At 36.7% G+C, this 72,089-nt stretch overlaps 1 non-coding gene and 1 pseudogene across 1 annotated transcript; one reads left to right on the top strand and one right to left on the bottom strand.

Annotated features, from left to right (window-relative positions):
* The first annotated feature begins 21,809 nt into the window (after positions 1 to 21,809).
* On the top strand, positions 21,810 to 21,914 carry LOC116875118. The gene has a single exon (XR_004384139.1). It is a non-coding gene; the product is annotated as a U6 spliceosomal RNA (small nuclear RNA).
* A 2,076-nt stretch (positions 21,915 to 23,990) lies between these two features.
* On the bottom strand, positions 23,991 to 66,406 carry LOC116875090 (annotated as a pseudogene).
* Positions 66,407 to 72,089: the final 5,683 nt, after the last annotated feature.

Here is a 72,089-nt window from a genome sequence, read left to right as displayed (position 1 = left end):
AACAGACCCATCCTTAGAACTATATAAAAGTCACCTTATTGGGGCGCCTGGGTGGCTCAGTGGGTTAAAGCCTCTGCCTTCGGCTCAGGTCATGATCCCAGCCTCCTGGGATGGAGCCCCACATCGGGCTCTCTGCTCTGCAGAGAGCCTGCTTCCTCCTCTCTCTGCCTGCCTCCCTGCCTGCTTGTGATCTCTCTCTCTGTCAAATAAATAAATTAAATCTTTAAAAAGAAAAAAGTCACCTTATTAACACAATAAAAGACACTTTTATTGTTCTCTTCGCTAGGAAAATTCCAAGGGTCTTAGGAGCTCTATGCCAGAAATGGGACAGATACCAAATATATATTTCTTATTATAAATTGCAGTATCACACCCTTAATCCTTTTTTTACACCGTAGACAGAGTGAGCTTTACAAAATGCCTATGTTACTCTCTTACATAAAACATGCTGGTGGCTTCCCATTATCTTAGGACAAAACAGAGTATTAAACTATGTCTACAGGGCCCTCATTATCTACCTTTGCTGTTCTCCAGTTTCATCGGGTGCCCCTCTTTGAACGCCAGACCCACTTCTTTCAGCTCCACCAGTATGCATTATTCCTTCCAACCTTGACTTCTGCTCATGCTGCCTCCATCTGGAATATTTCCTCAGGCCCACCCCATCCCTCCACATGCTTTGCTTACAAACTTTACTCCATGACCTTTCTGCCTAGTTGACATTCCCATATTTTAGTCCTTCAATACAATGCTTCTTTTCAAAGTACTCATTCAACTTATTACTAAATTGTTAATTCTCTACATACATATTTGAATATATGCTGAAATATATGCTTCAGAAATATATGTTCAACAAAATAAAGGGCAGGCATTAGATCTCTTTTATTCATCTCTATGCCTCAACACCTACCGTATCTCATACAATATGCCATAGCTAAGCTCCTGAGACTTGAATATGATTTTTCATGACATCTTTTCTCTCCTCATGACAAATTCTATGGCAGGTATTTCTATGGGCCCTACTTCCCATATAAAACTGTGAAATCCTTAAGCACATAAATCATAACTGAAATAATTTATTCTATTCCTTAAATATCTGGCTTTCCTCTTTCTGAGTATTTGGTTAATTTGTGCTTCCCATGTCCTCAAAGGCAGTCGTGATCATGTCACTTGCTTCTGGCAATGAAATATAAGCGAAACTGGAGTCATGGGGGTGGGGCACTGAGGACCTTGCTGGCATGACTCCCATTTGGCAGAGTCTGAGGGGGGAGACCTGTGCTAGGAAGAAGGAGAAGGAAGAAACAAAACAAGAAAAGAAAAAGAAAACGTATCCATATCAGCCTAGACCTATCATCTCCCTGCATTCATTCTCTTGACTAATTCAAAATTAGACATTTAAGAGTCACCATTTAAAGTTCACTCCTGTGACACACCTGGCTAGCTCAGTCAGAAGAGCATGGGACTCTTGATCTTGGGGTTGTGAGTTTGATCCCCACATTGGGTATGGAGATTACTTAAATATGGAGATTACTTAAATATTTATTTAACTTCATTTAACTTCAATTAACTTATTAACTTATTTAACTTCATTTAACTTTATTTAACTTCAAAATTTTAAAGTTCACTCCAGCATCACTTGTAAGATTGCCCTTTGTTACATATGATCTTTGCAAAGATATTTGCATGGCATACAGCTATACAGACAGTGTCTCTCTTCAGAGCAAAGGATAGGTTTGGAAGATAGAGATAGTACCTCTCTCTGAAGCAAAGGACAGGTATGCTTACTGCCTTTTATGAAATATTCAGATTCTCAAAGCTAAAGATTCTTCTCCTAAAACATAATACACTATGCATACAGCTGTCATCTGTCACTCTTGGCATGTGCTCCAGGAATAGCACAAAGTTGTTAATTGATGCTCTGGTTACTGCCATTTCTGTGAGTAATAAATTGACCTTGGTCTCTGACTCAGGAGTCTCCTGTCTTCCACCATTGATCACAAGACTGTGACAGGCTAACTTGGTTGTAAGTAGGGGAAAACCTCAGACTCTTCGCAATTCTTAAAAATTAGATAGATTTTCAAGAATAAATATTTCCTCAAGTATTGCTAATAACACAAGTGTGACTCTGTATGTTTTGATATATTACCTCTATTACCCTGTGATTCTTCCTTGCTAAGACAAAAGAAGTATAATGATACTGTCTCAGGAAGCATGATGAATCAGCAGAAAGGCAGAGACAGGGCGTTTGAAATCAAAACCCAAAATATTTAATTTTCAAAACCCCAAACATTTAATTTTCAAGGATTTGAGCTTCTGAGGTCCCAAAATCGGAACCTTTAAAAATGTAAAATGGAGGCACCTGGGCAGCGAAGTCGGTTAAGCCTCCAACTCTTGGTTTTAGCTCAAACAGTGATCTCAAGGTGGTGAGACAGAGCCCTGCCTCCAGCTCTGCCCTAAGCGCAGAGTCTGCTTGAGATTCTCTCTCCTCCCTCTGTCCCTCTGGCTTGTGCACGTGCTCTCTCTCTCTCTCTTTCTAAAATAAATAAATAAATTTTTAAAATAAAAAAATAAAATGTACAATGGTGGTATGTTTGTACAATGGAATATTATTCAGCCATAAAGAACAATGAAATCTTGCCATTTGCCACAACCTGGATGCAGCTAGGGGGTTTAATACAAAGTTCAGTAAGTCAGAGAAAGACAAATACTATAGGATTTCATGCATATGTGGAATTTAAGAAACAGAACAGATGAACAAATAAAAAAAGAGGCAAACAAACAAAAAACAGACTCTTAAATGCAGATGTTTTCCAGAGAGGTGGTGGCTTGGGGAGATGAATGAAATTGATAAAGGGGATTAAAAGTACACTTATCTTGATGAGCACTGAGTAGTGTATAGAATTGTTAAATCATTGTGTCATCCACCTGAAACTAATATAACACTGTACGTTAATCGTACTTCAGTAAAAAAATGTTAATTAAAAAATCTTTTAATAAACTAAATGTGTGCTTTAAATGATAAATTAAAAAGAATAAAGGGAAAGACTGCATAAAGACTCCCTTTTAAAAAAAAAGATTTATTCTTTTGAGAGCTTGAGAAAGCATGAGTTGGAGGGGCAGAGGGAGAGGGAGAGACTCTTAAGCAGACTCTGTGCTACGGTGGTTGGGGGGGGTGCTCAATTTCCTCACCCTGAGATCATGAACTGAGCTGAAACCAAGAAGCTTGACAGACTCTACCACCAAGGTGCCCTAAGACTCCCTTTAACAGTGAGGCATGTGGAGAAGGGGGAGGAAGAAGAGAAGACAGTGAAAGCAACAAGGCTATATGCTGTTGGTCCCCTAAGAAAGAGTCCTTAAAGCCCAGGGAGTGGGAGGCAAAGAAACTCTGGAATCTGAGAGAACAGGCAGTCTGTGTTCTCTGTTTTCACATAAAACAGAGAAGACTTGACAGCTGTGTCCTTCTGCAGCATAGTAGGAGAGTAGTAGACAGAATACCTGTGAGATTTGTCTAGTTAGAGACATTTCCCCCTCAACACTGGGGTCCAGAAGCAGAGCTAAAGCTTCTTTACATACCAAGTGGGGCTCAGAGACCATGAGATTCAGACACACATGTCTCAGTGAACACACATGTGTTCTAGTGGCACACATGGACTGATTACTGAAAGTGAGAAATAATTCTGTACATCCCAGCTAATGTCCTGTGCATAAATGACAATAACCAAGGATGAAAAATTCCTCTTGACCCCCTGTAAGCTCCCTAAAGCTTAGATACGATATAGGAAAAATGCATGGGAGAGTGGGTACCCCTGAAATGATTAAACTACGATTTAATCTTAACCAACAGACAGCATAGGGATTCAAAATAAAAATATAAAAAACGAGAAGTGCTTTTTTATTTGTTCTTGTACATCATGGCCTGAAATCTGCACTTGAAAGGCCTGTATTCCTAAAACAATCAATTTTAAGGATGCATTTTCTGTGAATCATCTCTAGGGAGGAAAAAAAGGGGAAACCATGTTTTCTTTTATGTTCCTTGCCAGAGTCTCCTGAATTTTCCAGCTCTCATTATTGATGGATTCCCAGAACTGCAGTGAGGTTGAAATCATGATGCCGTCCACCTGCCATTATTTCTACAGCAAGGGTATTTTTAGAGACTACCTCTAGCTAAACAACTGGGAGTCATATAAATAATGGAAACTATTCCACCTTACTCTGCCCTCCTCTGACTATAACTGCTTTGCAGACACAGGGAATTGGCAATTTCAACTTAATAAATATTTCCTCTGTATGAGTAGATAAAAGAAATTTTATTTACAAAATCCTCAATTCCACACGTAAAATTAATATCTACACTGTATTTATTCAGAGCCAAGAGAACTTTAAGATCCTGTATTTTCTGAATCTCTCTTCATTCTTTCAAAAAATACCTTAAGGGGTCCACCTTCATCCCAATATATTTTGCAAACAGAAATGTTAAATGAAAGTGGGAAACTAGATAAATTAGCAGGGTTCCATAAAGCTTTTTCTTCTAGAAAAAATTAATCAGTTTTATAATAATCAAGCAGCAATTCCAAAGGTTAAATTATTTGGGGGGGTGGGTTGTTTGTTTTTTATAGTAAATGTTTGTTTAGGTAAACCAAAGGTAAAATTATTTTTAAAGTTTCTACTAAACCAAGACATGCTAAAGAGGTTATATATTTATCTATGCCCAAAAGGGAACTCAAGGTAACCAAAACAAGAGAGAAAAATTATATGATTTAGAAGAGAATTTGTTATAAAGCAGTCACCAATTCCCAGGTAAAGGTTATATTTGAGAGACATAAATAGAGACAGAATAAAATTTTACTTCCCCAACACAAATCTTCCACAAACCTGCCTTGTATGTAAACCTCTTCCCCAATATCTATGGCATTCTTCTATCATACTGATGTTGTGATGGCCTACGGAATGCTCTCTACACTTGTTGCCCCCCAACTCTGGCCTTATTTTCATTCGTATATAAATTTTTAAATTATCTGCTAGCCCCCTACACACACACCTCTTGTAGCCCTAACTGATGTCTCCCACTGATACACCCCAAAAATGTCTATAGCTCTCATTGCCAGACCAATAACACCTTTTGCATCCTCCAATCTGTCACTTATGTCTGAGCGATCCAATGGATCATGATGCTATTTGAGGGTTGGGAATGGGACTAATATAATTTTCTTATTCCCAAAAGAGCCCAGCCCCTTGTTAGGACTCAATAACTGAAGTAACTCTGAAAAATCTTCCAGAGTTTAATAAAAATTAAATTCCTTGATTCTGCTGAGAAAATATTGCACTCTTCCAAAACAAAGAATTTACTAGAAGAATGGCCTCAGTTTATACTAATTTTGTGTAGTAGCTAACTTGAAGAGATACCTGTAGACCCCAATTACAACCTTGTGTTTAGGGCTTTTGGACTCTGATTTGCAATGTTTTTCATTACGAGAGGTAAAGCAAAACTGAATTTAGCTGTTCCTGAAGCCCCATATTTCAGAGATTATGTTGCAGATAAAAATAGTTAAGTTGATGAGCAAAGTGGAAATAAACCAGAAACAGTTGGATGATATTTCCCTCAAATCAGACATGACTTTAAAGTTTAAGACAAAGGTGATTGGCAAAAAGAAAAGAAAAAAAAACACAACATAATTCTGAGTTTAATACCTTCCAAAAACTTGTACAAGATATCTTGATAGTGCAAAATAATTTGACTTCATCCGTCCCTGACAAAGTGTACATAAATACAGCCTGCAATATCTTTCTTCTTTATTAGCCTTCAAGATATGTTTCTCCTTGAGTAAATGCACATCCCTCCCTTCTAATCTAATCTCTCCAATTCTTTCCCAGTTGTACATTTCTTGTGCTTAACATCATATCTTGGTAACCAGTTTTACAGAGCAAAGAAATAATAAAAGTTTTTAAAAAGCCAGAGATTTCTTTTTTCTTGGGGGGCGGTAGAAATACCTCACACACAAAAAAATGATGAATGAAGGTAAAATCAATACACCTAACCTTATTCTGACTTCAGCTTTCAGGTAAAAGGCCTTATTTGTTCTCTAACACATTTTAAAAATATAAAATATAAAAATATAATATATAATATATATAAATTTATAAATATATAGATATATAAATATGTAAATATATAAATATAAAATATAAATTATAAATATGAACAAGTATTTGTCAGTGAAAATTATGTAATTATGTAAATTATATAAAGAATTATTCTCATCTTGGTAAAACATTCCTAGTACAAACATGTTAATGATACAAACAAATGATGTTAACACTATAATGATGGAGATGGAAGGATGATGATATGATGGGACATTAAAGATCAGGTTTCATATCTAAGCATGTCTATATACCAGCTGTGTAGCCTAGTGTAACCTGTGTAACCCAAATCTAGTTACCTATACCCTGCGTCTCAATTTCTTTATCTCTGAAATGCTGTTATAAGGATTAAATAAAATAAATGATGCTCCTTAAAGAGAATCATCTATGAATGTTAGTTTCCTTCAGGATTATTTGCAGTCGTACGTTACAATTATCATGGTTTGCCCAAGTAGGCATTTATTTTCATCACCTACCAGAAGAGGCACAAAGTCCGGGGCTGGTACAGTGCTTAAGGAAGCCATATGAGACCCATAGTCCTTGCTGAACGCTGGTCTACCCACTTTAGCAAATGGCTTCACCTCTATGTCCACAAGATTGCTGCTCTCCTCCCAGACAACACTTTTTTCCTCCCAGACAACAATTTTGATTCATATTAGCATAGCATGTTTTTACCTTTAATCTTTACTTTTAATATTTTTAGTTTGCTTTTGACCCTTTTGCCTTTAGTCTTTAATCTTTCTGCGTCTTAATATTTAAAGTGAGTTTTCTATATAGACAACATAGGTGGATCAATTCTTCTGAACACCCAGAAGATGGATGGTTGAATTATATGGTCATTTTATTTTTAGAGGAACAACCACCCAGTTTTCCATGGTGGCTGCACCTGTTTGCACTCATACCAACCGTGTACAAGTGTTCCAATTTCTTCACATCCTTGTTAATACTTATCTTTTCTTTAATATCATAGCCCTTGTAACTGGTGTGAAGAGATATTTCATTGGGGCTTTGTTTTGTATTTCCGTAATGATTAGTGATGCTGGGCATCTTTTCATGTACCATGTTGGCCATCTGGATGGATGTCTTCTTTGGAAAAATGTTTATTCAATTCCTTTGCCCACTTTTAAATCAGGTTATTTGTGGGATTTTTGTTTGTTTGTTTGTTTTGTTTTTCAGCTATCAAGTTGCAGGAGTTCCTTGTATGTATTTGATAATAACCCCTTATGATAAGATATATGGTTTGCAAACATTTTCTCCCAATCCATAGGTCTTGTTGTCATTTTGTTGATTCTTTTGCTGTGCAGAAGTATTGTAATTTGATGCAGTTCCACTTTTTGTTTTTGTTACTTGTGCTTTTGATGTCATGTCCAAGAAATTCTTGCCAAGACAATGTCAAGAAGTTTGTCTCATAAGTGTTCTTCTGAGTGCTTAATAGGTTCTGGTCTTACATTTCAATCTTTATTTCATTCTGAGTTGACTTTTATGTATGATGTAACATAAGAATCCAATGTCATTATTTTATATGTGGATACCCAATTTTCTCAACACCATTTGTTGAAGATACTATTCTTTTCCCATTGTATATCCCTGACTCCCTTATCAAAGGTTGGTTGACCATATATGCACGGATTTTTTTCTGAGCTCTCTAAAATGTTCCAGTGGTCTAAATGTCTATCTTTTGCCAGTACCATACTGTTTTAGGAACTGTAGCTTGGTAATATATTTTGAAATGAGGAAGAGTCATGTTTCCAGCTCTGATCTTCTTAAAATTACTTAGGCTCTTTGAGGTCATTTGTGATTCCATATGAATTTTAGGATTTCTTTTTCTATTTCTGTTAAAAACGCCATTGGTATTTTGATAGGGATCACATTGAATCTGTGGATCACTGTGGGTAGTATGGACATTTCAAAAATATTAATCTTGCAGTTTGTGAACACAAGGTGCCTTTCCATTTATTTATGTCTTTAATTTCACTTAGCAATGTTTTATAGTTTTCAGTGTACAAGTCTTCCACTTCTATGGTTAAGTTTATTTCTAAGTATTTTGTTCTTTTTGAAGTTATATGAAGGATTTTTTTCTTAATTTCCTTTTTTGATAGTTTATTGCTGATGTATAGAAATGAAAAATTTTATACATTGATTTTGTAGCCTACAACTGTACTGAATTTATTAACAACTTTTATTGTGTAGTCTTTAGTGTTTTCTACATATAAGATTATGTTATCTGCAAACAAAGAAAATTTTACCTTTTCCTTTCTGATTAGGATGACTTTTGTATCTTTTTCTTGTGTAGTTACTCTGGTTAGGACTTCCAGTACTATATTGAATAGAACTGGTGAAAGAGGGCATTCTTGTCTTCTTTCTGATTTTAGACAAAAAGCATTCAGTTCTTTCCAGTTGAGCATGATGTTAGCTGTGGGCTTTCCACACTTGATTTTTATAACATTGAGGTAAATTCCTTCTATAACTAGACAGTGGAGAGTTTTTATCATAAAAGGTATTGAATTTTGTCAAATGATTTTTCTGCATGTATGGAGATGACCATGAGATTTTTATCTTTCATTCTGTTAATAAGGTATATGAAATTAATTTATTTTCCTATTTTGAAATATCCTTTCATCACAGGGACAAATACCACTTGATCATCATATCTGATCATCTTAATGTGCTATTGAATTTGTTTCTCTAGTGTTTTGTTGAGAATTTTTGCATCTATATTCACTGGGGATATTGAACTAAAATTTTCTTCTCCTGTGGTGTCTTTATCTAGATTTGGTATTAGGGTAATACTGGGCTCATGAAACCAGTTTGAAACTGTACTTTCTTCTTCAACATTTTAGAAGAGCTTAAGAAGAATTGGTGCTATTTCTTTAAGTATTTGGTGTAAATCTGGTTCTGGGGTTTTCTTTTTAGAATGTTTTTGATTACTGATTCAATCTCCTTATTTGTTATTAGTCTGCTCAGGGTTTCTATTTCCTCACAATTCAATCTTGATAGGTTGTATCTTTCTAGAAATTTATTCATTTCTTCTAGGTTATCCAATTTGTTGGTATGTAATTGTGCATAATTGACTCTTATGATCCTTTTTAAAATTAATTGTAATGTCTCTTCTTTCATTTCTGACTCCAAGTCTTCTCTCATTTTTTCTTAATTAGTATAGCTAAGGGTTTATCAAATTACCTTTTCCAAAAACCCACTCCTTAATTTCATCAATTTTGTTCTAGATTTCTATTCTCTATTTCATTTATTTCTATTCTAATATTCATTATTTTCTTCCTGCTGATAACTCTGGGCTTAATTTTTTCTTCTTTTTCTAGTTCCTTGAGGTATAAATTTATATTGTTATTTGAAATCTTTCTTCTTATTAATTTGGGCATTTACCACTCTAAATGTCCCTCTTAGTACTGTTTTTTGCTACATCCCAAAAGTTTTGGTATGTTGTATTTTCATTTGCAGTTATCTTTTTTTTTTTTTTTAAGATTTTATTTATTTATTTGACAGAAAGAGACACAGCAAGAGAGGGAATACAAGCAGGGGGAGTGGGAGAGGGAGAAGCAGGCTTCCTGCCAAGCAGGGAGCCCAATATGGGGCTGGATCTGATGCTGGGATCACGACCTGAGCTGAAGGCAAAGGCTTAACCCATTCAGCCACCCAGGCGCCCCCATTTTCAGTTACCTTGAGATACTTTGTAATACCTAGCTTTCCTTTCGTTTTCTTCTTTGTTCAAATGGATTGTCAAGATTGTGTTGTTTAATTCCCACATATTTGTGAATGTTCCAGTTTCCCTTCTTTATTAATTTCTAGTTTCATTCCATTGTAATCAGAAAGGATGCTTAGTATTATTTCAATCTTCCTAAATTTGTTTTGTGACCTAACTTGTGATTTATTCTGAAGTATACTCTGTGTGTGCTTGAAAAGAATGTGTATTCTGCTATTGTTGCAATGTTTTGTAAATGTCTGTTAGGTTCATTTGGACTAGAGTGTTGTGAAAGTCCACTGCCCACTTACTGACTTTCTGTTTCAGTGTTCTACCCACAATTGAAAATAGGATAGTGAAGTCTCCTACTATTACTGAATTGTTATTTTTCTCCCTACAGATCTGTCATTGTTTGTTTTATAAATTTAGATAATCTGGTATTGAGTCCATATATGTTTATAATTGTGGTATTTTCCTTATGAATTGACCATTTTATCATTATATAGTGACTGTTTTGTGACAGTTTTTAACTAAAAGACTATTTTGTCTAATGTAAAGTATAAGAACTGCTTTCCTTTGGTTACATCTGCATGGCATATCCTTTTCCAACTTTTCACTTTTAGCCTATCTGTGTCCTTAAATCTAAAGTGAGTCCCTTATAGATAGCATATAATTAGATTTTGTGTTGTTGTTGTTGTTTTTTAATCCATCAGCCACTCTCTGTTCTTTGAGGAGTGTTTGTGTCCCACCCCATCCCAAATTCTTTTGTATGTTGAAATCCTGACTTCCAAAGGTAATGGTATTAGGGTGGTGCCTTTGGGAAGTGATTAGATCTTGAGGAGTGTAGGTTTCATGAATGGGATTAGTGTTCCTATAGAAAAGACCACACAGAGCTCCCTAGCCCCTTCCCCATGTAAGGATACAAGGAGAAATCTGCAACCCAGAGAAGAACCTTCCCCCAAACATGATGGCACCCTGATCCTGGACCTCCAGTCTCCAAAACTGTAAGAAACAAATTTCAGTGATAAGCTACCCAGTCTGTGGTATTTTATTATAACAGCCCAAAGGAACTAAGACAGCTTCTTTAAGATGATTATTTTGAATTCTTTATCAGACAATTCATACATCTCCATTTTGTTAGGGTCAATTACTAGAGATTTATTTTATTCCTCTGGGTGGGTCATGTTTCCTAATTCTTTATGTTCCAGTAGATGTAGGTTGATGTCTGCACTTTTGAAGAAACTGGCTTTGACTGGGAAAGACCCTCATCAAACTAGCTCAGGCATTTAGCATTCAGTCTTTTTTCTTTTCTTTCCTTTCCTTTCTTTCTTTCTTTTTTTTTTTTCCTTGTTTTCTGGAACCCATAACCTCTTGCTCCCTCTGGTGTCTGACTGTGCTGATTCCTTGAGCATTTACTGTGAACCACAAACGGAAATTGGCCTGCAGGGAGTGCACTAAAACACTGGAGATGTTAAAGAATTACTCTACTTCCTTTCCTCTCTGCTGGGGGAAAGGGCTCAGTTTGAACCTTTTCCCAATCTTGCAGATCTATGTTGGCTTCGGGGAGCTTTCTCCCTTTTTCCTTTTTCCTACTTGTTCAAGACATTAAGACAATGACAGTCCTTTCAGCACTCAGTGATAGGCAAGACAGAAACGGGTCCTTTGGAGAGCACAGCAAAAGAGAGGGAGACCAGTCCATGTTCTACTCTCTTCCCCCTCAACACACAACTTTAGAAGTCACAGGCTGAGCTGACCTCTTTTGGCACCGAGCTGCCAGTTTGCGGGGGTTGGGACTGACATGGATAAAATGAAATCGCTCTTCTTACCCATTTCAGTGCAGCTGTTTCCAGTTTTATGTTTGTCTGAGGTGCTGCAACTCCTTAATTAGGTTCTGGACTTCTCCTAAAGATATTCTGGGACTACCGATTCACCATCTTTCTGACATCACTCAGAAAAGCAGAGAAAATTCATTTCATTTAACCCAATATACCCAAAATCTTACTTCAACTTATAATCAACATGAAAAAGTATTAATTAGATATTTTATATTCTTTTTTACATACTAAGTCTTTGGATCCTAGTGTGTACTTTACATTTATAACAATCTCAGGGTAGCTAATGACTAGTCATTTCATTGACAGTACAGTTCTAGATTTTCCCCCATCCATTTCCGTCTGCATATCTTAGTTCTTTTCCTGGGTGGCAATTCTCTTCATCTATCACTCTCCAGTACTATAAATGAGGTAGACATTATAGAGAATGTCCTTCCTGAAGCTACATGGTTCCACAGCACCCTCATATTTTACGTACATTTGGAACGTTACGTAACTTTAGGGGTTGAGTAAATATAGTGTGTTGTTTGTTAAGTTTGTGTATCTTTGGCAACAGAATTCCCTCAAAAAATAAGCATCGTTTCCCTTCAATTCCTTATAAAACAATCCTATTCAAGACCTTGCGTAGACAGTTCCATAGGATGTCTAAGGAGAGAGCTGAACTTAGAAAAGAACTGTGGCCTCCATATGATGCTTGCATTGGCTTTGGTGACAGACACAAAAGTGGTTGGCATTTTTATCCTATCAGTCATATAGATTGCAGGCTGAGATAAATGTCTCCCCTATTAAAGATATACTTCCTGAGGTGACTGAGTAGCTTAGTTGGTTAAGCATAGGACTCTAGGTTTCAGCTCAGCTCATGATTTTGGGGGTTGTGGGATCAAGCCCCATGTCAGGCTCCTTGCTCAGTGGGGAATCATGAAAGATTCTCCACCTCTGCTCCTCAACCCCCTCAAAATAAATAAATAAATCTTTTAATAAAAAATAAAACTAAAAAATAAAGATATACTTCCTTCTCCCTTTGCTTTCAGTAATGTGGTCAACCATCTGGCTTGCCTTGGACTAAGAAGGTTCCTAGGATGTAGAACTTTCTATTTTAAGACTGAAATAGTCCCAGGCAGAGATGAGTTTGCGGGATGAGTTTGCCACACTAGTTTGCAGATAAGCCAGATCTAGACTTAGGTTGTCTCTTTCAGAAATTTTTTTCCCCAAAGTTCCATCCCCACTGTATTTTAGGATCTGTTATTTATAGCAGTCTGCCTCCAGGTTTTAGATGTTGTCTTAGTTATAAGTTGTATTTGAATGCATACATCAGAAATGTAATTACAGAAAGCCAAATAGAAGAATATTTTTCTCAGTAACTGGAAGTATGAAACTAAATAGTGCAAGTCTGCCATGGTAATTCCATAAAAGCACAAAGGAGTCAAGTTCAATCTAACTTTTTTCTACTCAATGTGAGCATTTGGCTTTTGCCCTTGGCATCACAAAAAGGCTGTTCCAACTTCAGGAACTGCATATGTATTTTTGGCAGGAAGGAGAAGGAAATTTAGGGTAAAGTAGCAAAAAAGGGAGTGTGTCATCTGAGGCTGTACTAATATTAACCAAAAAAAGTCTTTCTCAGAAGCCCTATCCAGTTGAATTTCACATATCTCTCATGCCTGGATTATATAGTTACTCTGAGCTGCAAAGAAGTCCTGAAGATGAGTATTTTTCAGGTCCATTGATGCTTCAAAAGACTACAGCTTCTGTTAGTTAAGAAGAAGGGAGGAAGAGATATTTATTAGGTAATTGATTAATAATGGAATACTAATATAATACAGGTAAAATTCATTTTATTAAATTTGAAAGAAAATTTGTATAAACTTTTTGAAGATAAAATAACAATGGAAGGGTCTAATCTTACACAAAATTATTCACAAATGAATTTGTTCAGTGATTTGATTAAATTCATGACTTTTATGTTAAAAATTTCAAAGAAATGCGGGTGACTCCAAAGGAATTAGATTGAACCAAAGAGAATTTTGTTAACTCCAGTCCTTGTTTCTTTTTGGTAATTCTTCAGTGTCTGTGACTACTCTAAAGCCAAAGCCATAAATTCTGTCACCAGAGTGGTAACATAAATCAGTGAAAAATGTTGGTATAAGACATGTATTTTGATTACATGTTAAAAATTGCTTCAAATTATTCACATCTAGAGAAAAATGTGCTTTCTTCCATTTTTCTTGAAGTACATTGAGCTTTAGGTCTATTTTTCATTTTTCCAATTCTAAGACATAGTACAGAGAAATAGTTCTCTACTGTGAGAAAACTAACAGTTCAGGCACAATGATAAATGGCAACTGGCATTTGGCCTAGATTTGGAAAGCCAATTGTGAGTGCTTGTGTCCCACAAATACGAGAGAACCCACTCTATGTAAATGAGGGCCTATTACCAAGAGCTAAGCATTTATTACCATACAGGAGTTTAGATCCAGTGTTGCCAGATTATGTGTAGGACCCAGACACTTTATATCAAATTTCCTGAGTCTTAGCTGTTGTTTAAAAAAACATAAAACAATGTATAGAACCAACAGACATACAGGTTCTATAAATCAGATTTGGATTATGAACCATCGGTTGGATACTTTTGCTCCAGGGAAAACCCCAGAAAGTTTCCAAAAAGCCTTGTATTTGGAAAGAAGTACAGGAGGATTAGATGTTTAGATATGGGGCAGAGAGGAAGTAAAACTGGTAGAACAGATTTAAAGGAGAAAAAAACAGAAATCACACATGATATGTCCTGATGTCATAAAGGTGTAATAGATGCTTTATTAGGGGCGCCTGGATGGCTCAGTGGGTTAAGCCTCTGCCTTCAGCTCAGGTCATGATCTCAGGGTCCTGGGATCCAGCCCCGCATCCGGCTCTTTGCTCAGCAGGGAGCCTGGTTCCTCCTCTCTCGCTCTGCCTGCCTCTCTGCCTATTTGTGATCTCTGTCTGTCAAATAAATAAATAAAATCTTTAAAAAAAAAACAGATGCTTTATTAAAATTTTACAAGGTCTCTTGGTATACACTTCAGACTGATTTTAATCACTTTTCAAGTAATGGTAGTAATCAATGCACTTTGATAAAACAGGGCCAGCTAAAGTGGTCAGCATGAATAAATGCTAATCAATAAGTTTTTTGCAGATTAAGTACTAAGTCTTAAATTTTGATCTACAAAAGTCTGCAAGGCTGTATATGAAGTAGGAGCAAAAATATTTGGAAGAAAGAAAAGAGAACTACAAATTGGATAAATAAAAACTTAAACAATATAACAGGATGGTTAAAAAATAGACTTTGGAATCAGGCAGATCTGGTTTAAAAGCTAGGACTTGGCACTTCATAGTTCTATGAAATGTAATAGATTATTTTACCTCTTCAAGTATCAATTTTCTTATATGACACAGCAATTGCACTAATAGGTATTTACTCCAAAGATACAACTGTAATGATCTGATGGGGCACCTATACCCCAATGTTTACAGCAGCAATGTCCACAATACCCAAACTATGGAAAGTGCCCAGAGGTCCATTTACAGACACACACAAATATAATGGAATATTACTCAGCCATCAAAAAAGGTGAAATCTTGCCATTTGCAATGATATGAATGGAACTAGAAGATATTATGCTAAAGGAAATAAATTAATCAGAGAAAGACATTTTTCATATCATTTCACTTGTATGTGAAATTTAAGAAACAAAGCAGGAGTATAAAGGAAGGGAGGGAAAAATAAAACAAGACAAAATCAGAGAGGGAAACAAATCGTAAGAGACTGTCAATCATAGGAAACAAACTAAGGGTTGCTGGAGAGGAGGGGTGGGGGATGGAGTAACTGGGTAATGGACATTAAGGTAGGCACATGATGTAATGAGCACTGGATATTATATAAGACTGATGAATCACTGAACTCTAACTCTGAAACTAATAATATTAATTAATTGAATTTAAATTTTAAAAAGTGTCAATTTTCTTATCTTCAAAATCTCACTAATGATAATCCCTAACTTGAGGGTTGCTGTAATGCTTAAATTAATGTTTAGGCAATATATGTAAAGCATTTAGCAAATTACCTAGCACAGAATGAGAACTGTAATACCTGATATATAGAAAGAATGCATTTATTCTTAATGTATATTTTTATATATAATATTCAAGAAAGCTATCACATGCAAGCAGATTTCACCAGTTTTACCAGTTTGAATCATTTTCCTTGAAGATTCTAAATATTACAGCATTAGTTTAACTATTGATTTAATATGTTTTCCCCGGTTATGCCAGCATTTCTTTTAAACTTAAGAAGAAAAAATGTGTACCCTGAAGAACAGCATAAGTTTTACTGTGCTTTAACAACAATCTCGTTTATATATGGAGTTAACAAACCAAGTCTGCTTTGCTTTCAAGCAAAGGATGAGACTCTGAATGGCAGCATTGGATAAATGTGGAGTCAAATGTCTACTGAGGCCTAGAAATCAATCAACCATATTTCTGTTACTGAGTAATACAGACAAGACGGAACATTCCTGTGTTCACAGGCCTCCCTTTAAGGTTCTTTTGAGCCTAGAGGAAAAGAGTGCCATCCTAGTCAGCATTTTTTTGAAATCTCAGAAATTGCCTTTTAGTAGAAGACTCTGTTCCCTCTAAAACCCTTTGCTAAGGGGGCCTGGGTGGCTCAGTTGGTTAAGCCACTGTCTTTGGCTCAAGTCATGATCTCAGAGTCCGGGAATCAAGTCCTGCATTGGGCTCCCTGCTCTGTGGGGAGTCTGCTTCTCCTTCTGACCTTCTCCCATCTTGTGCTCTCTCTCACTCTTTCTCAAATAAATAAAATCTTTAAAAAAAAAAAAAGAAAAGAAAAGCGCTTTGCTAAGTTTCTCCCAGCACTTGCAGGCAGAGGCAATCTCTGTGTTGTTCGCAATTCTATTCTATCATATATCGAAAGGGCTCACCAACCTCTTGTGTGAATAAACCAAACTCTAATATTTTTATAGTGATACTTCTCCTGGAAGACAAGAGAGAAGCTGAAATATCCAAAATAGCACTTAAAGTTTGCACTGTTAATTTAACAATTGATGACCTGTGTCAGTTTGAGTGAAGTAAGCGAAGTTTTTTTTTTTTAAAGATTTATTTATTTATTTGACAGAGAGAGATCACAAGTAGACAGAGAGGCAGGCAGAGAGAGAAAGAGAGAGAGAGAGAAGCAGGTTCCCTGCTCAGCAGAGAGAGCAGAGAGTCCGATGCGGAACTCGATCCCAGGACCCTCAGATCATGACCTGAGCCGAAGGCAGCGGCTTAACCCACGGAGCCATCCAGGCGCCCCAAGCGAAGTTATTTTTTATCTTGTTTCCCCTCTCAACAACAAGCATATAGATGCTTAACAAATGCCTACTAAACTAAACTAAACTAATATTTTCCATTTCCTTTTAACAATGGCTAGCAATGTAAATTTCCTACTAATGTAATCTAAAGTACATAGCTTGTTCTTGAAAATAAAATGACAGTATAATGAATTCATGAGATTGAAAATCTATAAAAACCACGAAATCAGAGTTAATTCTAATAAAAGAGGGAGAGTACAAGTGTTGAGTTGAGAAATAATAAACTATTCTAATTCTAGATTAATACTATTTTTTCCTTAACTATGAGGCACGTTAAAGAGAGAAAATAATGAATCCATCTGGTTTAAAGTTCAAAATGATTGTGTTAAATAAGAGTACCAGGATATTCTATGACTGCAAAACTCATTTGGTTACCTGTTACAGCACTCAGTGACAACCTATTCTGAGCAATTTGAACAAGGGAATTAAAGTTTTCATAAAGGAGAAAATGACAGCAATTCCAGCTATGTAAATGTAAGTAATTCAATAAAATACTATTCCTTCCCCAGAATTTATTAGCATATCAAATAGATGAAATCAGTCTATACAGAGACAGTTCCCATTAGTAACCTCTCTGATAATAAAACAGATGGCATCATTGCAGATAATTTAAAGGCATGGCTCTTTAAAAAGACAGATGTAGGGTGCCTGGTGGCTCAGTTGGTTAAGTGTCTGCCTTCGGCTCAGGTCATGATCCCAGGGTCCAGGGATCAAGCCCCACATCTGGCTCCGTGCTGAGCAGGAAGCCTCCTTCTCCCTTTCCCACTCCCTCTGCTTGTGTTCCCTCTCGCTGTGTCTCTCTGTGTCAAATAAATAAATAAAATCTTAAAAAAAAAAAAAAAAAGAAACCGCTGAGAACTTCTGAACAGAATAGATAATAGTAAGGTAACTTTCCACAAAGCCCACAGTCGAACTCTCGCTCGGTTAACCAAGCTCCCTTGTCACTTCCATGTACTGAACCCCTGACTAAGTGTTGACCTGTTGGTATAAGTAATTTACTCATAACTTGACAGCAACCTGACTTATTCGTTGGAGCAATATCATGACTGCCATTCCTTTTATTGTTCAACTGTTTGTTTGCTGGATAGTAATCTCTATAAGAACAGAGAACGTTTTTAAAGAACAGCAAGGTAGAATTTATTAAAAAGAACTATCATGATAGTGCTAGGAACCACAGCAATGGGGTTTTGTAGTGGGGAAGAGTGATTGGACTCAACTCCAAGTACAACAAGAAAAACAGGGATTTATAGCAAAGGAGGGGATGGGCGGTGGAAGGGAGTCAGTAAAATGGAAAATCAGACATAAGGGCGATTTTGGTTAAACTGACCTAATGGGATTCCTGCTGAATGTAGATCATGGTGATCAGACATTACCTGAGGGATGACGGGGGATGAGAGACCCAATCAGGTATTGATGGTAATCTGATATCAAGAATAGGGGATTCTGGTTAAACGGATTCAGAGTGTTCTTGCTAATACTGGACAATGCAGAGATCAATGCAAATTAAAAAGTCAAGGCCTACTTGAAAAAGATCTCAAAACAACCAGGTAAGAATTTAATCAAGGGAAGAATCTTTGAAGAAAAAAGTGGAGGGGTAAGAAACTTCGTCCCTGTGACTCCAGATCCTAGCAGAGTGCTTTCATATGGTAAATCTTCAACAAATATTTGTTAAATTAATTAGGATAATAGTGAAAAATGTTGGTCAAACACATTGATTTCTGTTTTAGTGAGATCAATTGTTAGATAGTCTTTCTAACAATAATTTGTCAACAAGTTCTATTATTACTTAGGATCACTCCTCTTTGGTAATAATAGAACAGCATAAAAGATCAAATCTGAGAAGAGATCAGTGCAATGAAAAGATCAAAACTCTTTGAATCTTGGGGCAACTGGGTGGCTCAGTCAGTTAGTTAAGTATCTGCCTCTTGGTTTCAGCTCAAGTCATGACCTGAGGTTATAGGACCTAAGATCATTCCCCATGTCAGGATCCAAGCTCAGTATGGAGTCTGCTTCTCTCCCTCTCTCTATCCCTCTGCCCACCACCCCCCACCCACACACACATGCTCTCTCTCTCTTTCTTGCTGTTTCTCTCTAAAATAAAAAAATAAATAAAATCTTTTAAAAAATAAGTTTTTGAATTTTATAAGAACTTTTTAAAACCCAAGATAATACATTTATTCTCTGTGTAACCTTAGGCAATTTATTAAACCGTTCTGAGATTTCAGTTATCTGGAAATTTGTGGTTATATTAACTAGGTCACTTATCTATAAGTTAGAAGAGGCAACAAACTATTATCTATGGGCCAAATATAGCTTTATAATCTGTTCTTATAAAGCCTGGGAACAAAGAATGATTTTCACATATTTTAAATAGTTGCATAGAAAAATGAAGAGGAGTGCAGACCACATGTAGCCCACAAAGCTTCAAATATTTACTATCTGGCCCTTTAAAGAAATAATCCTCTAATCCCTGAGTGATGATTAAATTTATATGTCAGTTTGGCTGGGCCAAGGAATGCCCAGATTAAGCCTTATTTGAGGGTGTGTCTGTGAGCATGATTCTGGATAGGTCAGCATTTGATCTGGTGGAATCAGCAAAGTCGATTGCCTTCCCCAATGTGTGTGGGCTTCATCCAATCCACTGACAGCCTTCAAAAAGAACAAAATAGAATAAAAGAGCAAAGGAAGGAGATTGTTCCTTCTTGTTTCCTGCCTGCCAGCCTGCTGAGCCGAGACATCAGTCTTCTTCTGGCCTTGGAATGGAATTTACACCATGTGCCCCCCTAGTTCTCAGGTCTTCAGACTTGGACTGGAATTATACCACCAGCCCTCCCAGGTCTCCAGCTGGCAAGTGGCAGATCTTGGGACTTCTCAGCCTCCATAATCATGTGCGCTAATTCCTCAAAATAAACCTCTTGTATTGTATAAACCCTATTGGTTCTGTTTCTGTGAAGAACCTTGACTAATACACCCTAATAATGGTAAAATGCTAGAGAATTGATACAGGTAGTTGAGGTAGGATAATGAAGGGACTGAGTCAAAAAAATTGCTTTCTATTAACCATTTTATTCATTGGTATAGAGGGGGGAAAAGCATCCGATAGGTCAATACCAAGTGCCAGAAGGTGTGTTGATTTTCCCCAGCAACAGAATCTCGTCTGGAAAAGCAGCTGCTGGATTCACTACCAGATTAAGTTTACAATAATCCGCTTTCATCCTCCATGATCTGCCTCTCTTCTAAACAGACGGAAAAGGTGAATTGAATGGAGCTGTGGTAGAAATCATCATTCCTGCATCTTCCAAGTCCTTACAGGCAGGAGGCTCTGCAATCAAGTAAATGCTGTCATAGAACACTTTCGTGAATATAAACGCTTCCGGGTTTGCCTGAAACTTTCTTGGTTTGGGAATTCTAGGACTCCCCTCCATCCTGGACAAACCAGGGTGGTTGCTCCTCCTAATATAAGGACTATAGCAGAGGGATTTGTTTCCTTGTAAGTGACTTGAAGGACTAGGGGAAAGAAAATTCAAAACTCAGAGTTTTGGGTTAACCACCCCAAGCCTGGGTCAGGATCTGAAACTGTATGACTGACTGCACTGAAAGGAACATTTGCCTTACCTAGGGATTAGATTAAGTGTCTCCTGATGGCAATTTAAGTAACTATTTTCCCACTGCATGCCATGAAAAGCAAGTGCTCTTTTTTTTTTAATTTCTTTTCAGCGTAACAGTATTCATTGTTTTTGCACCACACCCAGTGCTCCATGCAATACGTGCCCTCCCTAATACCCACCATCTTGTTCCCCAACCTCCCACCCCCCACCCCTTCAAGACCCTCAAGTTGTTTTTCAGAGTCCATAGTCTCTCATGGTTCACCTCCCCTTCCAATTTACCTCAACTCCCTTCTCTTCTCCATCTCCCCTTGTCCTCCATGCTATTTGTTATGCTCCACAAATAAGTGAAACCATGTGATAATTGACTATCTCTGCTTGACTTATTTCACTCAGCATAATCTCTTCCAGTCCCATCCATGTTGATATAAAAGTTGGGTATTCATCCTTTCTGATGGAGGCATAATACTCCATAGTGTATATGGACCACATCTTCCTTATCCATTTGTCTGTTGAAGGGCATCTTGGTTCTTTCCACAGTTTGGCGACCGTGGCCATTGTTGCTATAAACATTGGGGTACAGATGGCCCTTCTTTTCCCTACATCTGTGTCTTTGGGGTAAATACCCAGTAGTGTAATTGCAGGGTCATAGGGAAGCTCTATTTTTCATTTCTTGAAGAATCACCACACTGTTCTCCAAAGTGGCTGCACCAACTTGCATTCCCACCTCTTTTTACCAATGGAAACAGCATTATTACTGCCTTTAAATCCAGTCATACCCAAGAACCAATTCCAGGAAATCCAAAGCTAATTCAGGATACCAATCCTTAAGGTTCTGTTCTTCTGGAACCACATCCAACATCAGCTTCTATAATAGGGCTCAGTCAGAGAAAAAGAACTGCCATATGTGATACAGAAAAAAGAATTCATCAAGAGATTAGGCCTTACAGTACTCTGGGAGTTTGTGGTACTGTGTATCCTATTTGAGAGCAGAAAACAAAATTCTACTATTTTTAAGAGTAAATGTAATCATTCCAGGTTAAACTCAGCCAATTTAACATTTGTCATTTTCTGCTTTTCTAAAAAAAAAAATGGCACATGAGTTCCCAAAGAAGGGTCATCATAAGAAGCAGAGGTAGGAGTGCTCTCTTCGGCCCCCATACATACTAAAATTGGAACCATACAGAGATTAGCATGGCTCCTGTGCAGGGATGACATGCAAATTCGTGAAGCATTCTATATTTTTGCCCTGTGATGTGCCCTGGGTTTGTTTTCTAATAAAAGAAGAAAGTGAAAAGAAGGGGAAGAAGAAGGGGGAGGAGGAGAAGGGGGAGAAGGAGAAGAACGGGAAGAAGAGGAATGAGAAGTAGAAAAAGAAGAAGGAGCAGCAGCAGAAGCAGCAGCAGCTGCAGAGGTGCGCAGCAGGAGCTTGAAGGTAGACTCTCCTCTCCTTTGTATCCTGGGCCCTACACTCTGCTGCCATCTAGTGAGATTCCAATCCCACTCAATGCTCAGATGTGTCCTCCATCCACATTGGCATTCACGGAGGCAGCCAATTTCCCACCTGATCTTTGGTCTTATGGTCCACACCTCTTTCCTCTGTAGTGTCCTTCATCAGGAATTTTAAGACTTGCTCAGGTCTACCTAGCCTCAATCAATATCTCTCTCTCTCTTTCATTCTCTCTCACTTAACAGCTGCATTCTCCTTAAAGATATGGGGAAAAAAGCACCACCCCAGTGCCACCAGGGTTCCATCAAACCCTCTGCCGTCAACACTTTTTTTTATGACCCTCCTGACATGGTGGTATAGGGCCTCTAGAATACTGTGAAGTGACATTCTTGTGTGGTTCCAGACAGAAATGAGAAAGAAAACAGATGCTGACACTATGCGGGGGGTGGGGGGGTGTCCATCCCCCCTTCTTTATTTATTTATTTATTTATTTATTTATTTATTTATTTATTCTTTATTATTCTCAGAGACCTTCACACCCATCCAACTCCATCCTTAACTTCCTCAACTCTTCTCCCTTTTCTAGCCCACAGAAGGTTCATCGTTCCTGTTTTGCCTGAATTTATTTTTGTTTGTTTGTGCTGCATTTGTGTTTAAAACTTTAATAGAATAGTCTAAATATTCCACACACATTGAAAACCCGCATTATGTTACAAATGTTTATAATAAGGCAAAGCTGGAGTATTCTCTATCTGCCTGGTGATGATGTTGATGTTTTGCTAGTGCCCTGCCTGAAGACTGTTGTCAGACATTTCAGCATCCTGCACATCAATTGAGAAACAGGCTGTACAAAATCCAGGGCTTTTAAAACAAAATAAAATAGTGGAGTTGAGAAATGGAAGTATTAATGATAAAACAAGAACTTAAATTTATGGTACAAAATTGGAAATTTATACTTTCTATTCTAGGCTTCTCAACATGAGAAATCAGAAAAGCTAATAAAACATGTCTCTTTTGGTTGGATCCCATTTAATTTTTAACTGCAAAATGGAAACAATTCTTCTCCTTTAATAGCTATTGACAAGAAGATTCAGATTTTCTGCACAGGCCACTAGCAATGATTAATAGATATTATTTCCTTTTGGACTAAGTTACCAGACCTTGAGTCACAAACATAGCTTCAGAAATCTTGGAGATAAGCAATAGCCTAAGTGAAAGTACCTACAAACAAGATTTAAATAACACACAAAAGCCAGTGTGCCCACTTTCCCCCACCCACCCATTCTTTGAAAAATTAAAAATGTGCAATATAAAAATGTAAGGAAAACATTAATTTATTCAACGTGGCTTTTCTGAGATGGTTAGTGTAAATACACATTTGAAGCTGCTTTTACATCAAGCAGATTTTAGTTCCTGGAAGCAAAATCTGTGAAATTTTTCTAAATTTTTTTCTAAAAAAAATTTTCTAATTTTTTCTAAAGAAACTAAGTTCTTTTGCTGGACTGTGACAAAAGATTCTAAGAGCCTCTGAAGCCCACTACCATATTATCTTCCTGATCTGTCTAGTGACCATTCCAACACTACCACCTCCCAAACCACCACTACTCCCCACCATGCCCAACCTCAATATGGCTTCTATTAGGTCCTCCCTCAGTGCAGATGGCCAAATGCTGGGTACCCATGCTGTAAGAGCTTTATTCTTATTTCTGATAACATGTGAAGGACAAATAAAATTTTAAAAGAAAGAAGTTAAAATGAAAAGCATTCACTTGAAAAGAAGTTATTTGTAAGTACCATCAGTAAGAGTTTGCTGCAGCAATGACCGAGTCCCCTGCCTACTAAGCCTGGTGTCCTGGCATACCCATTGCATGTTCAAGCCTCACGGCAGAGTTCTTGCTTCTTACTGCTGCATTCATTCAATGGGTTGGGTAGCTTTTTTCTAGAAATGTATGAAAGATACACAGATAAAAAATTACAATTGGGGTCAACTTCAGCATTATCTAACTTTTTCCTCCTTTCACTTTCTATTACCTATGCTTCTCCTTTCTTACCCTCCTCAAAATTATCAGCATGTCTATGGCTTCTCCAGTAAAGTGATACACAGTATGTAGAACCATATTTCCCAAAAGTGAAATCCTTATTCCAACGCTGATGTGAATTCTGAACCTTCCTCCAGAGACTCTTCGTCTCCAGATGCCATCAGCAGGCTGAAGAAGTTAATTAAAAAAAATAATAATAGATCACCCCAAACTTGTTCAGTAATTGTTCTAACAGTGCCTAGACACCACGTTTCTGTTTTTTCTTCATTGTTTTAGGTGTAATAATTTTTGTTTTTTACAATTAATGTTACACCCATCACAGGCAACTATTTCAAAGCCTTCAAACCAAAAACTACTGCTTATCTGGGTCTGATTTTATCTTGTAAGGTTTTGTCAGAACTTTTTTTTTTTGGTTTTGTGAGAACTTTATTGGTAAAGTAGTCATTGGGTTCAACATGGAAATCTAAGACAAAAGATATGGATCATCAGGATCCGAAAATTTCACTTTAATATCTTGCAGGTTTGTTCAACATTGGTTGAATTATTTCGTATTTCTGTATTTCTGTATTTCTGTACTAATTCACTTACCTATCTAGAGATTGGAGAAAATTTCTAGAGCAGGAAAACCAGCACTTTGAAATTCAGTTGGGATCTGGGTTTCCGACTGTTGCTGCCTTTTCTTCTGGTCTCATTTATTTTTCCTGACTGTTTTAGTCTCTTCGGATTGCTATAACAAGATACCATAGACTGGGCAGATTATATACAACAAACATTTATTTCTTATAGTTCTGGAAGCTTCGAAGTCCAAGATTAAGGTGCCAACAGATGTGGGTTCTGCCGAGAGCCTTCTTCCGGATTGCAGACAGCAGAGTGCTCACTATGTTCTCACATGGTGAATGAGTGAGCTAGCTCTCCAGAGTTTCTCTTATAAGAGCATTAATCCCATTTTGAGGTCTCCCATTACCTAATCAAAGGCCCCAGCTCCTAATACCATCAACTTAGGGGTTAAGATGGCAACATATAAATGTTGAAAGGACATAAACACTCAGACCATAGCAAGGACTCCAGCCAATTTACTCTCTGCATCATTTTCACTGTGCCATTCTACCTTGGCTTCTGGAAGTTCAACATCACCACAGAAAATGTTTTCCCTTGCCAAGGAAAGATCGGGTTTAATGCTGCATACTTTATTCCAAGCGTAATTTCTTCATAGATGTCAGTTTCCAAATAAGCACATTTCACCTGAAGGTGTTTCAGTGCATTGGGACTCCTTAACTGCTTAGGTAAAGTTTCAATGTAGCTTGAAGGAATGCAAAAAACGGCTTTAAGTCATTCTCAAAAAGATACCAAAACAAAGATCTGGATGCCCAGGTACATTAGGTTTCCTTTATTATCACCCACTTATAGCAGCTTCTGAGGAATTTAAAGAAGCATCAGCTGTTGTCAGGATTCCTGACTTGAGCCCTCACAACTCCTTTGACCGGGTGGCACAGCCGCTGTGCTCACTCTTTGGCCATGGTCCCCAGTAACACTGCTCTGGTACAGGGAGAGATTTTTAAACCGCTTTGCCGCATTAATCCAGCTGAGTAGTCTCCCAAATTATATTTTATACCCATGAGAGGTGCTTTTTCTCACTGAAAAGCAATAATCATCATATGCATGGGTTCATGTCTACCCATGTCCCATTTTCAGGGGGAAAAGGAATTCTCAAAGGCCCCGGATCTAGGAGCACAGAGGGAGGGATTACGGCATAAAAAGGAGTGGTTTGCATAAGAGACTCTTAATCTCACAAAACAAACTGAGGGTTTGGGGAGGGGTGGGGGGTTGGGGGGGTTATGGACATTAGGGAGGTTGTGTGCTATGGTGAGTGCTGTGAAGTGTAAACCTGGCGATTCACAGACCTGTACCCCTGGGGCTAATAATACATTATATGTTAATTTAAAAAAAAAGGAGTGGTTTAGGTGCAGAGGGGGACATATGTGGTCACACGTTACAATATCATTCCACCACAGGACCTACAGTCCAGTTTCCTTTTGTCTGCCCTCAAGACAGTCCATGTTCTGACGACGCCTGCCAAGAATTCCAGCCTCATTTCTTGTTACTCCTAGTCCTTCGCTTCACACATGTACAAACCTGTACCTCTAGAGTACCTCATCTCTACCTCATCACGCTTTACAACCAGGATGTAGCCTTGTTTTTTTCTTCTCCACTAGAACTTTCAGAGGAGGGTTGTTTAATAGTACATAAGTACTCAGTTTTATAAATGAATGAATAAAGCAACTGATGGACATTGCTTATCTCACACTGGATTTATTTTCATTGTTGAGTACTTACCTTGTCTTTTGATGAACAGACATCCACTCACTTCCCCCACAACCCCGACCCAGGCCCCACTTCCATTATCGCCAGTTCACTGTAAGGTCTTTGAGGACAAGAAAAATTAGCTTGTGTACCCTGAAGCACAGATCACACTGCCTGGGACAAAATTAGTATTTTAACTGAATTCACAATATTTTCTCAAGTTGGCTTTTGCACGTTGTGTATCACTAAATGGACACACTTCTATCCTGCATAACAGGCTTTAAAATACTGATGAAGTTCTAGAACTTAGGTGAGGTTCGGTGGGCTGAGGTCCGGAGCCGACGACCAAGAAATAATTCTTGAGACATCTTTGGTGCAAAATGGTGGTTTATTAAAGCACGGGGACAGGACCTGTGAGCAGGAAGAGCTGCTGCCCCAGGTTGTGAGGGATGGCAGGTTATGTACCTTGCGGTAGGGGGAAGGGGAGGGGAAGGGAGGTTTCAACAGAGTTTTGATATGCTAAGGAGGGCCTACAAGGTGCTGGGAGACCAATGTTGTCTTTTAGCAAGCCATTAACATCAAGATAGTTGGGAGATTCCTGTCTTGCAGGATTGTGATCTCTGCAAGTTAACTATTTGTTTCTCATTTATGGCAGTCAGGGGTGCCTGAGGAAATCGCTTATGGCAGTCAGGGGTGCCTGAGGAATGCTACACATATTACCGAGGGGGAGCAGATGGAGAGGGGGTGCAAGGTGCCAGCTTTTGCTTTGTCTTCAGCCAGCCTCCTGTTCCCTCATCAATACATTTTACATTCGCCTCACTTTATCTCGTAAGATTTACTGCAAATGGAAGTCACTGTGAGTGATCCAACACTTATCATCAAGCTATTATGAAGATTCAAAATGCTTTAAAATTGATTCAGCAGTAAAATATTTCTCCATTGCTCCTTGGAGAAGCTCTAGAAATCTTCCTTTTTTCCTTCTCCCTCTAACTTTATTTTATTTTGGTTTCTAAATACGTTCCAGGACATTAAAACAAACCACTGAGACAAATCTATGAGGCAGTTTAAATGAATTGGAATTTGTAAGAACTTTCCTTTTTAATCTGGGACCGCTAGGGAGTAGTAAAGGCAACGTTTTGCTCTTGTAATTAAATTCGTTCTGTCTTTTTCTTTAGAAGCAATAGAGCTTCCAGTATTAGGGCTCATTATTTGAACTTCCATAAGAATTTAAACACATTTGAAATGGTGACTAGCTTTCTGAGGAAGGAGATATGAGGAACTAGAAAATCCATGACATAAAATTGAAATTGAAGATAGAAATCTGATAGCCAGATAACAACACCCTTGTTGGAAAACTACTGGAATTTAGTCAGTGATGGGCTCCAGTGTTAATTATATTAAAAACTAATTCTCATGCAAAAGCCAAAAACTGTTGTGCTTTGTTTTTTGTTCTGTCTTCCAATTTTGTCAATTTCCTCACATGTTATTTGGGTTCATTGACAAATTATACCATATTGTGGGTAGGCTTCCAGAACCTTCTCACCGCCAAGAAAGGCAATGAGATATCTCACATGCAAGTTCCCCCAAGAAATCAAATTACTCTAATTTGATACTTAAAACTTTAGATTCTTAATATGTAACAGCATTTCAATACTCTATGCAGAGAGCTGTATCATATATTTAGTGTAGGTACTTTTTTTCTGGAGTAAAAAAAAAAAGCTAAAAATGAAGTTGTGGGGGAAAAAATAATCAATTTTAACTTACCATGTCCTAGGGTGGGGGGGGGATGGGGAAATAAATGGTGCAGATGAAGGAGGGCACTTGCTGTGATGAGCACTGAGTGCTGTATGAAGTGTTAAATCACTATATTGTACACCTGAAACTAATATTACACTGTATGTTAACTACCTGGAATTAAAATTTAAAAAAGTTTACAAACACTTAAAAAAATATTTACCATGTCCTAAAGAAGAAAATTGTCACTGTATAATAAAAATGAAAGCATCCTCTTCTTCTACAATTAAGTCAGATCTCATAATAGGAATTTGATATTCAAACAATGTGAAAATTCAGATTGTCAAATTTTGTTGAAGAAGTAACAAAACTACCGCTTTGTTTTATTTAACAAAAAATCATATTAAACCTTACTTGGGAATTATTTCTTCAAGTTAAGCAAACACAAACCTTAGAACACAAACACAGAAGAACATTCATGAAAGGATTCCAGCAGAAACAAGCAGACATTTGTACTGTTACTTAACTAAAAGGAAAAAGGAAGTTGCAAGGTTTTGAGCCAAATGTTTGTGGCATCCAGTGTTTGAGGCTAGCGTAAACTATTTCTTTGTCCACCAGAGTTAACCATTTACCTCACTCCCAAAGACTCAGCTGAATCACCACAACACAGACATCTCAGCAACATCCCTCTGAGAGATAAAAGAAATAAAAGAAAATAAATAATAAACTTCTATCATTATTTTCAAAGGAAAAATGTTTAAAGAAGCTTCTCCAACTCGTTTTCTGTTTTGTTGCTGTTTCATTTGGGTTTTGGGAGTGGAAGATTCAACCTCATCTTCGGGATCTAGTTTTCTTCAAGTGCACAGCAATGTATGTTGTCCAAATTTGCAGAGTGCTGGTGGAAACATTAAGAATCTTAGGGAATATTAACTGCTTTATATTCCCTTCAATTTTTGTTATTGCCATTTTATGTAATCAGAAAAAATAACTAACTTATGAAATTAGAGATAATTACTTACAGTAGATGATAAAATTAACTTTCCCTAAAGTGGATCATTAATTTTTATATTAATCAGTTAAAAAGTGGCACTGAAATATGTCCGGCATTCAGAAGGACTCAGATCAAGCCTAATACAGCGATTCGGACCCAAGAGTTCAGAAAAAGTTTGCAAACTCAAAATGGCACATTTATGCTTTTCTTGAATCTCTGTCTTATTCTAGTCATCTATATTCCCCACACTTGTCACAAAGTTCCTGGACATAAGAATTGGAAAGATATAATTGTGTGCTTTTATAAATGTTCAATTAATGTGCATTTCATAATTTTGAAATTTTGGTGACCAAATAAAGACCCTTATCTCACAACAATTGTTTAGTCTACCCTTTTCTTGAAGAGCACAATACCAGTCTGCCAAAAAAAAAAAAAAAAAGAAGAAAGAAAGAAAACAAGCAAGCAAGCAAGCAAGCAGGCAACATCACAGAATGAAAACACCAAAAAAGAAATACTTTGGGGGGCACCTATGTGGCTCAGTGGGTTAAAGCCTCCGCCTTCAGCTCAAGTCATGATCTCAGGGTCCTGGGATGGAGCCCCAGAGCGGGCTCTCTGCTCAGCGGGGAGCCTGCTTCCCCCTCTCTCTCTGCCTGCCTCTCTGCCTACTTGTGATCTCTGTCTGTCAAGTAAATAAAAAAATCTTAAAAAAAAATACTTTTGGAAGGTGGCATAACAGAATTGAAATTCTCTAAAGAGATAGCCTCAATTTATCATTTTTTTCCCCTCTTATCCACTGGAAAATATCCTCAGTCTCCCAAGAATCAGTTTTTGTTTATCAAGTAGATAAACAAAAGAATCCACAATTTATAATGTAAGAATGATAATAAATTAGAATGCCATTATGTATATTCCCTGTGGCATCTTTTTATCTAGCAGCTGTCTCCTCTGTCTCTGTTAACTCTCAAAAACAAAACTAAATCTAGATAGTCCTCTTATAAATTGTGATATATTTCTGGGAACACTGGAAAATCTTCAGCTACAGTGCAATTGTGTCACACTATATATAGTAAGAAAATTACTATATTTTTGTCAACTTCCTGGTAACTGTTGGAATTAAGTCAGGCTTTTATGAAAAATAACCCCCCAAAAACTGTTCTAATCATAGAATTACCATTTGAGTAAGTGAACATAAATTCCAATTTGTTCTAGTATTCTATTAATTTTTTAAATTATTAATATCATGTTGTTGGACACCAATAGAGGCATATTATAGTGATTAGGAAAATGTCTGATACAAAGTAGACATTCAATAAATTTTTTTAAATAAACAATGAAAAAGGGGCTCCTGGATGGTACAGTTGGTTGAGCATCCAGCTCTTGGTTTCTGCTCAGGTCATGTTCTCAGGGTCATGGGATCAAGCCCTGTGTCAGGCTCCATGCCTGGTGGGCACTCTTCTTAAGACTCTTTCCCTTCTTCTCTGCCCCTCCCCCATCACATGCACACTCTCTTTCCAAAATAAATAAATAAATATTTAAAAATAAATAAGTGATGAAAAAGATACTCAACTTTATTATCTACCTTCATGTCAAGCAAAGTTTTGTTTTCCTGTTACTGTAATACCTAAATTTGAAACATTCCATCTGATTTGAACCATTAGCCCTACCTTAAAATAATCTTTTTTAATTTAGGCAGCGCAATCTAGCCAGACCCACAACATTCTTAATAGGACATGAACTGTGCAGAAAAAACTGCAAGAGTATAACAGTCAGCCTCCTTCCCCTGAAGAACTTACAAAATAAGAAGGACAAGTACATTAATAGTTATAAGACAAGAGAAAATACAAACATCATGGTAGAAAAGAGTATATACAACGGTTAACCAGGGATCTCAGCAAAGGTATCATGGAAAAGGTAACATTTGAAATAAATTATGAAAAGAGGTAAGAAGTCCTTGGCATATGACATTAGAGAAATAGGATATCCCAAGGAAAGAAAATACAATGTACTTTTTCAGGTCTATTCAAGGAACTATGACTAACCCACTTTTACTGAAACAAACGGTCAATGTAGAAATAAATTACAAAAGTAGTCTGAAAGTTGATGTTCAGCTTGGTTGGGTTTGGGAGTCTGTACTTATTGCAGTAGGTAAAGCTTTAAGGTTTGTATCCATGAGGATCTCAAGCAAACAGCACATTCCCATGGTATCAGCGAGTGGGGTTAGATGAAGAGAATACTTAGAAAGGGTGTGTGGGCTGAGTAACAGACACTAACAAGGGATAATAACATCCTGCCACCGCAGCAGGGTCAGCACCACTAGTCCCAAAGGGGGAAGTGGAAGGAAATATTCCTGGAACCTGCAGAAAGAAGCTATAACTATAAGAAAATGCCTCCTGACATGAAGCAAGACCATCTGTGGAGGTGGGTAGGCAACCTGTGGGTGAGCTAGGAGAAAGCCAGGGAAATAAATGTCCTAACTTCTGGTCTTCTTTCTCCAATCTGCTGCTAGTGCCCCCTACTGACTAAATCAAAATGGAAGCTGGAGGGAAGGAAGCCCATTGATGCTGTCCAAACAGGTCTTCCTCCCAGGGCATAGAGCAGGGCAGAGAAGGGAATGGATCTGGAGGGGCAGAAGGCAAATATCTGGCTCAAAGTTTGGGGACACAACTCTTCTTAGGAAAATTAACCTAACAGTCCGGTATTAATCCAATAGAATCAAGAGATGTGTAGCCTAAAAAACTAAGAATATGATACAGAAGACTAGCAAACAAAGTGAGAAATTGGGCCATGGCAGTGGAAAAAGAGGTGAAAATTTATCTATGAGAAATATTACAGTGATAAATTGGGGGGCTTCTAAAGGATTAAATGTATGGGGAAAGGAAAATTAGAAGTCCAAAATTTTTCATCTCAGTTCCTGGGAGAATAGGCCATTTTAGAAACATAAAATTAAGTGCTGGATTTTAGAGTAAAATAAAGTTACCAAGTCCTTCTCAAGGGAATGGGGTACACCGAAGAGTGTGTGCTAAAAGTAGTATCTTAGAAACCAGGCACAAACCAGGATCACATAAAAAATGAATCTGGACCGACTGGGGGCCCAATATCATCCATATACCCTTCCTTTAAAACAAAACAAAAAAGCTACTTTAAGAAATCATACCACCAATCCCTCTCCCAGGAAAAATATTCCAAAAACAAAACAAAACATGTAAATGCTTAAGTCATAGGGAAGGACAAATATCTAACATAGAATGAAAAGCAAACAACTGTAGTAATTATAGTTATAAAACAAGCTGTACAGTCATAACTCTTGAAAGGCTGCATAAAATAAAATCTGTGATTTGGCAATAAAACAAATAAAAATTCAAGAACATACCAAAACAAAGAGTAGGAGAGGGAGGAGGGAATAACCTTCACTCTCAACAGCTAAAACACATAGATGAAGAGAAAAGAATGATCTGTCTGAAAGAGAGATGTGTGCATGTAGGAACTGGAACATGATAAAAATGTACTTAAAATTAGGGAAGGGGAGGGGCACCTGGGTGGCTCAGTTCAGTGTCTGTCTGCCTTTGGCTCAGATCATGATCCCAGAGTCCTGGGATCTAAGCCCACACCAACCCCACCCCACTGTGAAGCTCTCTGCTCAGTGGGGAGTGTGCTTTTCCCTCTCTTTCTGTCCCTCCTCCTGCTCTTGCACTCTGTCACTCAAATAAATAAATAAAATCAATTTAAAAAAGAAAGATAAATAAGTAAATAAATAAAATAAAATTAGAGAAAGGGAAATATGGATCACTCAATAAATTGTTTGGAAACAACTAATCTTTTGGAAAAAATTAATATAAGATTTGTTATCATTTAGGAATGATTTCATGTGCAAGTAGCAGAAATCCCAACTAACAGTTGCTTAAATAAAGTTGGGGGTGGGGGGTTACATGGTTATCAAAGAACTCTGGGAATAGGCATTTCAGGACTGACAATGGCTCAACAATGTCACCAAGAACCAGGTTGTTTCTCTTTCCACTCCACCATCATTACTCTGTTGGCTTTTGTTTTCATCCATATGACCTCAGGATATAGACAGATGTTAGCTATACCTCATGATCTCAGGCCTGTGTTCCAGGCAAACAGAAAGGGGAAAGGCAGAGAGCAGAATGGCCCAACCAGTCAACACATGCACCCAAATCTTACCAGTGGTGGCATCTGTAACTGGATTATTTTTATCATTGGTTTTTGTTGTTGTTGTTGTTTGTTTGTTTGTTTTGTTTTGTTTTTGCTTAATCTGAATCTTCCCAATAATCATGCATTGAGTTTTGCCAGAAATATATTATGAATCTATTTCCATTTTGCAGAGAGATTGATTAATCAAGGAAATCAAAAATCTCTTCCTAAATCAGTAAGCCTCCATTGCTCCGTGACTCAGTATTTTGAATTATCTTAAATTTTATTTTTAGCACACACCACTCACTAGATTCCTTCTTGTGGATAATGAGCTGCAGTGAAAACTTACTTTTATGTACCAAACCCCTGGGAGCACAAAAAATTGTCTTATCAATAATGCTGTCTCTAAGAACTCTATTTAATGCACTTAGATAAGTTGTGTATTTCCAAGTATCTAATTGCAACTGTTAAAAATTATTCCCAGCGTGATCCTCCCAGAAGGGGAAGATGTGGGAATGAGAAGAGAATAATCAACCTACAATGAGCTTTTCAATACTTACCTCTATTTTCAGATTTTGCTTAAATATTCTATTCTACCCTAGGATATGTCCATTTTTACCATGCAGATGAGTGTAATTTTTTGAGAATCCAGTAATATCCTAGAGTACCAAAAAGTTTGCTAAATTTTGGAAAGAACAGAAATGTCTGTGCTTGGGTTAGAAATAAATCCTCACAAGAACCCATATGGTTCTTGTGATTAACTTACATGATACACTGAAGATTTTAATCAGGTTAATTATCTCATAATGTGTCGGTCAATCATACTAGCATTGGTGGCGGAAAGGCAGTTAAAGTCCAAAAGAAGAAAATGGTTTTCAATTTCGGGTGACAGATTTTTTTTTCTTCCTTCTTGGTCTTCAAATAGCTCAAAGAAGTTATTTTCCACAAGCCATTTCCTAGTGAGTTAAGATGCAGCTGTTTAGTAACCACTCTGGACCTCCTCTTAGGAATTTTTAGGGTGCTATAGCAGACAGGCATCCGACCAAGCTGCTTTTCAGTCCTTAGCATGGTGCTCAGTCATTCCATGTAAATAGAAAGAGGTTAGAAACTATGTTTTATGTTCCCTTCATTCTCTTTTCCTCTGGTGGGATTGTGTCTGATTCATGAAAAAGAGAAACTGCTACATTAAACAAAGCCTATTACAGTATCGCTCTCATGTTAGTGTGAATCTCTACTGAGGAGGTTCCTGATCTTTAACAAGTCAATTGACATGTTTGGTTCTTACTTTCCTCACTGGTAAGATAGGTGCCATTGTGAAGATGAAGAAAGGTCATGATTCAACAGTGCCTTGCACATAATAGCAATTTAATATGTTTTAGCTGTAATATCTATTATTTTATATCATATTGTTAAAATCCGATCCATTTTTCGAGACTCCTTCATTCATGCCTGGCCTTCTCAATGAAACCATCACAACTGTAGGGGAATCTAAACAATCTGCACTTACTGATTTTTGTAAGACATATTATCGCCCTATTTGAGAATGTAATTACATCCTATCTTACGAGTCATTCCCCACCTTTCTCATGTTCTCCCAGGAGACCCTGATCCTAAAGGGTCTGATGTCCTAATTCTGACCAAAGTAGGAAAACTACATGCTTCAGTCCTAAAGCCCCTGTGTTCTGGAATAATTCTGTGCTCTATACTTCATGCAAATGGATGAGTTCCAACCAACTCGTATGTCGACTAAGCAGATTTTCCTTCCAACTCAGGTTTCCTGGCATATAAGCCCGGGTGTTAGAGCATCTTTCCTTGAACCCACTCTCTTTTGTGTCTCTCACTAGCTGCTGTCAATCTTCTCCCTCAAAAGGGATGACGTTATTCATTCCCGCTTCCTGCTTCCACCTCCCAATCACAGGTAAGGATTATTTTTAAAATATCCTGAATGCATAAGATCAGAATATATATGCTAGCAATGACTATTCAAGTTTTCTTTGGTTTCTAAATTGTCTTTGTCAAATTCCTCCTCCCTGTGATTTCAGCAACATGACCTCGAGTGCAGCCTATCGAACTTGTCCACAAGCCCACATGAGGCCAGGCCTGCAGCCTGACATATACTGTGATAGAACAATTGAGATTGTCCAGACCCTTAAGGAGAAGTAACCAGGTTTATACTTTGTCACAATGAGAAGTCCCTGGGTTTTTTTTTTTTTTTAAGATTTTATTTACTTATTTGTCAGAAAGAGAGAGAGAGAGCACACAAGCTGGCAGAGTGTCAGGCAGCGTCAGAGAGAGAGGCAGGCTCCCTGCCGAGCAAGGAGCCCGATGTGGGACTCGATCCCAGCACCCTGGGATCATGACCCGAGCCAAAGGCAGCAGCTTAACCCACTGAGCCACCCAGGTGTTCCCAAGAAGTTCCTGAGGTTTTTTAAAAAGGGAAGTTACATAATAGAATTTGCCTTTTAGGAAAATCGGCCTGAGTGCAGTGTGAAGACATCTGGATAATATCTTTTTATTATAAACACCAAACCAGTTATGAAAGGAAGGAAAACCATAAAGGATGAGAGGCCCAAAGAGGCTGAGATAAAAAGGTCTGATTTTAGAAAGTGATGTGCAGGTGGAGAGAAATGGAAGCAAAATGTGACAGAGGTTAAATCAACAGAATTTTATGATTATTTGAAAACATCATGGGGTAAAAGAAATAAGAAAAATAAGCTGCTTACGGTCAAATATTGCATGTTTCCTGTCTTATATGCAACTTATGGTGGGAATGATCTCAAATGTTTTCATGCACACTTCCTTGCCCAGTAAATATGTGTTCAGTTAACCAAAAAGATCCAATAAGTTTGCCTATGTTATCAGCAACAAGCCTGTCTAAAAAGAATTCTCTTATTAAAACCTGGAACCTAAGCTGCAAGACAATTTTTATCCGTTTTTCCAAGTTTGCATGGAAAACAGTGCTGACAAAAATTGCAGAAATGCCTGGAAACTAGAATATAAATTCACTCACTGTTTTGGAGGTTATATGCTGACCTGATCCTTCTTGGTGTTATTAATAATCGTTAGAATTATTTTGGATAGTGCTAATAAAGCTTATCTACTTTAAATCAAACTTAGATCATCTAATTGAAGATATACCAGTGATTCTCAAACTTCAGTGGGTATTAACTCCACCTGGAAGGTTTTGTTTTACTTTAAATTTAAAAAGTTAGAGTTCCCAGGGTGCCTGGGTGGCTCAGTTGGTTGAGCAACTGCCTTTGGCTCAGGTCATGATCCCGGACTTCCAGGATTGAGTCCCGCATCCGGCTCCCAGCTCCTTGGGGAGTCTGCGTCTCCCTCTGACCTTCTCCTCTCTCATGCTCTCTCTCACTCATTCTCCCTCAAATAAATAAATAAAATCTTTAAAAAAAAAAAATTCAGAGTTCCCATAGATGGAACTAGAGGGCATTACACTAAGCGAAATAAGCCAAAGAAAGAAAGACAATTATCATATGATCTCACTGATATGTGGAACTTAGAAATAAACAGAGAATCAAAGAGGAAGAGAGGAAAAAAATAAAACAAGACAAAACCGGAGAGGGAGACAAACCATAAGAGACTCTTAATCATAGGAACAAATGAGCGTTGCTGGAGGTGGAGGTGGGGAGGTGGGGGAGTTGGGTAACTGGGCGATGGACGTTGGAGAGACTATGTGTTGTAATGAGCACTGGGTATTATATGAGACTGATAAGTCACTGAACTCTACCTCTGAATAGGTCTCTGAACAATAATACATTATATGTTAATTAATTGAATTTAAATTTAAAAAAAATGTTTTTAAAAAAGTCAGACTTTCTGATTCAGTTGGTTTAGAATAGAGTCCAAGAAATCACTTTGAGAACCACTGCCTTAGGACAGTGCTTCCAAAACCTCAATTATAAAAAACACCTATAGTACTCATTAAAAATAAAGAGTCCATGTTCCACTTCTGCTCACCTCTAAATCAAAGAGTTCAGGGGAGGCATTCAGGTATCTGTTTTTTTAAAAGGACTTCATGTGATTCTTATAATCAGCCAAGTTTGTGCAACGCTGCCTTAATCCACCCCATGAGGTAGGTTCTATTATTAGTCTTATTTTACCAAAGAAAAAACAGAGGTTTAGCAAGCTTTAGCACCAACAAATGGCAAAGCTCTTAGCCCTTCTACTAGAGGGCTTAAACCATCGTTCATGCTCAAATACAAAAAGTTTCTTAGATGGAAGTACTATGAACCCTTTGATAAAAGGGTCTTTATCTTATTTATTTTAGTATCTCTAAAACCTTGCAATATGCATATGGAATGGTTGGTTAGAACCAAGCCCTGTAAAATAATGTTATGCTTATATAAAATTTAAAACACAGAGCAGCTAACAACGAGCAGATGAAGAACCCAGTCAGTTCAAAGAACCAGTGAAATGCAGGGAGCCAGAATCAAGTCATCATTTAAATTAACCGACTAAAAAATTTAATCAAAATTCTCAACTCAGTAACTCCTAGTAGGAAAAAAATAGATATTGATTTTGACACCAGAAAATGTATTTTACCAAGTATTTTATAACTGGCTTGACATTTAGAATAAAAAGATATTAGCCAGATGTTAAAAGCTTTAAAAGTGCCTTACAGAGTGTTTTACTAGATACTTCAGGATTTTCAGAGATGAAAAATCACTGTTTGCAGCAAAGGTATTACATACACGAACTGTCCTTATAATTTTTTCTTCTAAAATGCTCCACAATTAGACCGAATGACTTTTTTTTTTAATATTTTTATTTATTTATTTGACAGAGAGAGATCACAAGTAGACGGAGAGGCAGGCAGAGAGAGAGAGAGAGGGAAGCAGGCTCCCTGCTGAGCAGAGAGCCCGATGCGGGACTCGATCCCAGGACCCTGAGATCATGACCTGAGCCGAAGGCAGCGGCTTAACCCACTGAGCCACCCAGGTGCCCCTAGACCGAATGACTTTTAAAATATATAGTATTCTGTGCTCTTCTGACTGTAAGCTTATGTAAATTATAATGGTAACGTTTATTAAGTACTCTAGGTCTTTTAACACATTGAGTCCTCATAGTAAATATTTAAGGTAAATATTATTACTTTCATCATTTACACATAAGGCAACAGGCCCAGCGAGATATGAAGCTGCCCCTGATGGCTTTGCCAGCAAGTGGTGGAGTTGGCCAGTGAAACCAGGCTGTCTGGGTCTAGAGTTCATGTGCTCAACCAGAATGCTATGCTGTCCCCTATATTTTGAATAAAGAACGGATATCCTCGTTTCACTTACTTTCTGAATTTTGTATCTCCAGGTGTCGTTATTTGCAATAATAGAAGCATATTAGAGATGAAATGGGAACAATAAAGAGGAAATAATAAAGAATGATCTCTCGGGGCACCTGGGTGGCTCAGTCAGTTAAGTGCCTGCCTTCGGCTCAGGTCATGATCTGGGCGTCCTGGAATGGAGTCCCGCATCAGGATCCCTGCTCAGCGGGGAGCCTGCTTCTCCCTCTGCTGCGCCTCTTGCTTGTGCTCTCTCATGCTCTTTCTGTCAAATAAATAAATAAAATAACATAAAAAGATTTCTCAAGAACAAAAAAGGTGCTTAATTTGGGCCATGCCTAAGCAAACAGAGAAGGAGTAGGTGGCCATTACACTTACAGAGGTTAGAAAACTGGCTGCCAACGATTTTTCAAAGAGCAATTCTACATGGACAAGCAAATTCTGCCAAATCACTGTGAAAATATTCTTAATGCAGTCTTGCTACAATGCTTTCCTAAAGGACCCAGTCAAAGGATCATGCTCCAGGTAGTGCGATCGCTGCTGAATTTTGGTTTTCATTCCACATTCACCTTTTGGGGTTACAGGATTACAGTGTAAGCTGACATCACTACTTCTCAGAGGGCAGTGGAAAATTTGAATGGATTCAGAAGATCTGAGAAAGCTAAATCCCCAAACCCACTGTGCTCCTCTTACCAGTAAAAGCAGACCTCTCTCTCATTTCCCTTCTCCTCCTCAAGGATCCTGAAATGACTCTACTGAGAGAATGCCAGTTCTCCTCCCATTCTGATTTCCTTACTGAAAGCACACTGGTGTAGGGAAACATTTTAAACATAATAATAATAAATCTCATTAGTTTTACAGTGTAAGATACACAACCCATTCATAATACATATTTGTTGAATGGGGAGTTAGACAAAGTCTTAAGCCCGTCTATTGTATCAAATTCCAGACTCCAGTGAGGCATATTATAGCAAGAATCTGGTATGTTCCAGTATTTTCTTCCTAAGTTTATTTGTCTAGATCCAATCTCATTAAAGGGAAGATAATTACACTAAACTTATAAATGTTGAATCTCCTCTCTGCACAGAAGACCCCTCCACTTTCAATTAATTAAGATAAAAATGAAGCCAGATTTTCCCAATAAAGAAAAGCTTAAAGTAAATTTATTAATTCTATCTGCAGTGGCTTTTTATTTTCTATTTTTTTTATTTTTATCTAAGTAATATATGAATACAGTTCAAAAAATCAAATGGGATTAAAAAAACTCATAAAGAAAAGCAATTATTTTCTATAATATCCCTTTCTGCCTGTCCATTTTACTTTCTAAGGGAAAACACTTCTTTTTTTTTTTCCTTATTTTATTTTAAGTAGGCTCTATACCTAATGTGGGGCTTGAATTCACAACCATGAGATTAAGGGTTGCGTGTTCTACTAACTAAGCCAGCCAGGCACACCTGGGGAAACACTTCTGAAGTCCTTTCACTACTATTTTGGCAGTTCCTGTCAAATCTGAAAATAATATTTTTAGGCTGCTAATTATTATTTAGCTATTCCAAATTTTATTTGTTCCCTACTATAATGTATGCATATTTAAATCTGTTCTCCCACTCTCTATCTATTCTCCGTCTTTCTCCCAACACAGTTATATAAAGTTTTGGTTAACATTGCTAAGTTCTGTTTATAGTTTTAGGACTTTGTGAAGCCAAGAACTTTACAGTGATTATATTTCCTTTCCTGTACAAATTTCCTGGAATTTCTCAATGTTTTTCTTTTCTTCATAAAATTTATTTTTTGTAATAGTTCTCCTTTTTTTAAAGGCTCAATAGAGCACATCCTCTATGAAAACCCTATTTTTCCAGAGACTTCCCTCTTGGAGTCTTCTGTTTTCCTGCTGCAAACCAGGCTGTTTCTCAGGTTTATTTCATGACTATCATCCCCAGACTGAGCTTCTGGATCCCATTCTGCTTCATGCTGGTTTCCTTCTGTATTTTACTGGATATACTCTCTATCAAACTCCACTGGGAAATAAAAGTGACTCGGGAGAGATACACATCCACACCTAAAAATGCATTTGAGATACACTCCACTTGAATTACAATTTGAGCATAGAACGCTTAGTTAAAAGTCACTTTTCCTCTGAAATCTGTATCAGTGGTATATTCTTAGAACCTCCTAGAACAATTTCTAGCACATATTTGGCACTCAATAAATATTCATTAAGTGTATGAATGAATGAATATGATGCTTTTTCAAACTCTCTTAAATTCTCATCTGTTTCCTGTCATTTTTCTGTATTTTTCTTTCTTTCATTGTTCCAACTCCTCTCCCAAAAATACAGTGATCCTCTTTGTCTATTCATATTTAGAAAAAAGGCTCTGAAAAATGGATTAAGGCTATTATCCAGATGAGTGGTTCTCAAAATATGGTCCTAAGCTTTACCTGGAAACTGGTTAAAAGGCAAATTCTCTGGCTTATTCCCAGTCTTAGTGAATCAGAAACTCTGAAGTTGGGGGGAAAAAAATCTGTGTTTTAATAAACCCTCCAACTGATCCCAACATACACAAAAGTTTGACAATCACATAGGTAGGGCCAAGACTGGCAACCATTGCTTTTGGGTTACCTGGAGAGAAGTGAGCATTGATACAGGGAGATCCATACTATATGACTACTAATTTCTTCAGGGAAGGAATCTTGGGTCTCATGCCCACAAGATAAATATCTAACTTCTAGTGTTCTGCTGGATGGTTGAGAGTGGAACACAATGACTCATGCCTCTGTTATGAGCACAGGATGGACAAAGTGACTCTTGGATCTCTAGAAGTGTTGTAATTTTTGAACAAAGAGCCATCGTTCCAATTCTCTAAGTTATCTGTCTGTTTGGACCACTAATTCAGTTTCCTGTTCCTCCTTTCTGAGACAGTATCCTTTCCATAAACTGTAATCACCTGCGGTAACTGAGTATGTCTCTCCTCTTGCCACCTGAAAGAACCTGAAAATGTAGTTTAAAATTATAAACTTGTCATTACATGTACTATTTGAATTTCTTGCATCTCAAAAAATGTGTGTCGGGAAATAATTCCTGCTCTTCACTTAATACTAAGTACATTTCATGTATTTCCATCGAGGGACCATTAGGTGGCACTTTCTGCTCTGCTTATAATCACTATTTTCTCTTCTCCTTTGGGGCAAACCATTCATGGACTTCCTTTGGCCTCTGGAGGCAACTTTTTCTCAAGATCTCCTGAGAGAATGTTTGCACTTTGGTGACTCATTTAGTCTGTGGTGACTTATTCAATTAGTTCTGCCGCAAAGAATCAAAGAATGTCTTACGACTGTTGACCATGCAAGTTGCATGGATTTTTGCCTTGCCCAGTAGGAAATCTGAATATGGAATTCCAGATTCAACAAACTACCACACAATGGAATTCCATTAAGGCAGGATTCAACAAACTACCACACAACTGCCTTAATCTAAAATGTAAAATGTTAGTAAGCTTGTCGCTCCAAGGATACTTTTCCCCCTTGCAATAGGGTTCAACCAAATGAAGTTCAAAAGCGAAAACATGGCTCCTGCAAATAAACACCGGTTCCCTGCACAGAGTGGTAACAATGGTCCTTTGGCTTTTACAGAAATTTTATTCTTACACATTTAAGTAATGTGCGAATCAATATTTCATTGATTGTCAGAGGATTTTTTTTTTATTTGAGAGGATTTCCTAAAGATTTTTCTTATAAACTTTTCCTATATATTTAAATTCTATTCATCTTTTAAGAATCTGCTGACCCTGATCACCTCTGACAAATCTTTACCAAAATCTCACTCTATTCTTGCTGTATTAGGGGCCCCTCCTCAGTGATCTGCATACCTCTCATATGACATTTACAACACTGTCTTAAAATTGTCTTTTTTGTGAGTTATACCCCCCTTAAAGATCAGGGCTGTGTCATAATCATTTCTATTTCCAGGCTCTGTTGTGAATATTGCCACAGCACAGAGAGGAGTGTCTGGTTAGATTTGCATTTGAAAAACAATAGAGGTCCTTAATTATTTGAGGAGACTGCCTTAATGTTAATTTTTCTTTGTTTTTGTTCATTTTTTTCCCTTAGAAGTCAGCAATCCAGTTAATTAATGAAGTGTATAACAGAGTAATACCAGTTAATATAGTTGAAACTTGGAAGAAAAGAAAAGATTAGTGAACTGGTTGAGATGTCCAGAAACAGACTTGTATCTTACACGAGTGACACACTATTTGGTTGTTTCGCGTCCTTTAAAATGTCATAGATCTTAAAGTATGTGAGTTTGGTCATTTGGAGTTTTTCCTCAAAGCTCTCACTTTATGACATTAATGTCTTACTAAATGACATATATTTTCACAACATGAAGCAGTACAAAACATACAGTTGCTACAAGTTTTCCAAAAGTTCAGCAGCACTGAAAGATCAAGCACAGAAATTATAGTCACTGGCATACAAATTATCACCCATGGACTACTTTGCAAGGTAAAATATAAACGTGCTTCCTTTGAGTTTCAGCAGGCTCTTATTGGATTTGGAGGATTTGGGAAAATGTATAGAGACATTCTAAACAGAGGTAGTAAAATGTGGTTTCAGTAGAAAAGAGGAAATTCAGTAGAAAAGAGGAATTTTACAATGAATGATTCTTTAATATCTCTGAGGATGAACTGTGAAAAAAAAACCTCATCAAATGATTAAATATTAGAGAAAATATTATTAATGACTCCACCTACGTCTTGGCTGAAAAATGCGGAGCCTGTCTAAAGAGATGTTAAAGGAAAACAAGACAGTAACCAGTCTTCTTCCTTGGCTAGAAACATCCCTGCTTTCAGTGTATAAAAATGTGTGAAAGTGACCCAGAAAAGCCCTGCTCCCTGGAATGTAGCCCAGCTCCCTGTCTCTCGTGCCACCTTCCAGGCAGCCCAACAGCAGGACTAGACAAGAAGCAGAGCTGAGTCGGGGAGAAAAGAGAATGAAGAATGTGAGTGACCAGGACTTTACTTCTGTTTATAAGAAACTTCCCTTCATCACGTTCTTCTCAACAATTTGTCTATATGAATCTGCAAAGAGTAAAACTGTATAAAATAAATCCCCTATTTGGTTGTAATCATGTCTTACTAAGAGCCTTAGATAGGCAGATTTAAAAATAATTTCATTTCATTTTGTTGTTTGGAGAGGAACCAGTGGGCTGTGTAATTTCCATTCTGGGATGGATCTTGGTCTCCTGAGTGCCAGGGAAAGCTGTGTCTTAGTTTTAAGAGGCAGAAAGCACAGAGGCCATAGATTCAAGGCCTGGTGCTGACATGACTTTGAGACTTGGGCAAGTCATTCTATGAGCTTTGGTATCTCCCAAAATAGCAATGTTGGAAATAATTACTTCACATGATTGCTGCATGAGTCAGAAAAGGTAACACTAATGACCACCAAAATTTATAATCTTGGAGTAAATTTCTAAAGAGTAATTGCTCATTGAAGGGTGGAATTATAGACTACTCTATTGTAGGCAAAGGACTCTTTGACAACAGGCTTTCTTTTTGGAGAACAGAAAAGAAAAAAGAGGAAAAATAAGAAAAGGTTAATTGGAATCAGTCATAAATCTAACTAATGTACCCAAGAAAAGGTAGGCTTGGCTGGCCACAAAAGTCACAAAGAGCCAGTGTTTTGTTGGGGAGTGATCTGCAGATCTGGGCTTTCTATTCAAAATGTTTACCACTTGGTGTGTGTTCCTGAAACCCACAGGTTGTTTCCAAACCTTATAGGCTGTCTCCAAAAAATCTTGAGCCTTGCGGTGTAGACACATCCACTACTCAGAGTGGAAAAAATTAGTACTATTCAGTTTACTTAACTATTTGCAATGAGCAGAAATGGCTTAACTATTCCTACTGTCACCTGCCAGAGGATTAGATTCAGAGTTGGGCTAAGTACCCTTAGGGCTTGAGCCGTTTCTCTCCTCAGTATGACCTAATGATACCTCTTCTCCACTGTAAGAAATTGCAATGCTATACAGATGAAATAAATTGATAACTCTCACCAGTTCCAAATGTTTCAAACAAGCATCCAAAGAACAATTTTAAAATAGCAGTTATCCCTTTGTCGAAGGCTTTCCACAAATACTATTTCAATTTACTACTGATGGACTTTTAGGAAGTAGAAATGTCACAAGAAACCTCAATCAGCCACGCATATGTAATGAAATCTCCATAAAATCCCTGAACAGTGGGGTTTGGAGAGCTTCCAGGTTGGTGAACATAAGGAGATGCTGGGAGAGTGTTATGTGCAGAGAGGGCACCCAATCACCCTCTTCACACCTTGCCCTTTGCATCTCTTTCATTTGACTCTTCCTGTGTTGTGTCCTTTTATAATACACTGGTAATAGCGGGTAAAGTGCCTTCCTGAGTTCTTTGAGACATTCTAGGAAATTATCGATTCTGAGGAGAACCTACAATTTATAGCTAATCATTCAAAAGTACAGGTGGCCTGAGACTTGTCAATGGCATCTAAATCAGGAACAGTCTTGCGGCACTGAGACCTTAACTATGGGATCTGAAACTAATTCCACAAGAGATAGTATCAGAATTGAATTGTTGGGCACCCCAGTTGGCGCCCAGAAAGTTGGAGAATTGGTTGATATAAGAAAAAAATTCCACATAATTGGTGTCAGAAATGCTATGAGTAAAAATAGCTTAAGTATTAAGAAAACTTTGAAGAAAATTAATTTGAAGAAAATAAAAATAAATTCTTAATACATTAGAGCTTAAAAATAAAGTAAGAAATGAAAATTTATGTTCATATGAAAGCCTACACATGAATATTCATAGTACCTTTATTTGTAACAGCAGAGCACTAAAGACCAAAATGTTCTTCAATGGGCAAATTGTTGAATAAACTTTGGTACATCTCCACAAAGGAGAACCATTTAACAATAAAAAAGAATGAACCATAAACAGAAATCCATCACAACCTAGAAGGCCCTCAAGGGCATTAGACTGAGTGAAAAAAAAAAAAAAAGTCAATTTCAAAAAGTTGTATTCTGTATGATTCCATTTCTAATACATTCTCAAAGTGTCAAAACTGTAGCAGTAAATGGAGAACAGGTTAACAGTTTCCTAAGGGCAGGGTTATGAATGGAGGACAGCAAATACAAAGAAGTAGCATGATGAAATTCTTTTGTGGTGATGGAATAGTTCTGTATCTTAACTGTGGTGATGGTTATGTAAATCTATACATGGGATTCAATTGCACAGAACTACAGAACTACACACACAAATGAATGCAGGTTAAACTTAGTTATGGGTAAATAAATTCTGGTTTATTTAACCAGGCTAGTGAATAGTCTGGTTATTAGTCTAGCTAATTTTAGTGGTCTAGTTAATAGTAATTTTAATAGTTTAGTTAGCATTTAATAGACTAGTTAATAGTAATGTACCCCTGTCAATGTTGTACTATAGGAATATAAGATGAAACCACTGGGGGAAGCTGGGTGAGGGGTACATGTGTGAGACTATACTATTTTATAACTTTCCATAAATCTGTAATTATTTCAAAAATGCAAAGGTAAAAAATAAAAAATAATAGTTAAAATAATATTTATGACAATTAGATTCAAATTTTTATATTTAGATTTTGTTAACATCTGCTTTGAATTTCATTAATTTTTAAGAAAATAAGAATTTCTTCCCCATGTGTTATATAAAAGTCATTGTCTTTCCATGCTCTATTTCTGACTTTATTTCATTCTGACCTGAAAGTAGGATTCAACATTTCATTGACTTCTCCATTAAAAAAAAAAAAAAATCCATCTCACAAGGCACTGGTGAACAATACAGACTTTATTAAAATTTGCTTATAGGAAACATTGCATAATATACAACATTAAGTTCTTAATTAAAAAATACAGAAGGGTCCTGTTCACAACTGCAACAAAACCCATGAAATGAATAGGAAAAATCTAACAAAAAATGTATAAAGCTATACCACAGAAATTATAAAATCTTCTCAAAGATATAACTGAAAATTTAATAAACTGACAGAAAAATGTAAAAAATATAAAAGTTCCAGATAGGAGAAGATAATGTTACAAAGAATCAATTCTCCCATTATAATCTTCAAAGTCAAAGAAATCACAATCAAAAATCACAGGAAGATTTTTTTTCAGAAGATTTGATAAGCTTGTTCTTCAGTTGATATGGTAAAGAAAATGCATAATAATAAAAACAATGGCTAAAATTTCAGGTTACTTAATATTTTATATCCACTTTCATAAATTATCCTACAATCCTCATTATAACAATATTATCATCATTACAGATTTGGAAATTGAGATTTAAAGAAGCTAAGGGGTGCCTGGGTGGCTCAGTCGGTTAAACATCTGACTCTCGGTTTTAGCTCAGGTCATGATCTCAACATCCCGGGATGGAGTCCCACATTGGGCTTTGTGCTCGGCAGGGAGTCTCCTTAGGAGTCTCTCTCTCTCTCTCTTAGTCCCTCCTCCCACTCACATTCTCTCTCTCTGTTTTTCAAATAAATAAATTCTTAAAAAATAATAAAGAAGCTAAATGACTTGTCCAATATCACCAAATGAGCAGAGAAAAAGCATTACTCTGATCCCAACTGATCTGACCCAGAGTCTCTGCTTTTAGCTGCTAGATTCTTTTGCCTCTGAAGATATGAGTCAATAAACTCTTCAAAATGACAATGAGGAAAAAAATGAGGAACTTGGAATAGTAATTTAATAATGGTAATAACTGGATAATGTTGGGTATGTAAAATAAACAATAGAAAATAAAGCCCAAGAAAGGATCTATACGCCAGGTCATAGGGTAGCTCTAGTTTAATTTTTCTGAGGAAACTCCACACTGTTTTCCAAAGTGGCTGCACCAACTTACATTCCCATAACAGTGTAAGAGGCTTCTCCTTTCTCCACATCCTCTCGAACATTTGTTTCTTGTCTTGTCAATTTTTGCTGTTCTAACTGGTGTAAGGTGGTATCTCAATGTGGTTTTGATTTGAATTTCCCTGATGGCTAATGAAGATGAACATTTTTTCATGTGTCTGTTAGCCATTTGTATGTCTTCATTGGAGAAGTGTCTGTTCATGTCTTCTGCCCATTTTTTGACCTATCTGTTTTTTGGGTGTTGAGTTTGAGAAGTTCTTTATAGATCTTGGATATCAGCCCTTTGTCTGTAGTGTCATTTGCAAATATCTTCTCCCATTCCACAGGTTGCCTCTTTATTTTGTTAACTGCTTCCTTTGCCATGCAGAAGCTTTTTATCTTGATGAAGTCCCAAAAGTTCATTTTTGCTTTTGTTTCCCTTACTTTTGGGTACGTGTCTTGAAGGAAATTGCTGTGGCCGATGTCGAAGAGGCAACTCAATGTTCATAGCAGCAATGTCCACAATAGTAAAAGTGTGGAGAGAGCCAAGATGTCCTTCAACAGACGAATGGATAAAGAAGATGTGATCCATATGTACAATGGAATATTACTCAGCCTTCAGAAAGGATGAATACCCAACTTTTGCATCAACATGGATAGGACTGGAGGAGATTATGCTGAGTGAAATAAGTGAAGCAGAGAAAGTCAATTATCATATGGTTTCACTTACTTGTGGAGTCTAAGGAATAGCATGGAGAACATTAGGAGAAGGAAGGGAAAAATGAAGGCGGGGGGAATTGGAGGGGGAGATGGACCATGAGAGACTGTGGACTCTGGGAAACAAACTGAGGGTTTTGCGGGGGGGAGATGGATTAGCCTGGTGATGGGTATTAAGGAGGGCATGTATTGCATGGAGCACTGGGTGTTACATGAAAACAATGAATCTAGGAACACTAAATAAAAACTAATGATGTGCTGCACAGTGACTAATATAATAAAAATAATAATAATAAAAGAAAAGATCTATAGATGGGAACTTAGCTTCTAATAAAGTTAGCATTTCATATTAGTAGAGAGGAGATGGTCTATTCAATAAAAGCTGTTAGTATAATTGGAAAATATAAAGTTTCAGAGGATGGTTATAGAAGCCAGCTACCAAACGTGAGCATTCTTAAGCAGTATAGTTCCAGAATAAATTGTAGCTGTCTTTCAAGAATGTGTTTTTGGCACTATCCTTCCAATTTTTTCATGCTTCTATTCTCTGACCAAGCAACCCTACCGTTAGAAAGGTTACCTAAAAAGAACTACTTTCACCTACGCCCTAAGATCTACACACAGGTATGTTCGATGCAACATTATGAAGAATTTAGAAACAGGTGTGTAAATATAAGGTATTTAAAGAAGGTATTTACAAAAGCATCTATCAGAAGAGTCATTTTATAACTGACCACCCCCCAACACACACACACACACACACACACACACACACACACACTCTCTCTCTCTCTCACATTTCTCTGTGCCTTTTCAAACACTTTCTTTTGAACAGCCAAATAGTGTTCAAAGATGTACTAGATAAAAAACAAGCTTTAATTAGTTAGAGAGACAGAAAGAAAGAGAAAAATTTAACACAGATGTCATAATCATTCTGAGTACAGTTCACAATTAAAAGTGTTGGATATGCAATTAACAAGCCTTTTAAAGAAGACTTTTAAAAGCCAAGTAAGTTGTGCAAAAGAATAATGAAAAAAATCCTAACATTATGCAAACCTTATGTGCTTTCAGTTTGGCTTGGTACACAATTTCAGGCAATGGCAGCATCAACGGGTTTAAAAATTAAGTGAAATCTTAGCATAGTAATGAAAATCATGTGCTCTAGAAAACTCAAATGATTCAAAACATGGTTCAATGACAGACAATGATAACAAGGCTGCATTAGAAGAATTTGGATTAAATTGTTTCATAAAAGTGTATGGATGACAAAAAATAGCTACTAAGTTAATATATTATTCTATAAATATACAGTGTATTAAATATTTCTGAGTAACTAAATTAATATTATAAGTGAAGATTTCATCTTTACCCTAAATGTTTATGTATTCAGTATGATCAAAAGACTTTTACATATTTGGAGGCTCTCATTAAAAGAATGAGAGGAGCTGCTTTATTTGGAAACTTACCCTACTTTAGGGTAATAATTGCCCATCAGTAAGAGAGTCATTAAATAGACAATATCTAAACCATTTATAGGATAAAATCAAAAGTTGGAAAGAATGTTTAGATCTACATGATGTGACATGAAAATTTCTCCAAGAGAGTTAAAAATAAAACAACACAGCTGACCCTTGAACAAAGAGGTTTGAATGGTGTAGATCCACTTATATGCAGATTTTTTAAAAAATAAACACAGCAAAGGGGCATCTAGGTGGCTCAGTGAGTTAAGCAGCATCTGTCTTCAACTAAGGTCATGATCCTAGAGGCGTCCTAGGATCCAGCCCACTGTCGGGATCCCTGCTCAGGAGGGATCTCAGGGATCTCAGCTCCTGTCCCTCTGCCCCTCCCTCCTGCTTCTGTTCTCTCTTTCACTTGCTCTCTCTCTCTCAAATAAATAAGTGAAATCTTTTTTAAAAAGTAACAAAATAAACAGCACAGTGTTGTAAATTCATTTTCTTTTGAAGATTTATTTTTACTTATTTGAGAGGGGTGAGTGGGAGGAAGGGCAGTGGAAGAGAATCTCAAGCAGAGTCCCTGCTGAGTGTGGAGCCCAGCAATGTGGGGCTTGATCTCATGATGCATTAGATCATGACCTGAGCCAAAATCAAGATTGGATGCTTAGCCAACTGAGCCACCCAGGCACCACCTTATTATTTTCTTAAATAACATAGTCTCTTGAGCTTTCTTTATTGTAAAAATACAGTACCTAACACAAATAACATACAAAATACGTGTTAATCAACTGTTTTCAGTAAGTCTTTCAGTCAACAGTAGGTTAGTAGCAGTGAAGTTTTTGGAGGGTTAAAGTTGCACTGAGATTTTAGAATCCTTGGGGGTCAGTTCATCTAACCCCTATGTTGCTCAAGTGTCAACTGCACTTGTTTTGTATTTTTTTTTTTTAAATATTTGAGAGGAGCAGAAGGAAAGAATCTCAAACAGAGCTCCCATTGAGTGTGGAGCCTGCTGTGGGGCTTGATCTCAAGACTCATGAGATCATGACCCAAGCTGAAACCAAGAGTCCAATGCTTAACCAACTAAGCCACCCAGGTGCCCCTGTTTTGTGCTAATTTCAAATATTGAGAGACTGTGAACTTTGAGAAACAGACTGAGAGTTTTAGAGGGGAAGAGGGTAGGGGAATGGATTAGCCTGGTGGTGGATATTAAGGAGGGCACGTTTTACGGGGAGCGCTGGGTGTGATACATAAATAATGAATCTTGGAACACTGAAAAAGAAAAAGGAAAAACAAATAAAATAAAATAAAATAAAAAGCACTAGAAAGACACACAACAAGACATTGTGAGCTGTTACATCTGGAAAAATGAGAGGAAGTTAAGAGGGACATTAATAGTTTGCTCCTATATTTTTTATTCTGTGAATCTTACAAAGAATATATTTGTATGTTGCTTATGTAAATTTTAACAGAAGTAAAGGAGGGCATGTATTGCATGGGTATATGGGTATAATGACAGAAATATGGGTATAATGGCATAGAAATATGGCAAAGATAAATTGTTAATTTTTTAATGTGATTGAATAATTTTTATAGAATCATAAATACATGTATATGCTTGTATAGATGTAATTCTGTAGGACGGTGTGTGTGTGTGTGTGTGTGTCCAAACAGACTAGCATGATTATCCCAAAAAAGGGGGTGGGGTAGTGGGATTTAAAAATGGGAGGGACAGTCAACATTTCAGTTGTGCTTCAATTTTTATGTATATATGAAATATATATGAAAATAATATATAAAATATTTAAATATATTAATATATTTATTTTTATTTTATTTATACTTCTTTTACATTTTTATAAAATATAGAATATATTTTTATATTTTATTTTATTTTATCTATATATTATGTAAGGCATATAATATATCTCATTACATTATATATTTGTATTTTTATATTTTATATTATATTTTATTTATGTATTTTATATTTCTTAATAAATATATTACTAAATATATTAATAAATATATCTTGTTTATTTATATTTATCTTGAATATAAATATATTGTTATATTTTATATATAAATATATGTATATATTTATAGATATACAATATATATAAATATATTGTTATATTTTATATATAAATTATTTACTTATACATATATATCTTATATAATATATAAAATATAATAAAATATACTTTATATTTTACATGTTTTAATATATAGATATATATTTATACTTATAAGTATATAACTTTTTAACATTTTGTATCTTATATAATTTCTAATAATTTGTGTTTTATATAAACTTTTTTATATAAATATATTTATATATGTATGCATGAATTTATATTTACATATTTATACATATTTATATATTATATATTGATATAGTAATTAATACATTAATCACTGTATTATATATAAACACATTTATATAGATTTATAAGTACATACTATATAAATAATTTATATATTGTATATAATATATTAATGTATAAATATATTAATGTATAAGTATATAAAATATGTTTTTATATTTTATTATATTTTACATATTATTTTTCTATGTCTATGCATAATATATATTATAAATATATACATATATTAAAATATATAAATATATTTATAAAAATATATAAATATGTTTATATTTAATTTATATTAAATTTTTATATAATTATATATGTTTTATATATATACATATATATATATATTTTTTTAAGTTTAAGGTAAAACTTCCCTGCCTATAATTCACAGTCCTCTCCAATTGGTCTTAAACCACATTCTCAAGCTTTCATTTCCAACACTTGTATAATCTTTTCACTCAGCTCAAAGCTGCTATTTACATAAAGCCATATATAATCACCCCAAACCAAGACCGTAGGATAGAGTTGTGTAAGACATGCCCTGCACAAGGGCATCTGGCCAGTAGAATAAGAGGGGATTCTCCAAGGTGGTGAGGAGCTCATAGGTCTAGCATAGGTCTGGCATAGGTCTAGCAACCTCTCTGACCTCAGCCAAGAGTAAGCTTGCTTTCCTATGAATTCTTCTTACTCAGTCACCATCCTTTACAGAACATTCATTTGTTAACTTCCTTTTTTCCCCTATAATATATTGAAAGCTCTTGAGGATGAGAAACTGCACTTTACTATCCTTCCAAGCACCTAGAACACATGTAATTTGGCAAGAAATAACTGCTAAATGAAGAATGTATTTACAAGTGTGCTATATACACCAAGGTAGCATGAACCTTTCAGTTATTACATTTTAATATATAAACCTAACTTCCACTACAATTGAGGATCTATATATCACAGCAATATCTTGCTGCCAAACTTTGAGCTAAATAGCCCATGAAAAATTGGGTAAGACAATATCCAACTCACAAAAGAGCAAAAATTGCATCATTTAAATTCAAGCTGAAACCAAAACATAATTATTTATTAAAACATAAAATACTTTGCCCCTTGAATATATAGATAAGCCAGATAGGGGAAATAAGCATTCTAATCAAATAACAATGCAGGATTGGAGAAAATCAAAGAGAAGAATGATAATTTGCATATGAAGGCAAATTAATTCTGTAAAGTATGCAACAAATATTGCAGCATCCAAAAATGTTCTGTGGACTAAATAAAGAGAGGAAACCCAGCTCCCTATGTGGGCTCTATTAATAGGTTATTCTCCCAGAGCTCTTATGCTATAATTCAGATCAACAGGGATCATAAAACAGGAGCAGGCTCCAATCTGTGGTCTACATTCAAACCAGGATGTGATGATTTAGCTCCAAAGATTGGACTATAGGGAGCTAAAAAGTCAATTACCTCTGGGGATCATATTTAAGTATCTCAGTCAATTTAATCAATTTTCTTAGCCAAATAAATTAATTTCGGTGCCAGTTTCCTTATACAATGTGTTTGTGCACTCAATAGATCCGAATGCTTGATCTTAACTTTATGGTTCCAGGATTTAATACCAGGATATCAGTGGTATTATTATTATATAATGGGCGAAATGAAAATTATCTAGTTAGGAGCTGAATCCTTCTGCTACTCCTTAGTCAAAATGCCCATGTTATTTGTTACCTACTGATAATGGTTAGAATCTTACTTGATTGCCAATGCACTTTATTCTTTATTGGCAAGATTGTCTAGGAAATGTGCTCAGAATTTCCAAATAATTTTATTTGACCCCCATAGTTTCGGCCCAAGAACTAGCTTGAACTCAGGGGCATAGAGCTAAATACCTGGATCATAAAAGTAGTTCTTTGAGAATCAAAGTCTCTCAGGGTGTTTCATATTTGATTTCATTAAATTTACAAGTAAATAAGCATAAAAAAGTAGTTTTCTAGAAGAAATGGCAAGTTACCTGCGGAGGACACGGCTGGGTCTGTGGACCCAATTCCCTGACATATGCCAGTCTGATATAAGGGGTGATGGATGGTTCATGGAGTCCTGTCCTACCTCTGAGAGAAGTGGGTGAAGTTTCCCTATGATACTTTGCTTGTTTCTACAATTTCTACAAAGATCCTTCTTTTCCTAGGTAGCTTAATTGTGTTGCTTGTTATTTCCCAGGACATGGAGTAAATCAATAAAGTAAATCCATGGAAGAACTAATTCACATTAAGGTATTTGTTACTAAAACATTTTCTACTCTCTCTCTCCCTCATGCCTCTGATCCCAATTTTAACACTGGTGATACTTTAGCCTTTCCCTCATGCCACATCTTTCCCAGTATATCTGTGTTTCTGAAGACACATTCTCATGATCATTTTACTCTCCAATTCCTGGTATTAGGAGAATCTCAACATCACCTCATGCAATTCTTCCTTTCTTTCATTTCTACACTTACTCAGGTATGATAGCCATTTTTCCTTGATTCCTTAAAATGCATTTCATGTACAGCAGACATTACAGAAGGTTCAGGAAAATGCATATGGTTTACATCAGTGCAACATAAATGACCTAAAATTTAATGTTAGGCTTACCTGTACTTAAAAATACTTAAAAATGGCATGCTGCTCTATTGGTTTGCCTTCCTGCTGCAATCCTCACCCCTCCCCGCCCTGCCCATTACTCCTGCTTGATTGGTGTAGGCAAATTCCTCTGTCTTCAAAGCCATCAATGTCATCTCTTCCTGGTCATACTTCTGTTTTCTGTTGTCACGTCACTCTGACCACAGCCTCTTCCTAGCCCAAGGTCCTTGCCCTTAATCACAATGTCAAAGTCCTTTTGACCAATTAAGGTAACCTATTCACAAGTTCTGGGCATTAGAACATGAACCACTTCATAGTGTGTATGGTACAACTGATGAACATCTTTCAGGTGAGGGGTATGATGCAGAGAATGGCACTATTGTGCTTACCAAGCTGCCCATTCATTGAAACCTTGGCATTCTCATATACAGTTAGTGGAACAGACCTGTCAAATTTGTTCTGGAGGTTGATGTCAAATATATCAAATTAAATGTGTACATTCTCTTTGATTCCATAGAATTTCACAACTATGAAATCTATGGCACAGACATACTTACACATTTTTTCATTCAACAACCAGTTACTGAAAGTATGTTATACACTAGGTGTTTTTCTGGTTTCTAGGAATAAAGAGAAAGTCCTTGATCTCAAGCCACTATTAGAAGAAGACAAAGCATAAACAAATATATCATGCTGATGGTGGTAGATGCTTTTTCTAGCTGATCAGACCAAAAGCTTTAGAGACTTGCTTAATTCCTCTCTTTCCATAGAAACCACACATCTTACTGGTTCTATCTTCAAAATATGTAAGAATCTGACCACTCTATATACACTCTATATACACAAATATGCATTTACAAAAATGTTTCCCAAAGGAAACCAGGACATTACTATCAGATGAAAAGAGAGCAAATAATGGATAGGACACAAACAAGCATCTATCTTTATATCTTATCCTCCAGCCAAGTAATTAACGGTTATGACACACTGGCATATCATGAAGTGTTCATAGTTATCTATCAAATTTTTATTTTTTGCATAAATATTTTTATACCCTACTGCAGATCCATTCTACTACAACGATATGTGTTGGAAAGATCATTGAGCTGAATGAGTGATAAAAGCAGTACAGTGCTGTATACAAATTGCTGTGAGTAAAAGCGAGAGTCACAGTGTAGTATTAAGATGGCACCAAAGTAAAATCTCACATTTTCTAGAACATATGAGAACCTTGTTTCTTAAACATGTAGGCAAATCCAGTCAAGACCGCAATCTGTTTGTGGGCAAACTTTTTCTGTGAAGAGTGAGATACTAAATATTTGAGGCTTTGCAAGGACCAGCCATTTGGAATCTGCTACAACTACTCAACTCTGCCATTAAAGTACAAAAGTAGTCACAGACAATACATACTGAGCATGGCTATGTTCTGATAATAATCCCAAGTATCATATGATTTTATCTATTAAAGGGTAGGATGAATATCTAAAAGATACTCTCTTTTAAAAACATTACCATGTTTTCAGTAGTTGATAGGTCACGGGCTAGAGTGTGAAGATCCTTGCCAGAACCAGTTCTGTTCAAACAACATAATACTGAAAGACATGAAAGTGCCTAGTCCAATAAACATTGATTAAATTAAGTGTCTGCCTTCGGCTCAGGTTATGATCCCAGGGTCCTAGGATAGAGCCCCACATAGGGCTTCCTGCTCAGCAGGAAGCCTGCTTCTCCCTCTCCCACTTCCCCTGCTTGTGTTCCCCCTCTCCCTGTCTCTCTGTCAAATACATAAATGAAATCTTAAAAACAAAAAAACAGTATGCTATGAATCTGGTTCAGAGCCACCCAAGTCCTTGTTTGGCCTCTGCTAGATGTGACTTTCTTCCAAGTGCCTGCTGCTAGGATTCAGAGCAGTGAATGTCATAAGGTAAGAGCAGGCTCTAATCCTTGGTCTATATTCGAAACAAAAATATCTTGACTCTCTTCAAAAGAGCATCCTACCTGAAGCTTAGTAGTCAGGGAACTGCAGGGTACTCTATTTTAGTAGACGTGGCCAGTTAATTAATACTTATAGCTGAAACTTCAAATGGATTTGAGAACAGGTGCTCTAATCCTTGAAACTCTCTACTCTTGATGTTCCTTTCAGAGCAGCAGGATTTAAGACCTGGATATAATAGGTATTAACTAGTGGCTGTAGGGCACACCAGGGCATAGAGCATAGAAAAATTACTTGGACAGAACCTGGATTTTCACTTAGCTCAATAGCGAACACTTGTTTACTATGATCTATTAATTTTATTCCAACCGTTTTGGCTGCCATTTTTCTTGGCTGTAAAATTATTTTTCTTTAATGACAAGATTGCCAAATGACTGAATTCAGAATTTTATTGACCACCACAATTTTAGCTTGAGAGCTAGTTCAAACAATTGCACAAAGCTGAATTACACAATTTAAATCATTAAAGCAGTTGGATGAAGATCAAAATTTCTGAAGAAATTCCATGTTGATCTCATCTTACTTAAAGCACATTTGAAAGCAAACAAGAATTGAAGTAAATATCTTACTGATGATAATTACAATTTTCTCCAGGGATCATTGCTAGGCCCTCAGAGTCAATTGCCTCTTTCTAGTATGAAATAAAGTGGAGGCCAAGGATCCAGGGAGCACCACATTTGGAAGTAAGTCTTTTATCACTCTCCTTAAAGCATTTTCTATCCTTTTCTCAGAAATAGCCATGCCCCTTCCTAAGGCTCTTCCTCATGAGCACGTGGGGCATTAATGTTGTCCAGGACCCTTACTCCTTGCTTAACAGAATGAAGCCTCTGATAAACTATCCAACGAAACATTAGTGACTTAAATACATTAGCTTCATCCTACTTTTTGGTACAGCCAAATCGAATTTTAACCCACATGTCAGCATATAAAATCTCCAGTCCAATCCTAGATCCTTTCTCCCAGGATTTCTGTGGTTAACCCTCTCCTACCACTAATGCATTTGTTCCAGAATCCTTCATTATCACCTCCCATGACTCTGGTGTTCCATCATGTGAAACTCAGTTTTGTTTCCTTGTTTTCTGCAAAAGGAAAAACAGAAAAATGAAAAACACACAAATCATTTGTATGGTAACCTTTTGTGAAATTCTAGGGACATGAATGAGGCTATGTAGCAGCAACACACACAGAGGGTTCAATATTATCCCCACCAACTTTGAGAGAGGCATCTTCTAATGTTGCTCACCTCTTTACAAACGCCAGCATTTATTTATTTATTTATTTATTTATTTATTTATTTATATTTTAATTCCATTAATTAACATATAGTGTATTAGTTTCAGAGTTCAAGTTCAGTGATTCCATCAGTCTTATATAATACCCAGAGCTCATTATATCACATGCCCTCCTTAATGCCCATCACCCGGTTACCCCTACCCCCCCCACCCCCCTCCTCTCCAGCAATCCTGAGTTTGTTTCCTATGATTAAGAGTCTCCTATGGTTTGTCTCCCTCTCTGGTTTCATCTTGTTTTATTTTCCCTCCCTTCCCTTATGATCCTCTGTTTTGTTTCTTAAATTCCACATATGAATGAGATCATATAATTGTCTTTCTCTGATTGACTTATCTTGCTTAAGATTATACCCTCTAGTTCCATCCACACCATGGCAAATGGCAAGATTTCATTCTTTGATGGGTGAGTAGTATTCCATTGTATAAATATATATACCACATCTTCTTTATCCATTCCTCTGTCAATGGACATCTGGGCTCTTTCCATAGTTTGGTTAACATGGACATTGCTGCTGTAAACACTGGGGTGCATGTGCCCCTTTGGATCACTACATTTGTATCTTTGGGGTAAATCCATAGTAATACAATTGCTGGGTGGTAGGGTATCTCTATTTTCAGCTTTTTGAGGAACCTCCATACTGTTCTCCAGAGTGACTGCACCAGCTTGCATTGTCACCAAACACCAGCATTTCAAAAATACAACCTCTGGCTTCCCTTTATATATCTAAAGACTCATCCATATACTCTGATAATCATAGATCATTTTATCTGAATCTAACTTTTCTCTCTTCCTTCCCAGTCTCTAAAGGCAAGGGAGCTGAATGGAGATTTATTTGCTCACTGAAGTGAATTACCAATGAACCCTCATACTGTAGAACTAGCTGGAGTTAATTTTTATTTATAAATAACTTTTATTTCATTCTGTAACATTATAAATCCTTTCTACAGAGTTAAGTGTTTCTCCTCATAATGTTTTAAACTTATGTTTAGATTTCTCTTCCTAATAGACTATGAGCTTTTCAAAGTCAGAAACCAAAGCTTACTGTTTTGTTTTTAATGGTTTATTATGAAAAATAGTCTCATGAACCTCTGGTACTCATTACCCAGCCTCACCAATTATCAATTTATGGCTGATCTGGCCTTGTTTTATTCCCTGTCCCTTGCTCTCCCCAAGATAACATCTTGAAGAAAATCCGGATATCATGTAATTGTACCTGTAAAAATTTTAGAATGGGTCTCTTAGAGATAAAGATTCATTTAAAAACACATGACCATGATCTCAGGGTCCTGGGATCGAGTCCTGCATCGGGCTCTCTGCTCAGCAGGGAGCCTGCTTCCCTCTCTCTCTCTCTCTGCCTGCCTCTCCGTCTACTCGTGATCTCTGTCAAATAAATAAATAAAATCTTAAAAAAAAATGACCATAATGGCACTATCATAAAAATATTAAAAACAACTGCTTCATTTAATCATGATTTGTTTTCTAAGTCTCCACTCCTACACAGCACCTGGCACATGGAAGTGCCCAATCACTGTCTCCTGAACTACTGAGCTCTCAAGAAATCTCATTTTGAGGAGACAATGCTCAATCTCTCCTTTTCCCCCCAACTTTTCAAAAATTCAGTCCAATATTACCTTTTCTATGAATATTTCCTTAATTCTCCCAAATACAGTGAATTACTTCCTCTCAAGGGCTTTTATAATTCATCATTCATATTTTTATATGGATCTAAATATTATGTATTATAATTATCCATTTATTTGTCTGTGTTTCTGAATTTTGGCATTCTTTTAAGGCAATTATTGTACTTTGTTTCTCACAGTAACCTCAACTCCCAGAAAGCCTGGTTGTAAGAGGGATTATCTAAGTATGTGAAGAAAAGAAAAAGAAAAGTAGGGAGGACATAACCAGCTGGGGCTCAGTTATGCTTCCTGTCATAGGAAGTTCGTGGGAGCATTCCCATGACCCCCACATACCCTGACTCCCCTCCTAAGTAAGTGATAAGACAGAGCTATGTGTCTATTTTACTTATTGTTTTATCTCTAAAACCTTCAATGGTACCTAGTAAGAGTTCAATCAATATTTATTGAATGAATGAAGAATAGCCCTTAACCCTACACAAAATATTGATAAGTTAAATGTGAATTTGTAAATTGTTTATTATATTAACATTTTTTAATGATTACCTGCTTGCACAAACTTTTTTAATAAACCAAAGATTTATCCAAGCGTCAATCGTTTGTGTTCAAACCAGGACGTATTCCTCTCAGAAGAAATATACATTATTTATTGTCTTAAAAAATGCCTAATTCATAATCAGTGACATGCCATGAACTTGATTTCAACTTTAAAGCCACCAATATAATCAATGTCCTTGATGGCTAGATCTAAAGGCAGAGAGTATTTCTGGGTGTACTGATCTTAAAGCAAATGGCAACTCAACAAACAGAATTCTTGCTTCTTCCTTCAGGGTAAAATACTCAAATCTGGCAGGGAAAGCAGGGTGGACAGGTTTAGATAATTCGATTTACTGAGATAGAAATTGCAATCTCCCTCTTATCCTTGGCTCACAAGCTCAGTTTGATGTACTTTGACCTGAAGATATTATCTGTACACTTGTTTGGTTGTTAGTGAACTATGGGCAATGGAGTCAGAAACCTCTAGTGAATCCTATTGGACTTCCTCCTTCCAGCCTAATAGTCAATAACCTCAAGTACTCAGAGGAAAATCACCTCATTTACTGCTCAGAAAGACAAATATCCTTAACTTCCAAGATGACATCTCCAAATTTCCATCATATCTGGGTACTTAACTCCCAGCTGTCAATTAATTATCACCAGCCAGTCTGAAACAAAAGAAAAACAGAATGGTGAGGGTACAGAATGTCAAAAAGAAGCAAATGAGATTTCTGTCAGCCCTCAGTCTCTTTTTTACACTCTTCCCACATGGCCCATCCACCTATCAGTAACCCTTTTCAAATATTCATGTTTTTTAGACTCTTTTCCTGTCCTGGACTAAAATAACCTGATAAACAAATTCATGTCAAGATTTTCATGACATACTACTTTATTCTACACATACACACACACACACACACACACACACACACACACAACACACACGCACACACACACACACACACATTTTTTAACCAGGGGACTTCCAATTCATCCTTCAATTTTCAGTGTGTAAAAATTTCTCTGAGCTACCCATCACTGAGTAAATGTCCCTTTTCACTAGAGCAAAATTATCTCAATAGCAAATTGGAAAAGCAAGCCACAGTGGGAAAAAATATTTGCAAATTACCTATCTTACAATGGACTTACATGAGACTATGTAAGAAATTCTCAAAATACAATAATAAGAAAATAGCTCAATAAAAAATAGACAAAAGATTTGAACTAATGCTTGACCAAAGAAGACCTGAAAAGATGCTCATTATTATTAATTAAGAAAGGAAATTCATACCATAATAAGGTGCCACTACAAACCTGGTAGATTGCCTAAAATTAAAAAGACTGACCATATCAAATGTTACCAAAGATATAGAGTGAGGGGAATTCTCATATAATGGTGAAAGGAAAGTCAAATGGTACGATGGCTTTGGAAATCAGTTTGGTAGTTTTTTAAGAAGTGTAATATTCGCCTCCAGTATAACCCAGCCATTCCACATCTAGGCATTTACCTAAGAAAATGAAAGCATCTGTTTACACAAAAACTTGTATTCATATAGTGATAACAGCTTTATTTATAATAGCCCCAAGATGAAAACAGCCCAAATGTTCAACAACAAACAGATAAATAAATTAGGGTATAGCTTTATAGTTGAATACTTCTCAGGAATAAAAAGGAATAACTATTGATACACACAGAAACATGAGTAAATCTCAAAGTAGTTGTGCCAAGCAAGAGAAGCCAAACAAAAAGAATACATACAATATGTCTATTCATATAAAATTTAAAAAAATACAATATAAATTGCAATGACAGAAAACAGACCAGAGGTTGTCTGAGGAAGGGGGAAAGAGAAGAGGCGTTACAAAGAAACACAAGGAAATTTGGGAGAATGATGGATATATTCATCATCCTGATTGCAGTGATGGTTTTGTGGGTCTCAAAACTTCAGATTGTACATTTTAGATATAAGTGGTTTATTTAAAGTTCAATTACACCTCCATGGGGTACCTGGGTACCTCAGTTGGTTAAGCCTGCAAATCATGATCTCATGGTCGTGAAATTGAGCCCATATCGAGCTCTACACCCCGCACAAGTCGGCTTGAGAGTCTCTCTCCCTCTGACCCTCTCCCCACCACTCGTGGGCTCTCTCTCTCTCTCAAAAAAAAAAAAAAAAAAAAAAAAAGTTCAATTATACTTCCATAGGTCTGTTAAAACAATGTATTTCTTTAGGGATAAGGACCAAATATTAATTATATTTGTATCCTTGAGTTCTGGATGCTGCCTGCCCCTGCTACATAGTAAGCAGACAGTGGCACAACAATTAGTAGCAACTGGCAAACGAAATAAGATAGTGAAACCAGATCCTAAAGAGAAACCTCACAGTGCTGTGATGACGCAGATTGATTCTGAGCAAGTAAACTCATCTCAGTTTCTGCAAGAGTTACAAAATATTTGTGGTAAGCCTATTTCATGAGAATACTTTCGGTTTTTAATAAATATTTAGAAAAGACTTACTATCATAAATATCCCTAAAATTATTTGGGTGGAACCTTAGTACTATTTGCTGTTCTCAATTTCAGGTTTTCATTGCCTTTTGGCTGATTCTTCCTTCAGAGCAACAGAAAAAAAAAAGTAGTCTGTCAGTTACAAAGTTTGAAAAGAAGGAAGAAAAAGCAAAGCTATTTTATCTATTTTATCTTTGATTAGAACATGATGAAGAGTAAAATCATAAAATGTCTAAACTCCATTAAAAATATTTGGCAATAGATACAATAGTGAATAATTCTGTCACTTTATATAGCACAAGAAGAAATAATTGTGAAGTAGCATACATCTACTTAACCTGGGTTGAAAATTTATAATAAGGATTTTATTTATTTATTTATTTATTTATTTATTTATTTATTTATTTGTCAGAGAGAGCGAGAGGGAGCTAGCACAAGCAGGCAGAGTGGAAGGCAGAGGCAAAGAGAGAAGCAGGCTCTCTGCTGAGCAAGGAGCCGGATGTGGGACTCCATTCCAGGACTCCGGGATCGTGACCTGAGCCAAAGGCAGTGACTTAACTGACTGAGCCACCCAGGCATCCCTAAAAATTTATAATAAAACTATAAATCATCCATAGGGTAAAATTCACTCTTTGGCACTTCCATCTTAAAAAATCACCAGGCTCTATACATGTATATTTATTGTTAATGTTGTATCTGAATATAGGATAATAATAATAATGCCATTAGTTGAACCAAAAATCTTTGCCAAGACATTTCTTCTCCAGAAGGAAAATGGGAAAGACAGAGAGCTGATTAAGAGAAAGAAAGAAAGAAAGAACAAATGACTCTTAAATATATGAAAAGATGTTCACTAAAATTATAATGAGATAGCATTTTTCAGGCACCAGATTAAAAAATCTGATAACTTCCTCTGTGTTGGCAAGTATTGGGGAAAGAGGCATTTTTGTTCCTTGCTATGGATGAGCGAATTAATGCCTAACATCTATGGATGACAATTGGGCAATATCTCTCACAATTAAAAAGCCCCTAGCTGGGATGCCTGGGTGGCTCAGTTGGTTAAGCAGCTGCCTTTGGCTCAGGTCATGATCCCAGCGTCCAGGAATCGCATCCCGCATCGGGCTCCTTGCTCGGCAGGGAGCCTGCTTCTCCCTCTGCCTCTACCTGCCATTCTGTCTGCCTGTGCTTGCTCTCTCTCTCTCTCTGACAAATAAATAAAATCTTTAAAAAAAAAAAATAAAAAAAAATAAAACCTTTAAAAAAAAAAAAAAAGCATCTAGCCTTTGGTCTAGCTAATACATATAGCCTGCTCAGTATAGTGTATCAAATTTATGTTCACTGGGAATAAATGCCAATCTTAATATATTATTTACTATTAATATAATTGTATGAATATAAGATATCTCATCTAATATAAAATTTAAGCGATATAAATTTTGTCAAGATTGAAGTTTCCACATCATAGCTTTTCCCATCTGGGCTATAAATTCACACCAAATGTGTTTTTTTTTCCTAAATGACCCAGCAACCCCATCTGAAAAACAGAGACAATACATACCCATGGCGACACAATATTGGACCCAAAATATCTTTTTTATCTTCATTTCTGCTGTGCCTAGCACAAGCATAGCACATCTGAGGGTTTCATACAGATTTGGTAAATTAATCTAGAGACTGAAGGGATTTAAGAAACACGGAGGAACTACTGCAGACATGGAATTTTTAATCTTACGACATCAGTGATCTTGCAAAGGGACAGCAGGGGCCTATTTTTGATTTGGAGTCCAAGAGGAACTTGCCAAAGCAAATTTAAAATATCCCCCATCCACAAACACAGCATGTGAAACAGAGAACCAAAACATCAAGAAGTCATTTTTATATATTAATGCAACTAAAAAGGCAGTTGGTGGTTTGCCAAACATATTAGAAGAAAGCATATCCTTTTGTAAAAGACTATTAATAAGGGCTTGATCCTTAAAGACTGCACTTTAAGTAGGTGCATAATCAAAGGCTGGCTTCCTTAGTAAGAGCCCTAAAGGAAGAAACTGACAGATCTTATTCTGTGGGACAAGACCCATATGGGGATACTCAGCAGAATACAGATAGAACCAGAATGGAAACTATTTCTTTGCTACAATAGCTAATGGATGTCACTAGATTCTTAGCCAAGGGAATTGAGGATTATTTCTGAAACAACTAAGAACTCTTTAAAGTCCGTTATATGTAAGTACATGAGGTAAACATTTCTTCTTTCAGAGTCTGTTCATTTATCCCTGACAAATCATTTTATTATCTTTATTAACTCCCCAGTTAGAGATATCAAATTAGTACAAGACTGCTGACTATGTTGCAAATCAGGGAGTAGCCTGCATTGAAGAATTGTAATGAAACCTAGTCTAGAAAGGTAAAAGGTAATATTAATTTAGATTTTTCCAAACAGTATTTTTTTTTTTTAATATACATGGCTGATGTGCCCTGGTTTGGGGGTAAAAGAGGGAGGGTCAAAGAAGAAGATAGGGTGTTAGTTCCTTAGTTCAAAAAATGCTTACTATAGCCCTCTCTTGGAAATTGATAAAGTACACTAGCTTATTAATGATGGAGTTGCTGCAGTAAAGAAACATCTTTTTTTTTTAAGATTTTATTTATTTATTTATTTGACAGAGAGATATAGTGAGAGAGGGAACACAAGCAGAGGGAGTGGGAGAGAGAGAAGCAGGCTTCCCGCTGAACAGGGGCCTAACGCAGGGCTCGGTCCCAGGACCCTGGGATCATGACCTGAACCAAAAGCAGAAGCCCAATGACTGAGCCACCCAGGCACCCTGTAAAGAAACATCTTTAACTTTAACATAGCATTTCTCAAATTTGCTTGATTAGGGAAAGGCTTTTTTTTTTTTTTTCCACGTAATGTTCAATAATACACAGAAAGATCTACTATTTCACAGTATAAGTTTTGGAAGAGTATGATACTTTGTGATAATCAGAGATATGCAGTGAGGAGCTTAGAATATAATCAGGCCCCCATAAACAGGAACTGTTTTCTCCCACCCAGAATTATAAATCTGTTCAAGACGGAGACTGATGGTTTAATAACCGCTATCCACGAACAGGGTATAATTTAAAATATCTTGGATAGAATGACTTCCTGGGGATTCTACCTTCAAGAGTTTGGTTGGGGAGAAATATTGCTGGATTGTTTTGTTTAACAAATTGGAGGAGTGGGGAAGAATGTAATAGCTCATAAAAGGGAACAAGTCACGAGACATCTAATATTATCTGGGGAAGCACAATCTCTGTAAAAAGGCTTTAAAGGGAATGAAGTTGTTCAAGTCCCAGCAGGAAGTTTCCTGAGATAAGAAAGGGGAGAAGGGGAATGCCTGGGTTACTCAGTGGGTTAAGATCTGCCTTTTGCTCAGGTCATGATGCCAGGGTCCTGGGATCAAGCCCCACGTCAGGGTCCCTATTTAGTGTGGATCCTGTTTTGCCATCTGCCCCCTCCTCCTGCTCTCCTCAATCTCTCTCTCTCTCTCAAATAAATTTTAAAAATCTAAAAAAAAAAAAAAAAAAAAGAAAGGAAGGAAGGAAGAAAGAAAGGTATAAAGGTTAAGAATTATGGGTAGGAGATCACTAGAGAAATTAATTTCATTTTACAAATATATGTTGACAAACTGACCTTATGTCACAATTTGCACCTGCTGTCTCAGCATGAAACTGGAAAGCATTCACTTTTACTCTCAAAAGTGTTTCAGTTTGGATATAAATTACATGAGAACCCTGAACACCTGCCATGTTGCCGGTTGAACTAAGCAGTAATAAAATTTAAAAAATAATAATAAGGCAGGTTCCTTGCAACAAAAAAATGAACAATCTCATTATAGAGGCAAGAATAGCATGTCTAAGACAAGCTGAAAACATTAACACGTTTTCAAGTTCAAAGTCAGTGTGTAGTAGAGCAGCAAATAATTGCAAAAAGAAAGCAGCAAGGAAGGAAGGTATAATGCTTTTGAAGTGTTGGGGAAGGTAGATGGAAAGTCTGGTACCTGGAGCCCAGACCTGAGTCACTGTACCCTGAGTGGAAAAAGGGTGCATACAGAACTAACTCACTGACTCCACACTGGTGACTTCAGGCTGCCTTTCCTGCAGGAAGGGAACAAATACTTCATTCCTCAGTGGACCCTCAGTTTTTAAACCAGTTTCTTCAGATTAGAAGAGCAGGTTCTGCTTCTACAGCAAGTGCACCCCAAGTAAAAACCACGACTTTCCTCATCTCTTTCAGACCACAAACATACCAAAGTTGGGATTTTATTTTCCCCAAGAACCTTTTACCTTCCAGAAAAGGGCAGGTTCTTGACCTCTAGAAACCAAACTGTAGGACTATTATTGCTTTTAGAACCCTTTCCGTGTCTAGGGAAGCCACTGGTTCTTGGTCTCTTCATTTTTCACTATTTCAGCAGTCCCTTGCGAAATGTCAGCTCCTAAATTCAATTTGCTCCCCATGGTTTCGGGGGTGAAACTATGCCATTTTTCTAAAAAGCACTAATTCATGTTAACAGGTCTTACTTCTAAATTGAGAAGAACACAGCCTTGTGCTCATAAAAGCACAATTAACATTCTGTGAGATTTGGTGGCCTAGGAAGAAGACACATGCTGAGCGTGGCACAGAACTCCATAGTTGGTTTTCACAGGGAAAGGAGATGAATAACGAAATGTAATCATCCCCTCTGCGAGCAGCAGACCTGATGAAGAAAAGAGCCCTTTCATGTGGGTGCTTCCTAATGCTTTTCACTGACTTCACATAGCAACTTCAAAGCCCTCCTCTGCCAAGAGCAATTCTCCAATTTGAAGAGCAACACACAGTCTTTTCATAGATCCACAGTCCCCTTCAGACCTCGGGCCATCTGGACGTGGTCACTGGATGGCACTTCATTTCTAGTACCGGAAACAAGATCCTGATTCAGCCAACGAAGGAGGAAGGGGAATATTTTCAGTTAAAGGCTTCCTGAAGAGCTAAGTCTTTGGTGTTGGTAAGCTACTCACAGTGATCCAAGAGCCCAAGTTAGTACAACTCGAGATTAAAAGATGGCCTTAATTCTTGGATCACTAAAACAGAATCCCAGCGTGGGGGGCAGCTCTTAGATGAGCAAATCAATCCTAATGCTATGTAAGACAGAATAAACTAATAAAATGAACAAAATACTGGCTTGTGCAAACTTAATTTTTAGCCCCTCAGTGGTACTATTGTGTAACAAACCACTTGATCCCTCAATCAATTACTGTCTGTGAAACAAAATATAATTTACAACATCTTATTCAAAGGCAGTAGACATTTCTTCAACATAAGATATTTTTTAAAGAACAAATGATAAAATACGAAAGGATTTTAGGATCCTAAATGGTTCTAGAAGGCAATCTTCTACATAGAGATTTTGATCATTTTAATACATTTTGCTAAAAGACGTGAAAAGTGTTTGGAGGCTCTTACCCACTATGAATTGACTTTTCTAGGATTTTATGTTTTGTTTTTAATTATCCAATGCACCTTTACATCAATATTCTAGGAGTAATTGCTAAATTTCTACCACCATTTTTTTTTTTTTTGAGTGGAACTGATTTGAAATCAGCAAGAGACAACTATGCACAGAACCTTTCCCCCAACAGATTGTTTTAACCAATTCTAATTTTTGATCAAAGTATTACTTTTGAAGCATTTTCTTTTCTGGTATTGAAATGCCATCATGAGTAGCATCGATAAAAGTTCATCATTATTTCTTGTGCTAGAAATTAAATGAGATTTTCCAATCTGGAGTCACAGGTATTTCAACTCTGGGAAATTTTCCAATATATCTCATTGAAAATTTCCTCATTTCTGTTTATTCTCTTCTTTTGGGACTTATGTTAGTAGGATGTTAAACATTCAGAAATAAGGTTATCTTTACTTTCTCATTTTCTTATCCTTTCCCTCCTATTATCTTTTTATTTTTCTAGGGATTCTCTTAACTTTGTCTCCTGACTTTTCTTTTTAATTTGTTTTTAATTCAGGTATCTTAGTTTTAATTTCTTGGAATTCTTCCATATTCTGCTTGTACCTTTTTTATTATATCCTGTTCTTGATTAATAGATGTCATGCTTTTATTACCTGTCTGAGGATAATGACTTTAGTTCCTTTAATGTTTTCTTCTGCTCTCTGTATCATCTCTGCTTCCTCCAGTGATTTCCTTTTTTCTCTTGATTTGTCTTGATGTCTAGTGCTCCTTAACTATCAGGGTGGCCCCTAGAGTTAAATGCATCCCACAGCCTATTTTTGTAAACACCTTGGTTTCAATTTCTCTAAAGACTAAATTTCTAGTCTCCTGTAGGAATGAAGAGGATTAGAAACTTTATTAGCCAGAATGGGGGGAGAAGACAAGGTCAATCTAACTGGTTCTTGTTTACAGACTTTTAAATAATCCCTTATTGTGGGGTCTCTTCAATACCACTTATGCCTACATTATGAATTTTCTGATATTCCAACAGCGCTTTTCCGGGGTTATGCAAGGCAAATGAATTTGCTTGTCCAAAGGGAAACTGCTATCCCTTCTAGCGGATAACACATTCACCCAACACACAAGATCACCTTCTTGGGTCTTTAAAGAGCCTGAGGAAATGTCACCTATACAACAAAGAGCTGGCTTATGTACTAAAATTACTATCTTGAGAAACTCAACTCAGGATCAATATATTCTGTGATACCAAGATTTCCATAATTGTTTACTGAAGACAGAACCCCATAAAGATGAGTAGGGTTAAAGAAATAAAAATGGAAACATAATCGTAATGAAACCATCTGGCAGTGATATTGCCAAATTCAATCTAGAGTGTAATTGAACATATGCTTAATGACCTTTGAGAGCTCCAGGGAATGGTTTTTAGCCACTGAACCAAGGATATCACTAACCATGTTTCAAGTAGCCCAGAGTATGTCCAGAAGAATGATTTTCTAGTTAAGCAGAGACCTCTTGAGCTTTCCCACAAAATTAGACTGATATTAGAGAGGGTGTAGTAATGGAAATCTTTGAAAATAGATAGAATACATAATCCAATTTTGCAAAGGCTGATTTGCTCTTAACAAATCCTATGTTCTACTTTGAAAACTACTATGAGCTCAGAAATGCTGGCTTCACAGCATGTAAAGCGTTTTGCCCTAATTTAGTTCCAACTAGCCGTGAGACAGAGAAAAGAAAGTGAGAGAAGAAGAAAATAGAAAAATAAAAAGTAATAAAAGATGATTCATATTAATAAAACAACCACTGACCTATATTCAAAAACAATCAATTTTTTTTATTTTCTAAGTACATAATAGAAGAATAAGATGAAGCCTTGCTCACCTGAAGCCTACTATAAAGACATAAGATGTGTATGTCAGAAATATGAGATCACAGAGGAGAGAGATTATTTCCAGTTAAAAAGACCAGAGATTGCTTTATGGAAGTATGATTTAACAGGCTTTTAAAGGACAGATTAAATTTTTGAAACAGATAGTAATAAAAATAAGAACCAGAAACTGAGATTCAAAGAAAAGCAATACTTCTCATAGGTCAAGAGATATTCCAAATTTGAGGCACCTGGCTGGCTCAGTGAGTACAGCATACAACTCTTTATCTCAGGGTCATAAGTTCAAGCCCCATTTTGGGGGTAGAGTTTAGTTTAAAAAAAAAAGAGAGAGAGAAGGATAGAGACAAAGACAGAGGCCCGCCTGGCTGGCTCAGTTGTTAAGTGTCTGCTTTCAGCTCAGGTCATGATCCCAGAGTCCTGGGATCAAGCCCCACATCAGGCTCTTGGCTCAACAGGACACCTGCTTCTCCCTCTCCCATTCCCCCTACTTATGATCCCTCTCTTGCTGTCTCTCTTCTCTGGCAAGTAAACAAGATCTTTTTTAAAAAGAGAGAGAGAGAGAGATTCCAATTTTGAGGCTCTCAGTGTAATAAAAATAAAGAAATGAAAAAAATATAAGGTTATCAAATATACAGATAGATATCTACATATACATAACTAGATATAGTTACAAAAATATAGCATAGTTTAAATATTCAGTCTTATATATGTGTTTCTGTTTTATTTTGAGACATCTCTGTTTTATTTTGAGACAATTATTAAAAAGTATAAATTTAAGACTTTTTAAATAAACCCCCAGACCAAGTGGTCTTTTGTTTCTCACTATCATTCACCCCAAATAGACTCTGGGATATAAAAAGAAAGGAGACAAAATTACAAAGTTTGTTTAGAAGAACTATATATGGGGGCGCCTGGGTGACTCAGTGGATTAAGCCACTGCCTTTAGCTCAGGTTGTGATCTCGGGGTCCTGGGATTGAGCCCCGCATCTGCCTCAGCATCCCTGCTGAGCAGAGAGCCTGCTTCCCCGTCTCTCTCTGCCTGACTCTCTGCCTACTTGTGATCTCTTTCTCTGTCAAATAAATAAATAAAATCTTAAAAAAAAAAGAAGAACTATATATGATCTTGAGGACAACAATATACAAGTCAGGTAGTTTTTCCTTTTTTCTTCTCTATCATTAAGAAAGGTTTAAGGAAGTTCTTTCAGAATAAAGGAGGCACTCAAAATATAATTTTTTAAAATGGCTTAAAATCATTTATCTATGACCTTCTTATATCAGTCCTCTTGTCAGCACCAGTAATAATTTGCCTTCCCCATAAACCATCTCACAGATTTTCTTCCACATTGATTTTGATTCTCCAGCAAAAGGAAGGATTATTAAAGCACAATGTGACTTTCCCTGAAATGGCAGCAGACATTCACGTCATAAACACCAGATGATCTCTTTACCAAGAGTCATTTCAACAAGAAAGAAATTGTGCTCTGAGGGAAGGAAGCTCATCTTCAACAACAAAAACATTCAATAAAAATCATCGTAGATGCCAAAACTCACTAGCTCAGAAATGTCACTATTTTATGTTTTGTGAACCCCTTTTGTTTTGTCAACTGCATTTCACACAAAATTCACTCACTCCCCTGGCTTTTTTCCTATGCATATGTTCTCAGGAATCATAACATTTTAGATGATGTTGGTGAACAAATCAGAGTTTGTCAGACAGAGAAATTAGCAAATCTATATTTATTTCTCTAGACCTTAGAAGATAATGGGTTGGAAAACATTAGGTGAGATACTGGAAATAGGAGATGGTCAGCAGTCACAACAAAAAAGCTCTGAAATATGTTGGATAAAGTTTTTCCAGGATTAAAAATAAATAAAAATGAGAGCTATGAGTTCTACCTGAAAGTAACCAGAGCATCATTTGAAAGTAGAGGTGTCGAAGTTATACTTTTGTTAGTTTAATTATTTAAGTAATATCTTTTTATGTCAAATGGAGTTGCTATGTATTAGCTTATAGAAGATGCACACTTAGTGGTCTTTTTTTCACAATATGATTTTTCTCCATTGATGAGTCAATGTAGGAAGACTGGTACTAGCATTATTT

The sequence above is a fragment of the Lontra canadensis genome, unplaced genomic scaffold, assembly GCF_010015895.1.
Source record: "Lontra canadensis isolate GAN:19392208 unplaced genomic scaffold, GSC_riverotter_1.0 scaffold40, whole genome shotgun sequence".
NCBI lineage: Eukaryota > Metazoa > Chordata > Mammalia > Carnivora > Mustelidae > Lontra > Lontra canadensis.
The sequence above is the reverse complement of the archived record's forward strand: the minus strand, read 5'-3'. Positions and strand labels throughout refer to the sequence as shown.